The sequence below is a fragment of the Gobio gobio genome (assembly GCF_949357685.1).
Source record: "Gobio gobio genome assembly, chromosome: 17".
NCBI classification, from domain to species: Eukaryota; Metazoa; Chordata; class Actinopteri; order Cypriniformes; family Gobionidae; genus Gobio; species Gobio gobio.
This window is the reverse complement of record NC_137110.1, coordinates 47,326,562-47,381,461: the sequence shown is the minus strand read 5'-3', so window position 1 is coordinate 47,381,461 and position 54,900 is coordinate 47,326,562. Positions and strand designations below refer to the sequence as shown.

Below are 54,900 nucleotides of genomic sequence, written 5' to 3'. Positions count from 1 at the left end.
ACACAAGTGCAGAAACGTTTACAAAAGGGAATGGAAGCTCCTCAGATTCTTCTACTGCTAGAGATTACATTTCAACAGCTGGGGTCCGTTTTTCGTACCTCGCTTAATACATCTGAGATGATTTGACAGATCCCAGATCTTTTAATCGTGATCACTGATCTCTGGATAATTTGGTTCTTCAAACAAATTTGCGGATTGGATTAAAATATCTGGATTAAGTTATCTGAGATTACTGCACGTTCTTGTGTTCCCTGAAGAGGGCAGATACTCAAAACCACGATCAGCAATGCAGCGATTGGCTGGGGGCAAGACAGCAACGTAATGTTAAAATTAAAATTATAATATATTCCTTCACAAATAAATCTCTCAATCAAGTGGCTGTGTGTATAGTACTATACACAACATTATAGTTTTATAATATTATTTTCAAATACTCATTTTTATATGATTTTTATATTATTATTATTTAAAATTATTATTGCCCCAGGTTCAGTAATGAACTCTTGAAATAAAGTAGCAGTGGCTGGGACAGATTTTAAGTATGCAACCTAATCCTGTTTACATGAAATAAACCTCTCATGAGCAGGTTTGAGTTTCCGGACCTGTTGCTATGACAGCAAGTCCATGGGCCAGTTGCATAAACTAAGCCATTATGTTAAGACAGTGTCTTAAGATCTAGTATGAGCCACTAGCAGTTAGGCAAGTGGCATTCAGTCTTACTTTTCTTTTCAAATTAAGCCAGTCTATGTTTTTATGTAACTGATTTAAAAAAAATTATGAACAGTCTTAAAGAAAAAAATGTATGTCTAACTTGTAAGACTAGTCTTAATGGTTTATGCAACTGGCCCCCGGATGAGCTTCGAAGAACCAAACAATCCAAGATCATGCCAAATCGGCAACAATCAAGTCCAGCTAACTGAGTTAGCCACATACGAAGAACAGACCCCTGATAGCGACAGGGTCTCATCCTGTGGTTCCACTTTCCCTGAAGTGCTTGGAGAGACACCGCACCGGACCATGAGACACCGGAAAATGCCCTGGAACTGGTCTGCAGTTGGATGTTTATTCCATCCCCCTAAAAACCACACACACACACACACACACACACACACTTACTTACTTAAGAAATAGTTCACACAAAAATTAAAATGAGCTGATAATGTATTCACCCTAAGGCCATCCAATATGTATATGTCATATAAACATAGATATACATGTCATATCTTGGCCAGCAGAGTTTCATATTTGGGTGAACTAGAACTGCACAATTCTGGATGAATCACGATTTTTTGCTGTAATCCTACTTGTCAAAGGTTTTAATAGAAATAGCAGAATAATTGTTATTTAAGAATAAGATGATGTAGGTGTTTGAATTAATATTCTTTTTACAATTAATCATGCAGCTCTTCCTTTAATACAGATATTGCCTCTTTTCAGATTATATTTTGATATCTGAAATCCGTACCTGATGCTCGAATTCGAGCTCTGAAATCGTAGTTGTTCAGAATCATCAACTTCCCACTGTCACCTCTTTGTCTGGGAAACCTTCAATCTGTGATAAAAGTTAGCTAGCCAACTAACTTAACTTAAGTTAACTAACGTTAAGAGTCACAATATGTCAGTCGCCTGTCATAAAAGTCTTTCAAAAATATATAGATGAATATTTCGATTTCAGGAAATTTTATTTATAATATAAAATATAATATAAGCTAAAACTATAATATAAATCATGTCAACTCATGTCTCAACTATCACAGCTAAGTAGCGACATAGCTATTTTAGTCTGACTCTGGTGACCAACTAACGTCACTACTAATTATATAATAATATAACGACCAAATACAACCAGAAACAAATGTTCAGTCTTACTTGTGAAAGGTAATTCCCCGAGAACTGTTTCCAATTGTGCGGTGATTTGTACAGCCCCGAGCAGCACACGAAGCAGGCATTTTTCTCAATTCCTGTTATTAGAGTTATTGGAAAGTTGCCCTCCGCAATATGGCGGCGTCGTTGACGTGCGGTCCAGCGGCCAATAGGGCGTCTATGTATTTATTATGTCTATGGTTCAGATGAGTTAATGTGTAATCCACCTCCTCCTGGTATGAGCACAATGTACAGTGCCATTCATTTATAAGAATACAAATTTTACAGAATAATAAAAAAAGATGATAAAAAAACGACCCCTTTACTACTTTCGAATGATGATGGGAAATATATTTAAATAGACAGTTAATAAATAGTTAAATATTCGAAATGGTTATTAACCTCTAAAAGTACTACTACCATAGTTACAAACAGATTGTTAAAAGTATTTGTAATCACAATTTATTTTATATTTTAATTTATAATTTAAAATATAAGTATCTTAATAGTAATCTATATAACCATCTTAATAATAAAGTTTATACTTTTAAATCAAGGAATTAAAGTGCCAACTCACAGTGACTGTGTGTGTGTGTGTGTTTGTATATTGATCACAGTTTATGAGGTTTCCCGGGAACCATTACAATAGGATGATGGTGTCAGGAATTACTCAGTGTTTAATGACTTTCATTGCACAACTACAGTTCATACAGTGGAATCTAAAAGTCTGACACCACTTATCTAGAAGCTTCTATTTTATAATTTACACATTTCTCATATTTTTACCATATTCTAAAACAAGTTTGTTCTCATGCTGGAGAGCTTAAAAGTTCAAACAAATCCAGATCACATGCCTTTACTATGTCCTGGATATATATACTATATGTACTAAAAATGTATTAATAAATATAAATAAATGAATAAAATGTTTTTCCAAAGATATATTAGTTTTATAAGAAAAATTTTTTTTTATTAAATAATATATATATATATAATGTATTATTTAATTAAATTTGTATTATTTTTTTTCTTATAAAACTAATATATCTTTGGAAAAACATTTTATTCATTTATTTATTTATTTGAACCTTATTATTTATTTATTTTTCACCCGGACCTGTTTGATCAATTTGATTGATTGAAGGTTCTTCAAGGCAAATGAATCAACCAAAGATGACATGAGGTTGCTTCTCTAGACTTTATGAATATATTTTAAACCAATATACATTACAATTATGTAATATATCTGTAACATGTTCTCTGGTTTGTTTCTTGTTTTTGGACTTTTATTTTGAAGCTCGTTCACGTCCTGTGTTAATTCCTGTTTAACTTCTATGGTTACCCTTGTTTGTGGCCATGATTGATTACCCTCACCTGTTCCTAGTTAGCCTCTCAGTGTTTGGTGTTGTGTTCGGTTGTTTTTCCCGCCTTGTCCAGTGTCTGGATTCAGGTTTTTTTTTGGCCTACATGTTTGTGCCTGGATTTACTTTTTCATTTTTGTTAATAAATGTGTTTTCTCCCTCACTACTGAAAAATCAGGCGTAATGAGTCCACAGCAGGCTGGATTTAATTAACTAGAGCACCATTATATAAAACCAAAGAGAAGAGACACCAACTCTCTCCTTTAGATTCACACACATTCTCTCTCTCACACACACACACACACACACACACACACACACACACTTATCTCTGCTTAGGTGTGTTTGATCCGTCGGCCTGTGATTATTCACTCACTGAACGGAACGCATGAAAATGAGGCGTTTCATCATCATTTTCTCGGGTCTGTGGTGTTTATTGTCCGAGATGATTACGGCTGCACTTCACAGGCACAGGTGTGCCGTCTGTCCAGGAATTGAATGAGTGTTTCAAGCCATTGCATGTGTGTGAATATTCATGCACTGTCATCAAAAGGACGAGCTGAACGGAATTAAACGTCATGTGTTTGTAGTGGCCTAAACAGATTCTGTACATAACGGCTGATTCCTGTTGAAGGAAATTGAGCTTCAGACATTTCCCGTTTATAAAGAGTCTCCAGCCAATCAGATGCTGTCATTCGAGCCAGATGCACGTTTCTACAATAATCCAATCATCTAAAAATATCTTAAGAACAATAAGTTAGTTCAATATACAGAGAAAGAAACTTCAGTCTGAGACAAATGTTCTTGGCCCCCAAATTAAGACTCAAACTAGGAAAGCAACAGGACAGCAAGACAATAGCTTTCTTAAAATGATAAACAATTCCTCATTTTGCTGAGTTACATTAAATGAAATAAGATAAATAAGCTTTTAAATTTCAGTAAATCCTCTTAAAGCTGCTTTTAGATATTATTCATTAATGAAATCACTGGAAAAAAACCATTGCAGAGCTAATGTCATAACCAACATGAAACCATACACAAAACATCTTTATATTCTGGTCAATAGATATGAAATAGAGACATGTGTTTATTTTCACTTAAAATATATAAATGTATTGTATTGCTTTCCCTTTCAAGTAAAACATATTGAAGGGATAGTTCACCCAAAAATGAAAATTGTCATCATTTACTCCCCCTCAAGTTGTTCCAAACCTGTATGAGTTTCTTTGTTCTGCTGAACACAAAAGATGATATTTTGAAGAATGTGTGTAACAAAGCATATAAAGCAACCATTGACCATAGTATTTTTATTCCCTTCTATGGTAGTCAATGGTTGCTTGGATCTGCTCGGTTACAAACATTCTTCAAAATATCATATTTTGTGTTCAGCAGAACAAAAACTTATACAGGTTTGGAACAACTTGAGGGTGAGTAAATGACACAATTTTCATTTTTGGGTGAACTATCCCTTTAACCTGTTAACTGTCACCCCCCTTTATGAAAATATACATGAAAATGCATTATCCAAACTTAAATATTTGCAAGTCAAGAATGCTTTGGAATATAGACATAAGTTTGGTCTCATTTTTAAAGAAGACAGTCAGCAGATAATGGCTCAAGTGGAATAACTTCAAAAAGAAAAAAGTATGAAAGTTAAAATTTACTGTAAATCAAATGTACTGTACTAAATATTTTATATAAAATATATGTTACAAAATAATTTGAACTCTAAAATTACTATAAAATCAAAGCCAAATGTCTATCCAATCTGTGTTCCAAATTTGAAGTTGACATCACAAAAATTGAAATTCCATTGATTTTTTTTATGCAGTCTCCTGTAACAAATGTATATATTTTTGTCCAAATATCACAAAACAGTTGGCAGATACAGAACCGTGAAACTCAGACCTTTCCGACGATATGCGTTTTGTCAAGATTAGAAAAAGTTATTCAAGTTTTTAAAATAAATGCTGTAATATGAAACATGACAACGCATTTAAAGAATTTAGAGTACCGTTACCATGGTAACACAAAATCCGATTTCAAAAAGGTTTTCAAAGGATGAATCTGGAGTTCGTAAGCGTTCAAATGATATATAGTTTGTCAACATTAGATCATGATAAATATTGGATATAATAGTTTTAAACATGCAGTGGCGAATCGGCCCACCGGTGGGCCAGTGACAGCTAACAGGTTTTAGGTTATAGTTATAAAAAGGTACAATTACAGTGACAAACTGTTAAAAGAACGCATAACCAACTTGATTTTTTTTTTTTAAATGTTCGTTTTAGGTTGGTTTTATATGGCACTCAGATTAATGCATGTTTTGGATACATTAGTGTAAAGAGACCTGTGAGAAAATGAGGTTGTGTACATGGTTTTATTAAAGTTCATGAACAGAGATACTATGTAAATATTGTACAGTCAACAGGTGCTGAACTTTGACCCTTAAACACAATCCTTAGAAAGCAAAAGGGAGTGAATAACATGAGACCGACGGACGTCAAATAATCCAGAAAGCGAATAAACAGCAAACGTCAAAACAAATAGACATGCATTTATTTTTGAAAGAAACCTCAGAACAGACACATGGAATCCAGTGATGTAAATATATATATTTATAAAAATACGAACAGACAATTTATTGAGATTTCTAAGTGCTTTAACGGGCATCACAAACTATAAACAAGTTTGCGATTTCATCTTAGTGACGCCCGTTAGTTTAAATACTTTCACGAGGAAGCATCTACATGCTGCATTTGGTTTGCGCTTCGATCACGTTTCTTAGTAACTCTGCAACTAAATCAGAAAATAATGAGAGCGGGAAGTGAAATCCCTCTTTCTAGAATCCTGATGGGGAATGTTGACGAGCAACTGATGACAAACCCACTATTAAATATAGAAAAATAGTCTTCTACAACCAAACGAAAGGAAAGTACGCAGCCCTTGCGAGTCTGAATGCCGCAGATCAGTCAGTCCAGAGTGCGCATGTTAACATGGATTCACCTATTTAAAGTCCAAGTGCAGAAGAAATCAGTCATAACCCGCCACTGAACGTGGGTTAGGGGATAAAACGTCACAGAGCACCGCGTGCGCATGAAAGAAAAGACAATCACAGACGCATCTGGTGCATTTCTGACTTGGACAAGGATTTTGAGCAGAGTAACCCCGCTGTCTAACAGGCTGTCAATCACCATTCCTCTCCCAATCATTGGTCTCTATGGCAAGTGAAGCCCCGCCTCTGAAGGGCTGTCGTGTCTTATTGCGCCGCCCCCTCCAGCACACATGGGAATGACCACATGGTTTGTAAAGGGTGAAGGGGAACGAGACACAAAAGCCTTCTGTAAGCAGGGAAACATCATGATGTTCTACCTCTAGATTCCTAGAAAGAGACTCGAGTGTGTTAATGCCGAGAGGAGAGGGATAAACCACCAGAATAAACTAGTAGTTTAAACGAGAACTGACAGCCTATTAAACGAGCAGGGTTTAACCTCAGCAGCCCGACTGAGTGATGTCACCGCCGGAGCTTTTGGTGACCTCCATCGTAGTGAATATCTGAAACAAATGAAGGGAAGGGCATGTTATGATCATGTGCTTAAATAAGACCATGACATGAGAGGACCAATTATGCTCTTTTCCATGTTCATCATTCTTTAGTGTGCAATGTTGAGGATTAAAAAGCTTTGCAAAGTAACAAAAAGTCCCGTGGGAGTTATTCTCTATATCAGTGTCACTGTTTCTGAACTCCCTGAAACGCCTCCATTGTAGTCTTGAGTTCTCTTCCGAGAACAAATGTCACAATATTCCTCATTTAAATGATTCCTGCCCAAGGCATACTCAGAATAAAGGGCAAGGCCTGGTGAAGTTAGTTAGTAGTGTGTTGAAACTGGCAGTTATGGTAAGGGGCTTGACCAATCACAACACACTGCTCCAGCTGACCAATCAGAGCACAGTGTGCTTTTCTGAAGGAGGGGCTTAATGGAGACTAAACAGAGCATTACTGACAGACTGGGAAGAGAGGAGCTGCAACTGGAGAAAAATAATGTTTTGTTTGAACATTCAAATCATGAAAACCTGTTCTAGCAGTGCCCAAAAACAAACTTTGAAAACGAGAATAATAGGTCCTCTTTAAGTAGTAGTCAAAGAAAACACACCTCAGCACAGGTGGGGTGTATCCCAATGGTGTTGTCCAGCTGATCTTTGGTTATCCCACATTTCATAGCTGCTCCGAAGCCCTGTGTGACCTCTCCAGCATTAGGACCCAGATAGTGAAAGCCAATCACACGGTCCTGCACACACACAAACACACAACACGTGAGTTACAGGACTGCACACTACTGATAGAAAGCAATCAAATGCATTTCATTCAAAAAATGCTTTTTTAAATCCGTCACTGTTTGTTAGAAACATGCCTGTAAAATGAAGTGAAGCTCAAGTTTTTTACAGGATGCACAAATTGTTGTTCATTGTTTGTTCACGGATGCAACTTTTGTTTTTAAAATGTATTCGTTAAATACTAAAATTAAGATGAACAAATGCTATAGAAACCAGTTACACAGTGTGGAATAAAGTAGTTTCTCACAATTACGAGATATAAACTCAGAATTGAGAATAGTTGCAATGCAATAAAAAGTTTCTACCATCCTTTTTTTTTTGGTTTTGTGGCATAAACAAACTTCCAGCTTAATAAGTATAATTTTTAATAATTACAGCATTTATTAATATTTTCAAGCTTTTATTTTTATATTTTGACTTAATTTTAGTAATTTTATGTGGTTGTCATTTTTATTTATCTTGACTTTTTTTTTTACGTTTTAGTAATTTCAGTACATCAGTGACCTTGTTTCAATTAGTTTCCAAGGCAACATTTGTTTATTTTGTTTAGTTTTCACTCCAATCTTTGTATTTAACACTGGTAGAAGCACTTCACAGTTAGTTTGTTCAACTAAGGTAAATTAAACCTTATTGTAAAGTGTATAATCATATAATGGAATCAGTTTGATAAAGAAGTAAAAAAGCAAAGTCAACATTCATAGAGGATGCTGACGGTCTTACGTTGTCAAGTTTATTGCAGATGATCTTGGCGTAGCACTTGTTGTTATCTCGGCTGGGAACGGTGAACTCCAGAGGCCAGAACAAACTGTGATAGATCTGCAGAGACAGGCATGCATCATTACAGCAATCACCAGTACTCATTAAAACCACACATCATCATCATCATCAGGCATTATTTATATTTCCAGTCTGACGTCAGCTTGTGAACACACACCTCGAGGTTCTCCTGTCCGTAGATCTCCAGCGCCTTCTCCTCTGAGTGACCACAGCTGCCGTATTCCATAGGAGTGAAGACAGTGGTGGGAACGTTCACATAATCGCACTGTTACACACAAACACACGTCGCAGCGTGAGGAGAAGGGTTCGTCACAGAAAACAGTCTTATAATAAGACTTTAGTCTTCCTGGAAAATCTACAGGAGACGACAGCGATGATAATATCTAGGCCAGACCTTCAAAGATGCTCCAGAGTACAGTCGGCGAGCCAGAAGTCTCCCGGCCTGAATGGCCACAGGCGTGAGCTCCCACTTCCCCTCCAGGATGTCTCCAATGGCATAGATGTGAGGAATGTTGGTCTGCTCCTCATCATTCACTGGAATCTTCCCGTTCCTGGATGGAGGAACAGAAAATGTCTCAAAATGGTTCATAATGACTCCCTAATGACCCACATGTGAAATATGGAGTCACATTAAATATCCATTTCACACTTGGTTCTGGTGCTTGATCCGAATCCGATTACTTTCACTTTTGTGGAAATGTTTGTGTCATGAGTAGCATGGACTGCGGTAAAACTATGTATTTTACAATTATTTTTCCTCAAACTGAATCAGATCCTTGAATCAATATTTGTATTAAATATCCTAAAATTCATTAAAAAAAGCAGTTTGTTTAGAGGATAAATAAAACTTGAGATATTTGCTCTCTGTATAGAAAAGTTTCAAAAATGTTTCAGACACATTACATCATTACTTCACTTGTGCAATTTAGGAAAAGTCAGAAAGGAGTGTTACTGTAACATGCACAATGACCTTAAATCCTGTATGGTCATAAACACACCACGCACATTACAAAACTGAAATGAGCAGTTCATTTAAAACCACGAGTTGTAAATCAGCTCAGCGAGTCACTCATACAGAGGAACCATAAAAGAGCCATGCATCACTCTCATATGTGTGTTGGTCATATGGAATCATATGACTGCTTGAGAATGGATCTAAAACCTCTGCGCTGCACTAATCCCTTAGACGGACTCTAACCACACACACTAGTTTGTGAGAGAATTAATATTCCCGTTGCCCATGCTTTTCAATGGAAGTACTTTGCTTGACTTATCCCACCCGTCATGCCACAGTGTGTTCTGTAAACACTCAACATGTCACTGAGGTCAGACGCTGGAAACGCTTCCAAGTTCCCAGAGGAAATACTGCTGATTCACCATGACACTCCAAATCCCGCCTCCCCTACTCACTCTGGCCCCGCCCCCTCAAATGCTAGTGACAACAAGGACTTTGTTATGGGTTGGGGGAAGGACTATGAGGGCAGATGACCAAAATAAACCTTTCAAAAGAAAGAGACATACTTGGCATTGACTTTAACTCCAGCCTTATCCAGACCGATCTTTCCTGTACAGGCGTCACGACCCACTGCGATCAACACCTGAGAGAGACGCACACACACATCAACATTAGCAACATGAAAGGAATGTGACCACGCCAATTACCACTGAAACAAAGTGAATCCGCCGTCGGTTACAAAACGACAACAAAATGAAGCAAAGCATTGTTTATATGGAGAAAACTCCACCCACAGGAATTACGTCAACAGATGACCAGAAGTTCATTTACCTTGAACTGTATTCAGACCTCACACTCTTAGACAACCATACATCTCAAATTAAGGTTTATACTGAATAATTAATGCAAGTGCTTTAGCAAAAACACTTGCTTTTAAACCTTCTGTAACTACAATCTTGTTCCAGCTGCTCATATTTCCCAATGACTTTTAAGCAAATGGTGTCACAGATGTCATAGGAGCAGTTCACCACATTAACTATGGACTAGGGATGTGCAACTTAGAATTTTTTTTTTTAAAAAGTGTATATCTGCAGCAAAACAAAAGTCATTTAATTATAACCAACGCATGCAAAATCTGCGGTTTCTCTGTGGTGCTTGCGGCGGCTTCAGTCAAATGTCCACTCGGAAGATGAATAAGGTGAGGGAGGATTTTGAAAGGCTACACAACTTTTCTGTTTTCTTCCGTTATGTGAAACTAGTATAACAATGAAGCTTGCTTAGGCTTCTTAGACTACCGGTTATGAGGGACAATACAGTATGAAATTTTAAAGGAGAAACAGGAGAAACATTATGAAGGAAACTTACTTTACACTTGAACAGTTGCTATATCAACATCCTGACAATAAGAAAATACGGTTAAATAATGTATAGTTGTCAGTACACGTCAAGCTTTTCTTGCGATTTTGCCGTCATGTGTACAGATACTTTTCATACACGCAAGTGGTTGCCGTGGTAACAATACCTTAACGTGCTGACTTATATGGATTAGCTTTTATTTAAGGAAATCTGTTTATAATAGGACCAATAAGTTCAAAACTTATAGCCTGCGCTGCCCATTGACTCAGTTGATTTGAATAAATATATCTATAATGGCTAACGTTGCTTAAGGGAACTCAAGTTTAATACGATGATCATAATGCAAGGAAAGCACGTCGCATGTATCCGATTAAAACGGTATCTGATCAGCTATTTTTAGCGCCATTCACTATGGGATTTGACTATTCATAGATAAAGAGTAGTTTCAAATGGATTGCATTTACAGGCTGTCTCCAGGTGGCGGGGGTTAGACTAGTCGGTTACAAAATTTCTGTTTAAACGGACATGGACATGATCCACTAAAATTTAATTTCATTCCAGTGAAGAGAACGCAAAATGTTTGATAGTTAAAACAAAAGGCTCTCACTTGGATTGAAACAGAGCCAAAGATAACAGACAAGATAAAATCAGATGTCCTGTAATGATATCTGAACGGAATTTCATTTTTTGGCCAATGGAAAGGCACACAGGCATGACACTCACAGTGTTGAATTCCCCTTCATAGATTTCGTCACTCTCGGTTGATTTGGCCGTCACTTTAAGTCGGCCTGGAGTTCCAGCTTCCAGCTCCTCGATCTGTGGAAAAACAAATCACTGTGATGCTTTATGACCACAATAAATGTGTGTGTATAGAGCCCATGATTATCATACTCCTAAAGAGCATTACAACCGCAGCTGCGATAGATAATGCATCATTTCAGATTTCAGTAATATTTAACAGCACACATGCACCAACCTTGGTCGGAACAAACTTCCTGAGGAATTTGACCCCATGTGTCTCCATGTAATCTCCCGCACGGTTGGCCATGTCCTGGTCGAATCCTCGCAGCAGAATGGAGCGAACCATGACGGTCACGTCCAGCCCCAAACCGGCCAGGAAACCCCCACACTCCAGAGCGACATACGACGCCCCGACAACAAGAGTCTTCCCGGGACAGTAGGACAACGAAAATAGGTCATCACTGTGAAGAACGAACAAAACCGATAAGGAAGCAACGTAGACAGATCAAGTTTCCCTCCCATGTAGACAAAAGTCAATATGCTCAACACAGAGGCTGGAGTCTTGCTAAACACCTGCGGTCCACTTCCTCATCAGATAAAAAGATTAATAAACCATCAGGAAATCTCAGAGTCATAAAAATTCATAAAATAATGCCATAAAAATGGTGAACACCACTATGCCGTACTGACTTATCCATTTAGTTTGTCTTTTAATTTTTCAGGATTCATTTTATTTCTCCATTTTCATCTTTCTGGACTAAACGAAATGTCTCTAATTGAAAAATGTGAGAAAAACAAAACAAAAAAACCCCAACATTTTTAGGGCCCTATAAATGTTTTTTTCCACCTACAAATTCTGTTTTCCAAATTCCATTGTAAAGATTAAATTTAATTTCAACACTCATAAAGTATTTGTACCCAGTTGAATTCATATAACATTAACTTATTACTATTAACGGTTTTAATTTATCAGAAATGTATAAAGAATTTTTCTGGATTTATAATTGTGTACACATTTATAAATTAAAAACTCTGGTAATCAAATGAAGGCATCAAACATTTAATCTTTTAAAATGTAAAATCAAATGAAAATTAAACAATTCCTTTTATTTTTTTCATTCATTCAAACAGACTTCATTAAAATTGTCTTTTTCGCAATTTAATATTTACAGAGAATTGAAATTCATATTGCGAATTGAATTGATCTACTTTTGATATATTCATCCAAAACTGACCAAATTCCACATTATACAACTCCATTTTTATGACTGATTCCATGTAGCAGAAATCATAGACCCCTACATGTACTTTGTGCCATTTTTTTAAATAAGCAACATGATCCACCTTGATCATTTTCCACGTTTATGCCACTCATATCAGAGCTACAGAAGGAAACTCTCCTCTTACTTTACACGTCATTCAAGGAAAGCGTTATTTCCCTTGGTGACTGAGAATGAATCAGCTTTAGATCAATAAATCCTGTAAATAAGTCAGCACGGCGCCTGTAACGACCCCCTGAGGTCCAGCTGCGTTTAACCGGCTCTCCAGAGGAAGTTTACCGCAGTGAGCTCAGAGTCTCAGTTCACCTGGTTATGCAGTACTCTTTGTCTCCCGGGATGCCCAGGTAACGAGGCCGCTCTCCCGTCGCCAGAATAAACTTAGCCGCTGTGTAGAACGTCTCTTTACCACGCTTGTTTGTGGCCTGTTGGGAGGAGTCAACAAAAAAATAAGTAAGATGAGGGCAGCTTTAGGCATACTGTGAGTGACTTGAACTGCAATATGCAACTTCTCATCTCTTATACTACTGGCATTTAAATCAATGTAAAAGAAAAGCCTTAAATGACATTGGAGGGCTGATGTTTCTGTCTGTTTAAGGCATATTTTTTCCATGTTCTGCTGCCACAAGGAGGAATGAACTACCCTTCACACTGAAATTATCTCAAAATGAACATCTACTTTTAGTCCCCCAAAAGTGAACTAAGTGGAAAAGAATCCAGTTCTCTTTGCATTCGCATTACACCTGGAATCTGTAGTGAAGCCAGCCCTACTTTTGGTACATTTTAGCGGTGTCCTAGAAAACAGCTTTGCATTTTCAATGCATATTGTAGTGACTACGGTGAAAGCTTCAGAACAACTGGCTCGCTGGATCAAAACACTTACCTTGATCTTGTGTGGCTCCACAAACTCAGCGTAGGCGTTGACGTAATTGACGTTTTTGTCTCGTAGGGAAACTCTGTAGCCCCAGTTCAATGAACCGATGTAGTTATTCACCGCAGTCCTCATTGTCTCCCAGTTGTGAGTCACTTTAATATAACAATATTTGATTAGAAAGTGAAACAGAAGAAATCTGCATTGAGTAAAAGTGGACATGCTTGAAAGCAAAAACGCTACAACACATTGAATGTCGTAATTATCACTTGTCCTGTGTATTAGGAAGTTCTCTGGTGTTAAATCATCCATTAACAATTATTTCATTAAAAAGTTATAACTGAGGACCCTCAAAATAGTCTTTTAAACCATTACAAGATACATTCACATGGTTGCAGTCATTTAAAACATTTAATACAATTAATAATCTACTAAAATGCTTCCAGAGAAAGAGGAAACCAATCTGCAACTGAAATGTCTTCAGAGTAGAAAACACAAAATTGCATCACAACTTTTACCACTCATGGAAAACGGAGGCATGAAGAACTAACGTTTCTGTACATTATCAAAACAGGCACTTTTTAAAATGTGTAATTCCTGTCTGTAATCCAGATCATAGAGCCAGTGTATCATGTGCAGCTTCATATTCCCAGCCGTGTGGGATGTTACGACTGACCTTGATCACTGAACTCCCAGCCGAACCTGCGGGCGTCCGCCATGGCTGTTCCCAGCAGGGCCGTCTGATGCATCAGTTTCTTAGGAATACAGCCCACATTCACACACGTGCCGCCCAGACCTGGAGAGAGACCTCGTATTATCATCTTATAATAAGTAATTTTTGTTTATATACTTCCATGTTTGACTCTGGTATTCTTACCCCAGGTTGCGCCCTTTGGTGTGGGAACAACATAATCCAGAACCATGACCTTCTTGCCCAAGGCAGCTGCTTCCTGTTTGGGCAGGAAGGGGATGTGTTAAAATCATGTGCAAAACCCACAGAACTGCCCATGCTTTCCCACAGAGTTTGGCTAAATGAAACTTTCCAGGTTAAATTCTGTATCAGGGCTTTATATGTACTATCAATATACGGAATATTTAATTTTAATGATGATTTTGCTGGCAACATAAAATTAAGCAAGCTAAATATTGTGTAATTAGATAGTTTTGTTCAATTCTGTGAATCATTTTAAACTCTTATTAGTTATTACTAGGTATTGCATACAACAAATATTTCATTTAGTGGAAAAACTGCCTGAAGTAGACGCATCTTGATCTGCATTTTAATTTTCTCAAGTCAAAAGGCTAAAATATCATTTCTTTTAGCTATAACAAGATCTAATACAGGGTGAATCCATGTAACTTGAGCCTCAGTTTGAGGTGACAAGTGTCCCCAATGACCTGACTCAGACACACACATACAGTATTTAGACAGCATTATAGATGAAGGATCTTTCTGCCTCGGTGTAATTTAACTCACCTTTGAACATGCCAGACCGCCAGAACCGCCGCCGATGACGATGAGATCATAGTCGTACGCCTCACTCTCTTCACCCAACAGCTTCTGCAGGACGCCATCTTTGTGTGCCTGTTACCACAACAACCAGCCAATCATTAGGAGCATAAAAACAACGCTGATAACAGCCACCGTGAAGAGGCACTTGTGCATTATTCAGCTCCATTACCAAAGGTCTTTCCCACAGAGCTGCTTTACAATCCACTGTGAAAGGGCTTTTATAGACAGCTGACAGATCTACAGACAGATACATCACTGATAGAAAGAGGCACGATGATCAGACGTTTCATATGTAGATCCCAAGAGTAGCCCTCCGATGGGGTAACCAACATATTCAACAACTAAATAAATGAAATAACAGTTGATAGTACAAAACTAGGGCTGTGCCGATAGCCCTATACAAAGCCAAAGTCCTCATAAAAAAGGCTCCAAAACAAAGTCCCACAAAACGGCTTATGTGCATCCCAGTTGCAGAATGGCACTTAAGGATGCTACCAACATGCTGGAATGCTCTGAGAAGGTGATCTCAATCATTTTAAAAATTAATTTGAGGCAGTCGGCTAAAGGCCTATAAAGTGCAATAGTCAGTTCCGGAAGTAAAAACTCCATTCATTTTCTCCATAAGGCAATAGATTTTTATCAATAACTTTGAAACCTTTAAAGACAGACCTAATGAGAGCTACGAGGCTGTTCATTGATGGTATTTGCTTCTGTTTAAGCTGTCAGCCCGCATTATTTCAGCTTAATTTTAAAATAATCATGTTTACCAGTGGAATTCCTGTCGAAAAACTACAGTACCTATGATGCTGTACAGAAAATTACACCAATCAGAGTTGGAAAAAACAACAACATGCACACAAAACATCTTGTTAGCACCACCCACTCCCATGAAGCACTGCAAATTACATAATCGAGGCAATCTCTATAGTCTCAAAGTACTTAAATGTTTGTGTACATATATATGCATATTTTGCAATAAACTTAAATATAATGTTTTAAAATAAATATCTCCAAAATTTGTAAATGAGGAGTTTTATATATTTAAATCAATTATGCTGTGGGATTGTAGTTCTTTCCCCTCACTAAAGCCGTTAAGTACAAAGTCATGTACTTTTGTCCGATTTTCATATACTTTTTTGCTTCAAATCAAAGTTTGTAATGTTATGATTCACCTCGTAGCTGACTGGCTTGGTTCATGGCTCATAACAAAAATCATGGCAAGACTTTTTCAAATCACAATAGCCGCGTTTTCACCGCAGGAACTTTCCCCAGGAACTAGGGACTTTGGGGTGGTACTCCAAAGGGGTGGTACTGTGTAGAGCCCGACCGATAAAGGATTTTTAAGGCCGATACCGATACAAATATTTGGTCACTTAAAAATCCGATATTCCGATATATCAGCCGATATATATAAAAAATAAAAAAATAAAATAACAGAAACGCGTAAAAAAACACAAACAGATTTCCCTTATACATTAGTTATTTGTAGTTATTCATGATCCCTCAGCCTCTCTAAAATAATATGATAATGCAGTTTAAAAATAAACTTGTTTGTTTTATTGTCACAACAGAACAGAGGAACATAAAATATATTAAAGTTCTGATAAATAAAATGTATAAAAATACAAACTTAAGATATGAAACTTAAAGTCGTTTGGACGAAAACACAATAGGCTAACAAAAACAAAAAATCACAGTTACCAGTATTAATAGATGTGGTAAGCTTTATAAATATAACTTTTAGCAAGACTGGAAAAAAAAATATTCAGTTAAGTTCTAGAAGTTCTGATAAATAACAACAACAGCAAAACATAAACTATATACAGTATAAATATGAGCCACCTTATAATTACAATGTCAACTTGCTTATCCCTTTACATGCACTTTTAATTCTATCCATCAAGCTACCACAAACCATTTTCAATCATCATTTGCTGCCTGCCTTCTAAAATCTACTAACGTTACCGATGATGACTCGTGTAATCCATTATTTGACTCGTTAATGCGGCGTCTGAACGAAGTCACGCACTTTCGTTCACTCTTCACGAGCCTAACTTACGATTTACAATGCAGAGACTGGAACTACAAATATACTAGTTATAAATACAGTAATCATTACTTTATTTAGGCAGAATAAGTTTGTTGTGTTTTTCAAGGCGCATTAATGTTAGCGGTCTCCCACTGATAGCCATGGCATTAGCTAGCTTTGTGGTTAGCGTCTATGATAAGTTATAATTTAGAAATATGTATACTTTTTCAAAATAACGGGCAGGGGAGAGATGATACGTCTCATGATGTCAAACTGTCAGACTATTAAAGAAATACATCTTATTCAGTCACATTGTCCGAGCCCGAGGTAAAATAAGTCAGTCAACTGTAACCTAGCGTAATTACCAGCTCTCTTGGCTTACATGTAACAGCAAAACTGGACTTGGCAGTTACAAATTGTGTCATGTTATTTGAGTTAAGAGAACTGATGGGGATGTTCTTTTAACTGTTATTCAATTCAAGCAATGTATGTCTCGTTGCCAACTTGCATGCATTTCGCGGATGATCTGTGTTGTGAATGCAGAGCTCAGAGCGCTGAAGCTCAGCATGACTCTGCTGGATCTGGATCAGCTGGTGGTGTTGCCAGCCGGCACGTTGTAGAGCGCCCTCTGGTGGACAAACTATGAAACGCCAACACTCAATGTGTTTGAGAGGTGTTTCGTCCGGTTTTTTTATTTTTTAAAAAATATTCATTTATCGGCCATCATAAATGCCGATACCGATAGTTTGGAAAAAGCCTAATATCGGCCGATAATATCGGCCCGCCGATATATCGGTCGGGCTCTAGTACTGTGTTTCGACCGCAGGAACCAGGGTCTAAATGAAGTTCCGGGTAAATATTTCCCCCTCCAAACGGCCCTGCTCGCAAGGTAGTACTTTTTCAAAGTTCAGGAACTTTCGGGGGTGGGACTAGACAATGCTGATTGGTTGACTCCACGCAGCATTTTATTTCAACCAGCATTTTTAAAAGTCTTGCGAGGTTCGTTCTGCGTTCAGTAAATATCAGTCTTGCTCCTTCTGTCCGATGGCGCGCGTTGTCTCAGCAATCGCACGGTCAATGACCGTAATAGCTGATTATAACATACGTTGTCTTATTTTAAATCTAGCTTTATAAGCAGAATACGCTTTAGTATCAGTGCTAGTCTCTTTTCTGCCGTTTTGTTCATTACCTCTTTAGAAAACTAATACATAACTAGAAAAAACAGCACTGCTTGAATCTCCTCCATACTTGTTAGTGGTGGAGACAAACTTGTTATTGATGCAGCAAAATGATTACTGTCCATCAGTGACTGGGAGGAGCAGCCGTGCACAGTCCCACGTCTCCGGACTAATTTGTCTAATCTTCACGGTACTTCAGACCACAGTGGAAACGCAGACAGTAGCAGGTCTGGGGAAAAAAAAAGTTCCTGGTACAAATTGTTCGGTGTAATTTCGGTGGAAACGGGGCTAAAGAGAGAAATTAAATGGAAAAAAATACTTCCGCAATCAGCGCCACTGAAAAAGGGAGTGGGCGCTAATGCACTAAACTGGGAACAAACTGTACAAGAAATCACAAATGCGAAAGTAAGTTGATATGGTTGAAAAATCATAAACAATTCATAACTGCTTAAGCCCTGCAGTTATATACACTGAAAGCACTTTGTTTTATTGATATTAATGCGTTTTTGTTTTCCACTATTTGTATTTTGTTTTAAAGCAATTCATGCATTTAGCAGACGCTTTTATCCAAAGCGACTTACAGTGCACTTGAAAAATACTTAAAAATGGCATTATTTCAATGTATTATTAATTTTAATATTTTAACCAGTACTTTTGTACAAAATTAAATAAATAAAAAGTATATGAAAAGTAGTAAAACGTTTTTAAATCGGCAGCAAGATATTATTGATAAATAATATTGTGAGGTCTATGGAAATTCCCAGCCTTAATAATTACAGTGGTTGCATAATTCCAATTGAAACTAGTGAGAAGGTTGTTTCAGAGTGAAACCAACACATTTTAGAATGAAACTGAAAGTTCTGCCCTGAATCAATGAAGGCAGCAATTTTGTTAATTAGATGGGAAAAATACCTTCTAGCAGACACGGAACAGTCAGAAATGTTTTAATGGCCCTTTAATTACCTGTACTTATTCTCATAATCTTCTACAACAGCTAAAATGAAAGGGTGTGTAGGTGCAGCAGAAAGTTCACTAACTGCCCATGACAGTGAAGTTAAGCGAGAACCGCTTCAGACTGTAAAACCAGCACACTGTACACTAAACACTGCACTGCATGTTATTACCCACAAAACTGTGTTGGAACAGTATGCATGAAATTATGCTTTTTAGCAAATGTAGTAGATCATTTGGGAATTCGTCATTCTATGAAGTTTTTAAAAAGACATTTAAAAGTTAACAGTTTACTTGAGGAAATATACATTTTATGTTTGTGAATTAACAACAATTAACAAAACTAATTTCTCTGGCGTCTTTGGTCTGTACAGACATTCATGAACACTAGGGGTGTAACTATACACTTGTGTCACGATTCTGAACTCACGATGCAATATGTATCGCAATATTTTAAGCTAAAAAAAGTTAGTTTTTATTATTATAATAAATAATATTATTGCATCATTGTCAGGACCCAAAAATATTCTTATATTCAACATTATATACTAGTTTTTAATGTAGAAATGTCACTGAAACTCCGTAAACTTTATTTTTTTCCCCCTCATGCAGTCCATTTTCAGATGATTAATGCAATCACAGTTCTAATCGCAAGAGTGCTAAATGACTATTCCCAAACTGTAAATGTTTGGCTCATCCAAAAATTTTAATTCTGCATTTACTCACTTGTTTTTGCGCATCACGCAATCAATGAACGCCCATGTTTATGATTACAGTATGTGCGTCTTTGTGAATCAGTTCATATAAAGCCATCGTGTCGCTTCACAAGACAAAAATATCTTCATTTATTAAGATAAAAATATCTTCATTTATGTTTGGAAGTGAAACAAAACGGCATGAGGGTGAGTGAGTACTTGACAACTTAAATTTTGGGGTGAATTATACCTTATAAATCCAGCAAGTTGGATAAAACGAACTATACCGCAAATCATATCGTTTACATCAACGATACATGTCGTCACATTTTTATATTGCGATATATCAATTAACAATTACATCGTTACACCCCTAATGAACACTTCTGCACCTGTGCAGTATTTCAGAGTAAACTAATCAAACTATGGTTGGCTTTACAGTAGGGGTGTCGAAATTAATCGTTTCTTCGATGCATTGCGATGCAGACAAGGACGATTTGGTATCGGCTCCGTAATAGATCATAACCGGTTATATTGTAGTCTACTGACGCTTTTCTGCCATCATTTGTCACGTACGTGCGTTGTTGCGGTAGCATACAATGGCAGAGGGAGGCGAGATGCGAGTGCGAGTAATTAAAAATGCTCCAACTACTATAAAAGCAGACATCTGGGCACATTTCGGCTTTTATGAACAACCTGGTAAGCACATACGCTGTGTGTAAATCATGTCACGCACAAATAAAATGTGCATGGGGTAATAATACCACTAACTTGAGAAACCACGTCAGCCGTTTACATCGTGAGCTGTTAACGCCTCTCAGTGCCAAGGTGGACCCAGCTAAGGCCAAAAATAGATCAAATTACATCAGCGTTAGAGTTCTTAAAGGGCCTGTTTACACCTGGTCACATCATGCATTTTTACAGATCAGATATCTATCCGATTTATCAAACAGATTTCATTTACATTTGGTCACATAGATGTATCTCCGCAAAACGGATATAAATCTGATCTCCAATTGCCGCACTATAAGCAGATTTAATGGAGTTCACGTCACCAAAAAACAAGTTAATCATTATTAATCATCAGCTAATTTAAAAATCAAAGACCGCAATAGGAGAGAGCGCGGCAACAGCACCGGTAAGATCATTCGGTTTCTTTACTTTTAATGATTGTATGTTGAGCACCTGCAACTTGATTTCGGTTTTATTTGCGGTAGTTTGTGCGCTGGCTTGATGAAGAGATACGCAGCTGCTCGTCTGCCGCGATGCGTGCTCCAGTAGCGCTGTCATATCTGGCTAGGTCATTTAGCCCATAACGCTCTCACACGTGTATTTTTTAGCATTGTAGGTAGGAGTAAAATGTTTCAACAACTAGATGCATTTAGACATTAGCTTTCACTGTAATGCGGCCAGACCAGCTCCTGAAGTGGCTTTTAGTATAGTGTGTATTTGTTCTAAACGCTCCTGTTGTCTTCTGTGCCCAGACTTGAGTTTTGTTTGATACATTCAAAAAGCGCATTTTCTTTGAGCAGGTAAAATTAAAGGTTCAGTTCATATAACTGACTGACAAAATTATTTACATGAGGATGCTGTGCATCGTGATATCGAACTGAAGGCATGATAATCGTAATCGAACCGTGAGACCAGGGTAGGTTCAAACCTCTACATGGACAGAATAAATAATGCACAGACATTATGAAAAGAGACATAAGTCTGGCCGGCGAGAGCAAGTAAGAACACATGCAGAGATCAGACAGAAGAATCAGTACCTTCATGGTGTTGTCACAGCCTCCGATGTGTTTCTTGTTGATGAAGACGTTGGGGACTGTTTTCTGCCCGGTCATCTCATGCAGCAAGTCCTGGTAGTTGGTTCCATCCTCTAAAACACATCAGACATGATCATTCAGGATCTCACCGCTCATATTTCACATCTACACCACATGGGCAGCCCTCCAACATGGATAATCTAATCGGGTTCGGAACTGGCACTGCACGCCTGCTTCTGAAACTAATGTTTGGCTCCAAGCTCCAAAGCAGCTAATAAGGTTAAAAGCTTTTCAGCAGAGAATCCATTTATCAGTGTGATGCTACTAGCATGAGAAGAACAGCTGTGCATGTACAGTGAGATAAAGGCAAGCATGAGACATGAATGAGACATGGTGGGGCGAGTTTGTAACACTGCAGTTGGAGTGACTCAGCAGGTCTGAACACTTAAACATTAACTTCAGAGCAATGTTCAGAGAGTACATGCACAAGCACTTCAGTACATTTGTCAATGGGGCGAGTCAATGAGGTAGTAAAACTACAGTAACCTTAAACATGGATGTTACATAATCACAGCATGCTTGACATGCATATGCAGTAATCTTGTATATCAGAAAGAACTTCAGGTAAAAATGTTCAGCAAAACAAAGTAAACATTGCTTTAAATATGTAGTGGACAACTAGTACACTAATCTCAGAACTGGCATCCGCAGAAATCATTGAAAAATATTCAGACTCAAATAACCTCAACAGTTTTATAATTTAGCCCAATTGTTGTTGAAGTTGAATAGTCCAGATTAGGGCAGCACAATTAATCTAATTTCTAATCGTGATTACAATTACGGATGCCACAATTACAACAAATTTGCAACTGTGCTTAAGATTTGTGACTTTCTATAGGTTAAGGGTTTTTCCATTGTTTTAGTTAATATAACATAATAGCAAGCATTATTTTAAAACTTTTTTACCCTTTCTTTTATTTTTTTAAGAAATCAAACCAATGTATAGTTTACATTTGAGGCTTATTGTTAAAGAAAAGCAATAAAAGGTTTGCAGGAAGAATGTTTTCAGCTTATTTGCATATAAAAATATAGCATTCAGTTGCTTCAAACAATGGTATAAAGCTCTTCAAAACATCATTCAATGTAAATTGTGATAAATGTAATTAATAAAATCGCAATTACAATTTCAAAAGGGAATAATCAACAATTATGATTTGTCATAATTGTGCTGCCCTAGTCCTGATGGATAAATAAATGCATACAGAGTAGGGTGCAAAAATACTTAATTCACATTGTCTTTTTGTAATCACTATTCTCTTGAATTACTAAAACTTGTTTAATTTTTTTAATACAATGCCAGCTTCTTTGGTTATTTTGATGGCATAAACCATACTTGAGTAATTGCAAATTAGAAAATAAAAGATATTAAAGACACATGTTTCTTAAAAATTAAACAAAAAGATGTTTGACAGACAATGAGCTCTGATTTCCACCAATATGTACATGTGGAAATAATCTGAGATTTGATCATGGACTGAAGAAGAATAGAAAAGGCAGTAACTAGTACTTCCTCCATGTACTTCATTTCACTCTCAGAAAGGAGTTATTATAAAACATCACTGATCCATAGTGATTGTTCTCTTACCCATCAGGTCCAGCTCTAAGGTATTACACTTGACATTCAGCTCTTTAAAGAGATCCTTCACCTGAAAACACAGAAATCCCTGCATGTTAGTCATTTGACAAGACTCAAACATGACATTTAGCAGCGGTTTAGCAGAAAAAGAGCCATTTAAATACATGCAATTACATAACACATGGTACATAAACTACATCCGTGAAGTACTTTCATGTTATGTACAAAAATATAATTGAGTAGTTGTGGTAAATACAGTTTTATCTATAACTACATTGTACCTAATAATTCATAACCTGCTGGTTTAATTGCAGTTAGGCCTGTCGCAATAATCAATATATCGCACAATATATGTACATGACCTGAATAATTTTGTGATACAATATATCGCCCATTATGTTCACATGATAATGAATGTCATCAACATTTTACTCGATTGTGTTGTCATCTTGAATGTTTTCCGTGATGGAGGCGAAAGTGGTTCTCGGGCAGTTTCTTCATACACAGAGCGGTTATCGACAGGTGAAAAAAAGGCAACATTTGAGGTGTTATAGTGTTTTCCAGACAACTACTGACAGTTTGGAAAAATAAGCCCAAATGGACTCGATTTCAAAGCCGCGATCCCCTGTTCCGGTGCACTTATAAATGTCAACGCAGAATGACGAGTGTTAAAGCCATTTCACGAGGGAAAATGTTACTATTTATTCAATTTTTTTAATATTTTATTTAGGATAATATATATTTTTTCCCTTAATTTCCATGATCTAAAGAATTAAAAGGTTGTCATTTGAAAGTGTGTAGGTCTACTTGCATTATTATGCTGTTATATTAGGATTATATATTCAGTGGCATAAAATAGTCTTAAAATGACAATAATATCATTTATCGCAATTATTTCTGGGATGATATATCGTGAAACAAAAAGTAGTTATCATGAAAGGCCTAATTGCGGTTCCATCAGTAGTTTATTCAGAACTCAAAGTGTCAGATCAAACCATCAGACATGATTTACAGAGAAAAACCAGCACATTCGCCTGGCTGAACAGAGTCTCTGTGAATCTTAAAATAATTACTACAGAATCCCAGTAAAACAGCAATTAGTCCTTTCATGGACTTCGAACGTCACATCACTTCAACACACACTTGCCTGGCTCGGTCTAGAGATGCACGATATCACAGAATCATATCTTTTACATTAGCGAAGTGTCATTATCCTCAGCCATTAATGGATACTTAATTGTGAATGTTCATTTCCACCCATTCTGTTTCTTTTGCCTTTTTTTACATTAACTAAAAGTAATATTGCTGGATTACAGGATGGATTTAACCCTTTAAAAGCTTGATTTTTTTGTAGAAATGTTTTCTTATTAGAGATTAGAACTTTAAACATTTTTGTATTTAAAAATATTTGTCTATAGGAGATTAAAAAAAAACTAATGTCCTATATTTCTCACTGTACAGTATAAATGCTCTGATCCTAAAAATCACTATGAACATGACATTGACAAACTATTGGTTTTAGTTTAGAACATAAAAACATAGGATTTCATTTCAACCATAACATGGAAATGTAAAATCATCTAGAAATGTAATATTTTGTATCATTAATAAATGATTTAACCATATGAATTTGCAATATATTTTCCAGCAAATTAGACTAGTTTAGAAACGTGTGAACAAAATAATTTAACTTTATTAAAATGTTGCTTTAAAACAAAGACCAAACACAGCAGAATAAACAGAACAGATACAAAATTAAAGGGACAGTTCACCCACAAATGAACAATCTGTCATCATTTACATCACAAGGGAAGATATTTTGAAGAAATATCCATATTGACTTCAATAGTGTGAAAGTCAATAAGGCCCTACAACTATTGGGTTACCAACATCCCTCAAAATATCTTCTTTTGTATTCAGCAGAACAAAGAAAGTTATACAGGTTTGGAACAACTTTGAGGGAAAGTAAATGTTGAACTATCAACTGTTTTGGGGTGAACTATCCCTTTAAGAACCTTAAGAACTAAATAGACACTTAGCTTCTTTGACAAACCTTCTTAACGTTACATGACAGGACTGTTTTGAGGAGATGTTAGTTATGTTTAAGAGGACGGATCTTCACTCACCTTGACGCAGAAAGGACAGAAGCTCTTACTGAACACCAGCACTTGATTGGAATCGATCAGCTCTTTGATTTTCAATCGGATCTGCTCGCGACCCGCGTCATTCTCGATGGGCGGCATGATGATCAATAACCGGTCACGGATCAATATTCCGCTCTTTTCCTGCTACCTGAGTCGATGATTATGATTAAAGTGAAGCTTAAACTCAAAATAAACTCATGATGTGAGATTAACTAACATGATAAATAAGATTAAAATCACTCGTCAGTAGACATTATTGCAACTTCATCTCGCGCCGCCGCCGAATGACGCTATGGCGCGCGCGCGCGCCTCTTACATAAGACCCCACGAGTCTGACCCGCACACGCCTGAGTGAAAATCAACCCACATCTCCACTTGATTTCATCCACATGTTGTCTGTAACAATTTATAAAGTAAAATAAACGCGGAAACAGTTAGATAAAACTGATTTCAAAGGAATGTGAATTCTTCTAACTCAGAACAAATACATCGATGATTTATTGAAACATATTATAGCCTACTATGATTTACTATCTAATGTAAAACTTTCTAAAAGCAACCAGGCAGTATTTTAGACGCCTCACAGATAAAACTGATTTCAAAGGAATGTGAATTCTTCTAACTCAGAACAAATACATCGATGATTTATTGAAACATAATATACTATGATTTACTATCTAATGTAAAACTTTCTAAAAGCAACCAGGCAGTATTTTAGACGCCTCACAGTGTTTGACACAGACACGTGCGCCACCTGGTGACTGAAACTGGAGATCTGCAACTAATTCACAACGGATTTGCATAAAATTCACTAGTTAAGACTAAACTAATTTGAATTCAATCGACGCTATGTTTGACTTTATAGTAGTTTGTGTTGTGTAGTTGTTAAGTTGTGCTGTATTTCTAGTGTGGTCTATGTCAAATAACCGCTAGATGGCGCAAGTGCTACATATATAGCAAATTCTATTTGAACATTTGTTTTTTAAATATCAATATTTGTGTATATAAAAATCAAAATCAGTCAAAATCAGGACTCACATATACATTATTAATTATTGCTATTTACCAAAGTGAAAAATAATTAAGTCAGAGTAAAATAAAACAATACAATTGCTCAAATGGACGAATGGGAAATAGAATTATGTAGAGACCAAACATGTGAAACAATTATTTTAACATTTTTAAAAAATAATCATTTTTGCTTTTTACAGTTTGCTGAAATATTCAGCAATAGGTACATTTTCAAAAGAATAAATATTCGATGTAGTTTCTAAATTATTATTATTTAAAAAAAAAAAACTTATTTAACTTATATATTGAACTTATTTGATTTAAATTAGGAAAATAGGATCACACTGCATATTCAACACAGTTATCCGGGAAATATTCCTGTCATTGCATAACATGCCATAAAGATTTTGAAGACCAATAACCATTAAAATGAGCAATAATAATATTACAGCGCATGAATCTTCTGCCCAAAACAAGGCCACTGAGCGGATGAACGATCAGTGATTTGACAGAGTTCTGAGGCTGTAAACGATGGTTTATGGTCTGTGTTAGATAAGCAGGTCGAGCTGTTGATCATCAGCACTCTTCTCATCTCACAGCTGCAGACTTTGAGTTCACTGTCAGATCAGATCAACAGGGTTTTATTGAATGACGTTCCCTCTTTTGTTCAAAGGCAAACACACTAGAGATTCAAACAGAAGACAAACTATTCTTCGGCAAACAATGACTCTCAGTCGTACTGAATACTCAGATGAACTGGTTTATTGTGGCAAATCTGGATCTATTATACTATATGTCTAATTAGTTTTAGAAATGTTGCAAGCAATGAATATACGGGTGTTTTGAAAGAGAAATGTCAGTTATTCATTATTAATATATATGCTTTCACTGCATCTGATTTGAAATATTTCAACAGTGAGAACAAAAAATGAGCTGAAATGAGATTTGTTTGTTTTATATCTAAACATATACATTACTGCATAGATACACTATATTGCCAAAAGTTTTGGGACGCCTGCTTTTACATGCACATGAACTTTAATGACATCCCAATCTTAGGGTTTAATATGGAGTTGGCCCACCCTTTGCAGCTCTAACAGCTTCAACTCTTCTGGTTTAGGACTGTGTTTCTAGGAATTTTTTCTTCTAGAAGCGCATTTGTGAGGTCAGGCACTGATGTTGGACGAGGAGGCCTGGCTCTCAGTCTCCGCTCTGATTCATCCCAAAGGTGTTCTATCGGGTTGAGGTCAGGACTCAAGTTCCTCCACACCAAACTCGCTCATCCATGTCTTTATGGGCCGATGCTTTTGTGCACTGGAGCGCAGTCATGTTGGAACAGGAAGCGGCCATCCCCAAACTGTTCCCACAAAGTTGGGAGCATGAAATTGTCCAAAATGTCTTGGTATGCTGAAGCATTAAGAGTTCCTTTCACTGGAACTAAGGGGCCAAGCCCAACCACTAAAAAACAACCCCACACCATAATCCCCCTCCACCAAACTTTACACGTGGCACAATGCAGTCAGTACCGTTCTCTTGGCAACCGCCAAACCCAGACTCGTCCATGGGATTGCCAGACAGAGAACTGTGATTGGTCACTCCAGAGAACACGTCTCCACTGCTCTAGAGTCCAGTGGCGGCGTGCTTTACCCCACTGCATCCCACGCTTTGCATTGCACTTGGTGATGTAAGGCTTGGATGAGCTGCTCGGCCATGGAAACCCATTCCATGAAGCTCTACACACTGTTCTTGAGCTAATCTGAAGGCCACACAAAGTTTGGAGGTCTGTAGCTATTGACTCTGCAGAAAGTTGGTGATATCTGCACACTGTGTGCCTCAGCATGCGCTGACCCCGCTCTGTGATTTTATGTGGCCTACCACTTCATGGCTGAATTGCTGTTGTGCCCAATTGCTTCCACTTTGTTATAATACTGCTAACAGTTGACCGTGGAATATTTAGTAGTCAGGACATTTCTCAAATGGACTTATTGCACAGGTGGCAACCGATCATGGTACCAATTCACTGAGCTCCTAATAGAATCATATTTTATGATACAATTGTTTTCATTTTGCTACCTAACTGAGTTTAGAAGCACATATACACCGAATAAAAATGTTCATAAATAAAGAAATAGAGCAATAAATCAAAATAAAGCTTGTTACAAATTCACTATGTGGCATCAAAGAAACATATGAAGAAACCAGATGAACACGTGCACCTCCTTCATTCACTCCTTCCCTAAACTGATCTCCTGATGTCCACTGAGGAGTCTTCCGCCTTTGTTACCATGGTGACAGTCAATCATTCCCATAACAAGAGGAAACAGATATGACAGCATGTCCCTCGTCAGCCGCTCCTCTAATCACACACACATCTGTCGTTAGTTCCTCTTCACTCCTCTTCTCTGATTCTCCTCCATTTATCCAGAATGAGTCTCTCAGATGGAGACAAATATGATCAGCACTGACTAAACACACACACAGATGCTGTGATTCATCTGCGTCTTTTTAAACATGTAACACACACACACACACACACACACACACACACACACACACACACACACACACACACACACACACACACACACACACACACACACACACACACACACACACACACACACACACACACACACACACACACACACACACACACACACACACACACACACACACACACACACACACACACACACACACACACACCAATTTCTTATAATGTGGTGATGGAGATGATATGGTTGTGACAATTATAAGCATGAAAATACAATAAACAGATAAATAATAGAGTTTGTGTAATGTTGTCGAACTTGTACAATATTTACAAGTATACACACTTTCGGGATTTACAATACACACTTTCGGGATGTTTTTTATGTTTGTTGGTTTTATAAATATTTTCATAAATAATGGGTGTTAAGAAGGAAAAAAGCTGGGGAATCTTATAAAAAATGTATGTTTTTAAAGTGACCATTCGTTAAGAAGAATGTAGTAATAGTGTTTCTTTCATATTTATATTTCAAAATTATGTATGTGAATCTACATTCAATTTTGAGTTGGTCTTAGTGAAATGATTAACAACATAATGTCATAATATTCATAAAATAAATGAAGTGTTTCAAGGTCATTCAAGTTTTCATCTCGAATTCATTTCAACTTAATTTAAATTATGCTATTTTCAAAACTCCTGACAGGTGAAGTTGTGTGACGTGTTTATTCTCAAGAATCTGTATGTGTGTGTGTGTGTGTGTGTGTGTGTGTGTGTGTGTGTGTGTTTAACTTCCTCATTTGACATTATTAGATCTTTTAGATCTATTTGTTGCAACACCAGAAAAAAAAACTGAATGCATGACGACAGTGAGGAAAAATAAATATTACAGTTTTTCTCGGTTGCTAACACACTATAACTGGTTCATTTGGTCCAATTTCTCACACCATATTCATTCTGTCCTAGAGGCAAAGACACGTTTCTCCAAATATTTAACACATTCCACCTGTTTTAACTGACACGTTCCAATTTTCTCAATGTTTTCTGGAAACACATAATATGATTACCTCAAGTGTCACACCGTGAACTCAAATATCACACATTTATCCATGTGTAAACATTAAGTAGCAAAACTGACAGACCAATCAGAATCTCAGGATAATATATAGGCTCGCAGGTGATAATACACTTTGGAAAAACATAGTGGTGGGAGTCAAAGAGGAAGACGAGGGGAAAAGAGAAACGAAGGACATTTGTTTCTGATAAAATACAAAACACTATTTGACCATGTTCTTGTGCAGGAATGATTATGAGGAAGTTGGTCTACAGGGTTTTTATACTTACACATACAGTATAATTACAGTACACAGTAGCAGTACTTTAGATTTGAGAACTTTCACAGTAAATACTGTAACATGTTGTACACCCTCAAAAACCCTAAAAAAAAAAAAACCTCATATTTTTGCAGAACTGAGATACGACTGCCAAGGGGAGGGAGAGAAAGTCTTTTGTCAGAAGACTAAGAATGGCAAATATGGTCATTACCAACAATTGTGTAATGCAATTTGGCTAAGAATGCTGCATTTTTTTATTTTTACTGTACTGTAATTTAAAGTATATATTGTATTATATTGCATACATATAAGTTCATATTCAATTCTTTGGTATTTCAACTTTTGTTTTCTAGTGCTTTTCATCTACTGCAAAATCAGTAAAAATACTGCAAAAAGTAGTGTAATGAAAATAAACTTTTCATAAAGCTTATTGTTGAATTTCACTGTATATTGCACTCCTTTATTTATGTTGTGTACTGTAGACATTGAGCTGTGAAATGATTCCTGATTGCCAAAAAGAGTTTTTTGTAACAGTGTTATCAATTGATCTCACTAGGGTTCTAGGCAGTGTATTTGTATGTTTTGTTTGTCATCTGGGGCCAAAGTTTGATTTTGACAAAAGAGAATATGTTTTTGACTAAAATATTTGACGTTTGAGGTTTGCACAAGCTGGTGGGGAGTTTTGAGATTGTGTTTTTAGGTGTGAGAAAATGGTGAATTGTTTCATGAATTTTGTTAGCAATCGAGAAAAACTGCAATCCAAAATAATTCACTAACAAGTACACTGTAAAAAAAATCCCCGTAAAATTGACTTTAAAAAAACGGCAGCTGTGGTTGCCAGAAACTTTACCGTAAAAAACACGGCAGTAACGTTTTAGGTTTTTAGGGACAGCACCATATAATTTAAAGGTTTATAATGTTTATAATTTACGGGTTTTCACTGTAAATAACACAATGACTTGTTCTTTTTCACTTCCAAAAACTGTAAATCTAACGGTATTTTACTGTAAAATTAAATTAAATGTAAGATTAGATCTATTACAGTTATTCACCGTATATAGTACGGAAACTTTCTGTTTTTCACCGTAGCATTTTTACAGTAAAATACTGTTAAAATCACAATATTTTTTACAGTGTACATTAACGTTCATTCAGTTCTATCCCAGCACTCAGGAATCAGTGCGCATTCACTCGCTTCACAGAAAACCCAAAGAGTTTTGTGACTTATGAAGCTTGTTATGGCATTTGTGAGATCACAAACTCCCGACATGTTCAGCTGCTGCTTGAAAACAGACTGACGAAAGAAAACGTCTCTTTGATGAAGCCTCAGTCAATGGATCCTTTAATACATGATTTGATGTCATTTGTGTGCATGTAATCAATCACTATTCCCTCCTTTGTGTGTATGTGTGTGCGTGTGTGTGATTGAGAGTGATCTGAATGTTGAGATGTGAAAGTGTCTCAGACGTCAGCAGTCACGCTCTGCCTGTGTTTGAGGAACACTTCACTCAATAAGAGCAAATGGACTGAAGCGCTGCACACTGTCACACACACTCTCTGACCCCACACATATAAACATCATCACACTGCATGTATGTGGAATAGCATATTACACTTTATTGCCAAAAGTTTTGGGACGCCTGCCTTACATGCACATGGAATTTAATGACATCCCATTCTTTACAGCTATAACAGCTTCAACTCTTCTGGGAAGGCTTTCCACAAGGTTTCGGAGTGTATTTATGGGAATTTCTGACCATTCTTCTAGAAGCGTATTTGTGAGGTCAGGCACTGATGTTGGACGAGGAGGCCTGGCTCTCAGTCTCCGCTCTGATTCATCCAGAAGGTGTTCTATTGGGTTGAGGTCAGGCCAGTTCCTCCACACCAAACTCGCTCATCCATGTCTTTATGGGCCGAAACTGTGCACTGGAGCGCAGTCATGTTGGAACAGGAAGCGGCCATCCCCAAACTGTTCCCATAAAGTTGGGAGCATGAAATTGTCCAAAATGTCTTGGTATGCTGAAGCATTAAGAGTTCCTTTCACTGGAACTAAGGGGCCAAGCCCAACCCCTGAAAAACAACCCCACACCACAATCCCCCCTCTACCAAACTTTACACTTGGCACAATGCAGTACCGTTCTCCTGGCGCCCGCCAAACCCAGACTCGTCCATTGGGTTGCCAGACAGAGAACTGTGATTGGTCACTTGGTGATGTAAGGCTTGGATGAGCTGCTCGGCCATGGAAACCCATTCCATGAAGCTCTACACACTGTTCTTGAGCTAATCTGAAGGCCACACGAAGTTTGGAGGTCTGTACACTGCATGAAAAAAGGTGTATCCGGACCAGGATACTCCTGTATACACTGCTGAAATTCGGAAGAATCCAGGAGTATACTGGCCGGATAGGTCAAATTCCATGGATCCGTATATGTCCGTATTCATCCGAAATGGTACCAAATCGGATGTATGTTGTGGCCGTATACTCCCATGCTACAGCCATTTGTTGCCATGGCAAATAATCCCATCAAGTTTTTCCCAGGAGACATTTTCACACCTCTAAACAGCTTTGCCTTCCATCCCCTATTGGTCCTTCATCTCAAACTGGATTGGTTTTTTTTTTTTAAAACCACTCCCAAAACCCAGACTGCTATTGGAGGACAGGGCGCATTGAAAACCCAGTCAAGTGACTTTATTGGTTACTTCTAAAGCTAAGGGTGGGCTAGGTTTTGTAGTATAGGGACTTGATTGGTTATAGGCCAGCTATGCAGATTTTGCTCATTAATATATAATTATATATATATATATATATATATATATATATATATATATATATATATATATATATATATATATATATATATATATATATATATATATATATATATATATATATATAAAATAATCCCCTCTCCCTCCCAAAAGAAAAATACACACAAAACAATTTGAGAAAGTCTGAAATATTTATTAAAAAGGTATAAAAAAAAAAAAAAACATTCTTAACAGCATTATAAATGAACATAAAACAATGGTGAAACAAAAACAAGTGAACTAAATGTATTTAAAAGGGATGAAAATGTAAAGGAATAAATGTAAAAATATAAACAGTCCAAAGAACATAAATATACGTTAAAATGAATTGGTAAAAAAACAAAAAGGGAAAAAAAATTAACAAAATGCATTTAAAAGACAGAGATGTAAAGGAATAAAATACACAGTGAACATAAAAAGGAAAAGAATAAATATACAAATTAAATAATATAAAATGAGAACAATAAATTTATAAGACAAAAAAAGTGTATATAAAATATATTAAAATACATATAAATATTCCAAGTAAACAATATAACCAAATAAAAAGAACAAAGAGCATTATAAACATACATTAAAATGAATGGGGGAAAAGATAAGTGAACAAAATGTTTCTAAAGGAAGGCGACGTAAGAGGAACAACAATACAAAACGTGGAGATCAAAAGCAACATGGACATCTAAGAAGGAACAAACATACAAAGTATACAATATAAAACGAGACAAAGAAATCTATAAATTAAAAAGTGTATATAAAACATATGTAAATACTCTATATATGGGAACCAATAAAAGTATACGTATATAAACATAGGAATAAAGAAAATATAAAATGGAACAATTGAATATTAAAATTATAATTATAAAATAATTGTGACCAACTCTAACACAATGTTGTTTGAGTTTTGAACATTTTTTCAAACTGGCATAATGGGCTGGTGATGTGATGCGTAGCGTGGGTTAGTCTAGTCTGGTTTGTAGTAGCTAGCCTAACCATCCACACTGGCCTTCCATCAACAACAGCATCATCTTCATCTTCATCAGGTCTATAGTTGCGGTCTTCCACAGGTTCTGTGTTGGTTTGTGCAACCCTGGACCTGGTCTCCAGCAACTGCAAAACATGACAGTGAATTAACCACTAAAACTCAGAGAGGAGTATAGTAACATTCTGGAGGGAAAAAGCTTAACCGGTTTCTTAACTTACCCGTCTCTTTCTCTGACGGTTCTGTGTGATGTTCTTCATAGTGTTTCTTTTCTGGGCCTTTTCAGACTGAGCCAAAGAATACTTCCTCAGCAAAGTCTCACAAAATAAAATACATCTTGCGACCTGCCAAATAATACATTAATAATATATAGTTAATGCCAATAAAAGTAAGTAAAACAATTCAATTAAAATGTATTTGTATAGCGCTTTTCACAATACATATTCAGGGTTTTTCCTGGGTCAAAAATGGTCTTCGGTGGTGGCTGACAGACATGGTCATCCATACACACACATACGCACGGTAAAAAAAAAATACCCTACCCACTTGATCTGCAAGCGCAATACTGACAATAAATTTGAAATAAATTCAAAAAAAGTTTGTAACTTTTGCTCATCTTATTTTGATACCTTTGTGTTTGTTTTTGTTCCTCATTTTTACACTATTTACTGATAATTGTTTTGGTATATAATCATATCAATATTAAAAAAATAGTATTAAAAAAATGAACAAATAGCCTAATTTTCTGCCATATACAATTTTCTGCCATATACAATCAGCTAGCTAACAACAAATTTGTTCTGGGTTCACCTCACTCCAGTCTAAACTAAATGATTTTAGGCTATTTATTTTACTACACATTGTCCACATAAATAAGCTGAAAGACTGTTGATAATTAAAAATAATTCTTACTATCCACTCTTGCTAAAGTGGGTAAGCACACTTGTGTTCTCATTTCAGGTGTTGTTCTGAGTAAATGATTAAACTAATTCGTGAGTTCAGTGTTGGACAGATCAGTTCTAACCAGTCGTTAAAATGATTCAGTTCAAAGGAGTCATTAGGTCGCGAATCGGACATTAGCAGACGCGTGTGTGAATCCATCTTTAGAACATCGCAAAAGATTTGTCAACACAGAAAACACTTCATAACCGGATAGGATTGGTTTCCTGTTTATTTAAAGTATGCTTTATGTCAGCTGGTCAGAGAATCAGTCAATGTTTTTTGAGCTCATTTCACACCCAGCGGTGATTAAAGGAAAACATCGTCTGATAGCGCCACGTGCAACATGGATTCGGTCTTCCGACCTTTTGATTTTGATTAACGTAAAATGTGAAACATTAGAAAGCTAAGAATGCTTATTTTGAAGACAGAGAGCGTGCGAGCGAGGGAGGAGCTCACTGGTCGTTCTCTCTGTCACTCAGTTAACTCAAGTGCAGCAGTCATCTGTTCTACATCACTCATAAATCACAATAACTCATCAAATAAGGCTTTGGCGGGACAAACATTTGTTTTGGCGGCCGGCAAAAAATTTTCAATGTAGGAAAAACCCTGATATTGTTTCAAAGCAACTTCACAGAAAACGCATGCGTCTACATTACAGAAAAAAACAGAGTGAATATTAAAATAATGACAACATTTTTAAGATTGCCTTTTACACATTCAGGGTCAACATCTGTAAAAGTTCTTCAGGATCATGGATCCAAAACTTCTGGATCATAAGGGGGGAAGAAACATGCACACACACAAATAAATATTAATTTGTTTGATAAAACATTAATATTAATTATCAACTTACGGACATGGACTTGCAAAACATACTCACCAGGCCCATACAAAAACTTCACAGTAGATCCAAAATCCTGGTTTGCCTATAATTCTTCAGAGTCCAAGTATGGTGTTTTCCTGTCCTCTCTGCTGAATGAGTGAACATGATCTCAGATTAATCATTCCAAAACTCCTTTACATTTATGACAAGCTTGATCTTAAAACTAGCTGACAGTAGGGATGGGCATTATGACCATATAATTATACATACATGAGAAATTTTATTTTACAATAACGATATCACAATATATATATTTTGATGGATATTTTATTAAAATGCTACAGAATAATACTGCTTTAAAAGTCTTCACTGTATGATATTCAATTAATTAATATCACTTGATTCTTAAAGAAGCAGAAGGTCTTCTCTATTCTTTTGTTTTATTACAATTATGACAAAGCTGCAGCCCCTTTAAGAACGGATGCACAGAATGACACGCATCCGGGTTTCCCCACGTTAACTTGACTGTTTAACTTACTTTAGACATAACTGACTGTTTAAATCAAGTGAATACCTCACATGACAAGGTTTCTGAGATAATTGTGTGCATTTTACAGAAAGATAATTGATTTCGGGATCGCATGCTGTCTGAGAGAGGCTTATTTTAACACATGCATGTCCCGCTCATTATTCTACATTCATGCATGTTTCCTTGTCAAAATGTCAAAAAGTTTTAGTACAGTCAGTGCTGCGTTATATACGCTATATTCCCATTCCGCAATATAAAACGGTAATGTTAACGTTTACAGCAAAATCACTAACAATAGTCAGTATCATCAGATCGCCATAACACCCAGCCCTATCTTAACAATATTACAACAAAACACAGAAACAGAATATGTAAGTTAATCACGATTAGCATATGACTTTAATGCACTAACGTTATATATCTTGATAAGCAGTAGAAAAAAATATAAAGGGGTTTACGTTACCTTCTGCCGTCTGCTGTCCGCCATTGGAAACTTAGTCTGTTCGTATTCATGTTTTTTCGTTCTCAGTCGACATCCCACAATCAAAATTCGTCCAAAATAAGATTTTAACAGGTTTAAAATGATCCATGCAATGCCATTAATGGACAGAAGAAGCCGTCCTGTTGAAGATTAGAAGCCGCGCGATCGCGTCGCGTCCCCGCGAGCCACGAGCAACGAGCAACTCCAACGGCAACGGGTGTATAATTCAAACTGAAGGCGCGCACTGTCATTGGTCAGATTTCTGGATGACGTTCAGATTGACCAATCACGCTCAAAAGAACACGGAAAGACAGCAAGTAGCCTTGCAAATATAGAAAAAAACTTGTTTAAAACAACAGTTAGAAAATGTGTATATTTATTTTTATTTGCTGTTATATTTAATGAATTGGTCAAATGTTGTTTTGTGGTGTGGGCAGAGGCCTGGAAGTTTCAACCTGTGCAGATTTGCAGTGCAGATTTGTACTCTTTAAAAACAATTATTGTTTGATATTTAGTTTGCTATATATTTTGTTATATTTGTATCCAGAATTGAATGTAAAACCAGTTTGAATGTAAAAATACACCTTCACTGTAAAACAGAAAATTAAAGTAAAATATCTTAATTTAAATAAGGAAAAATCTGTAAACTAATAGTGTTTTCTCTAAAACGTTTAATGTAAATTTCTGTGAAGTTTTTTAACTTTATTTGACTTAAGATATTTGACTTATTTTACGGTTTTTGTTTTGCAGCTGTAGCTGCGTTTTTTTTTAGGTTTTTATTCTTACAGTGTAAATATAAAACTAATAAGATTTACTTTAAAATGACAAAGAATAATGTTAAATTGTTAGTATGGACATAAACATAAACCTTTAATATAATGAGCTAAATATTGTATTACAGTTGTTAATTTACAGATATTGTTTGTAATTTTGCATGAATTTGTTATTTATGAAAACAGAAAAATAATACAGTGATGTTCCTGTATAAAAAAATGAGAATTACTGTAATTTGTCATTAATGATATAATCCTTAAAATAACAGTCAAGTTGTTTATTTAGATATTGTTTGTAATTTTACATTGTTTTAAACATAATTCAAAATTACAAGAAAATACTGTAAAAAACTGACGTTTTTTTCTGTAAAATTAGGATTATTTTTATTGGTTGCCTTATTTTTATTGGTAACCTTATTGGTTGCACCTACATCTATTGTGAGTGGTGGATTTCAAACCTCAAAACGCTCCTCTTTTGCAGCGTGTTAAAGTTAAGAATCTTGGAGTGACACTTTTTGTTAACAGTTGCAGAGCTGAAAGATCTGCTTGTGTTTCTGTGTTTCTTGAGCAAGTGAATCCCTGCTCTTTTTTATTCCATATTTTTATTTTGAGCATATCAGTTTTTGGTGTTTTTAAAACAAACTTTTTCATTTTCCACATTTCATCTCCTTTTTATTTAATTCTATTATTGCCTACAATTTGTAAAACTTTGCAAAAATTGTTTGGGGATAGTCTAAAATGTTTGGTTAATTATCCTTTGTTAATTCCATTACATTTCTTTGTTTATTTCATTACATATTCAGATTTTTTTGTGAACGTATATGTTCAGACAGGGTTTTTATTTTGTACTGTTTTTATAAAAAATATTTGGTTTAGAGACTCTTTTCATGCAGTGGTTTTAAGGCCCTGACACACCATTCTGATGGTTTGGCCCAGACCCAGGCAACGTGAACCAACCCCACAGTCGGCTTTAGTCATTGCTAGTTCAGTTTAGTGTTTCAGGGCCTTAAGAATTATTTTTTCTGTGTAAAAAGCTTGTTTGCTGTAGCCTATAGTAGACCAGAGATAATTCTCAATCCTGAAGTGCTCCCCTGCCCCCCTCCTTCTGAGAACAGCCAGCACAAGTGTCAGTCATTAACATATGAAAGGTCTTCTTCACACCTAACAGTCTTCAGTCCTAGCACACCCAGCAGTGTTTCAGCTGTATATGTCCGTGAAATTTCACGGATTCCTGTATACGTCCGCATACGTGAGGTTTCCGGGTTTTTCTGGAAATATACTGTTCCGTGTTACTCTGATCCGCTTTTTCCCACATACATCCGGTAAACATCAAATTACACAGGAGTATACCATGCCCGGATAGTGCCGGATTTCAGTGTTTTCATGCAGTGGTAGCTATTGATTCTGCAGAAAGTTGGCGACTTCTGCGTTCTGTGACCCTCAGCATGCGCTGACCCCGCTCTGTGATTTTACGTGGCCTACCACTTCATGGCTTTGTTATAATACCACTAACAGTTGACCGTGGAATATTTAGCAGTGAGGAAATTTCATGAATTAACTTATTGCACAGGTAGCAACCTATCACGGTACAACGCTTGAGTTCACTGAGCTCCTGAGAGCGACCCATTCTCTCACAAATGTTTGTAGAAGCGTCTGCATGCCTATGAGCTTGATTTATACACCTGTGGCCATGGAACTGATTGGAACACCTGAATTCAATGATTTGGAGGGGTGTCCCAATACGTTTGGCAATATAGTGTATGTATAGTGCAATAGTATGTAGCATGTACTGTATCCCACAATGCAATGTACTTCACTTGACCTTCTAAAATTGGATTAAAAATGCTAAGTAATAACACAAACTGTGATGAGATCATGTGACCACTGCGTTTGACATATTAATCATAATGCATAATGTTTCTTATACTAAAAATAAATAGTAGTGCAGTATTTAGTGAACTAGTTTTCCACTCTATAACTGCATTGCTGATTGGGTTTGTGGAGCACATTGATTTGGGGTCGCATGTTTTCTTACGGATCACCTCAACTGTGCGGCATTCAAAAGAAACACATCTTCGATTGGTTAACCTTCACCCTTCCTTCATGGGTCTGTTCATCTTGTTAGACACAATTACTAATGGATGACAGAGTTACAGTAGCACACTCTTTAGTGCACGTTTAAAAGGAGTAGGCAAAATTGTAATGATGAAAGTTGAAATTTAATACATTAACTTTGATTTTTGATTTGATTTTTTGATTTGATTTTTGATTTGATATCTTTATTTCGAACATGAGAGAAGAAAAAATAAAATACAATAATGTTCAAACATTTTAAAAGAAAAAAAGCAAAGAAGAAAAATAAATTTAAAAAGAAAACAGCAAAGTATCTTACTTTCCTGTATAAACATGCTTCTATCTCATGTGCAAAAAGGAGTAGGAAGAAGTAAAACTTATGTACTCCTACCCCTTTAATTCTTGCTTTCCTTTAAATAACATACATATGCCTACACCTACGCATATACATATACACGACACATCTACATATATATGCATACACATATACACATCTATATATACATACACACATGCATATCTATACCCCTATATCCACATAACACATACCTACACATATACATACATACATACTTCAAAATGACCACTAACAAGTATTTCAAGTCATAACAGAGGAGCTCTCCTATTTTCCTACAGTACTTCTTGATACTTCTTAAAAATCTTTTCTGCATATTTTTTTTTAAAGAGGAATATGTTAGGGCATTGCTTTAAGTTTTCTTCTAGTTTATTCCACAATTTAAACTTTAAAAGGATTAAAGGAGCAGTGTGTAGTATTTATGAGGATCTACATGCAATATAATAACTATGTCTTCAGTGGTGTATAAAGACCTTTCATAATGAACCGTTTTTATTGATTTAAATGTTTTTATTACCTTCGAATGAGCCATTTCTATCTACAAACACCACGGGTCCAGTTACAGTGAAATCGCCATTTTGTGCCATCATGTTTCTACAGTAGCCCTAAATGGACAAACTGCTCTACAGAGCGCTACTCTCTGCTCTCTCTGACGACAACATCTTTGTCCCGTGTTGGCCACCGTAGCTTCTCTGTGCTTCGAAAGAGAGGGGTGGGCAATTGCAATTCACAACCTAGATACCGCTTAAATTTACACACTGCACCTTTAAAACATAGCCTAATCATTTAAAAACGTACTTTAAAGTAAAACTTTTGATTTGACATTATTATTATTACATTGCAATTTTTTAAAAGTGTACTTATGGTGGGGTAGGTAAGTCTGATCTAAAACACTTTTGTCCAAATTAGTTTAAACTGTCTTTATATGTCAATACATAATTAAAATGTAAGTACTCTGAAAAAGAGAGTATAAAAATCGAGAGACTTTTTAATCTGCAATAAACACCGCTCATTATTTTCGTTCGGGCCGAATCAAGTGATTGGCTGGGGCGACTGTCACTCTCTCTCGCTACCATGGCTACCGCCGCTTTTGCTCCAGGATCTGCCCACATGCGCGTGCCCCACTGTTGCCAAGTCGGGCTACTTCAAACACTTACCGCGGGTTGTTTCCATGTCCGCGGGTTGAAGCGACCCCAATTATGTGATGTTTTGCCCCGGGATTTGCGAATTTTAGCAGGCAGCCCTACCAAAAAGACACATTTTTTACCCTCCAAACGCGATTTTTACCGAAGAAACACGATTGGGCTTGTTTTGGCCTAGTTTTGAGTAGCAATTGGGCCGATGTTGTTGTGGAAACCTGGCAACCCTGGCGCACCCGTTTGAGTTCAAGAGGCTGTATTTCTGCTGGACAGGTAATCTTTCATTTTGATTATACATTTTTTTGGTTTATGTTTTCATGAAGCATGTCTCACTAGCACACGTAGCTGCCTAATATAGCTAACATAACATTACTTAGCATAAAGTTACAATGTTATACACTTAAGGGACCATTAGTAGAGATGATAAATACTCAATATGCTTAGCTCAAGTTGATCGCTGTCGTGTTGAATTTCGCAAAATGTAACTTTAGATAACAAAATGCATGTGTAAAAGCTAGTACACCGCATCCAGGAACTTTTTTTAGAACTAAGTTAGCTTTAGCTACTACCCTCTGTCTAAACTCTTCTACCATGTTCACCGGGAACTTTACCTGCACGTTTATTTCGGCCCTTGTTTTGTTTTTATATACTCTACCAATGTTTATGTTGATGTTTTTATCTTGTATCTGTGTGTGTCGTAGACACTGTGTTGTGTGTGTATTTTGAACTTTACCAGTATCGTTATTCTAGCTTGAGAGTGAGTACTAAAAAACATCTTATTTGTTTATATTCATAATGATAAAGTTAGATTTTTTTATGTAGAGCTGTCTTTAACCCTTTAAAGGTCCCATGGCATGAAATTTTCATTTTATGAGGTTTTTCAACATTAATATGAGTTCCCCTAGCCTGAATATTGTCCCCAAGTGGATAGAAATGTTGATCGGTGTAAACCATAGACTGTAAAAAAATATGGACGTAGTGTCCGTGACGTCACCCATAGGATTCTGATGAGCCGTTCTGAAGCGCAATGGTGGCCGTTGCCATCTTGGCAGCGCGTCATCGCGCGTCACTCCCGGATAACAGAAAATGGGCAAAAAGGCGGGACGTGGGCGGAGCTTAAGTGACGCGATGACTAACAGACAGCAGATAAATGGCTATCCACCAGTCACTCGAAGTGGCCACGCCCTTAATTATGCAGAACTTTAAGGCTTTATATAATGTAAACGAATGAGCTATAAAAAAATTCACCCCCCTCACAGTTGTCATGAAGGGCAAAATGAGCCGTATAGACCAAAAGCACAATTTGTACCAGGCTGTAAACATGTTTTATTCTGCTCTAAAGTTGACCATTTTAACATGGGGCTCAATGAGATTCTGCTCCCTTCTGGATCCTGTCCCTAGCGGCCAGTCGATGAATTGCAGTTTGAGGCACTTCCGTATTGGCTTCAAGAGAAACTGCGGGAGGTTGCCGCTTGGTGTAAACCCGAGTTCTGGCTGTCTCTCTCTGCCCTTGAGAAAATGACAGGCCAGACGAGCCAATCCTGAAGTCTCCTGGTTTGACGTCCAAGCAGGAACGGTTACCTCCCTTTCCTCCACCCAGAGAATCTGGCACGCCCATGCAAATGCTCGAGAGATCATTGCTTGTGAACGAGTGAACGCTGGCAGTTTCTCAGTGTTTGGATGTACAAATGAAAACAGAAGTCTTTTTTCAGTTCCTTCTGATCTGTGATCAGTGATTTCTGATGTGTAGCTAATTATTTATTATTCGTGCACACGCAGCGGCTTCTCTCTCTCCAGACAGAACGGTGTTTTCGTGTTTTCTATCGTGTGACTCAGTGTTTTTGTACGTCCTCGTTAGGGTTGGGCATCGAGAACCGGTTCCAACTTGGAACCGTTTAAAAAATAACGATGCCATTGGAATCGTTTAGAAATTTTGTTTTCGATTCCGATCATCGGTTCCAAACGCGCGAGGTTTTCGGAAGTGCTTGCCGCGCCCGTTTGTTCTGTTGCAGCCATGGAGCACGGTAAGCAGCGCTCAAAAGTGTGGCTTTATTTCACTAAAAAAAAAAAACCTGGGTCGGCACAGTGCAACACATGACAAACGTATTTCTTGCACGGGAGGATGCACTACAAATATGTGGTGTAGCTATAAATTAACGAGTGTAGCGTGTTTGAAATGCTGCGCAGGTCTGTCCTCCTCGGGCAACCCTGCGCTAACCAACGTTATTAACGGGATAGTTCACCCTGAAATGAAAATAAAGCCTTCTTTTACTTACCCTGATGTTGTCCCAGTGCCCTATGTCCTATGACATTTAAAATACTGTTCCTGCACGCGCTCCTTCCTATTATGGCAGTGAATGGCGATCAGCTAAAACATTACAAAAAGTAAACAAATGTATCACGCAACGATACAGGGAGACGCGCGCCATAAAGTGTTCAGGGGGCACACTATAGATTTTGCGAGAAAGAAACCGTATTATTCAGTCAAAACACTGAGCTCGGCCGTTATTCTGAGCGCGCTCCTCTGTGTACACTATGAGCCGTCAGCAGCCGCCGGCGCTCATGCCTACTATAATAACTCGCACTGTTGTCATTGCACCCACGATAAGCACACACACACACACACACACACACACACGCGCGCGCACACCATTTTGAGAAATCAAGCTCAATAGAAAAAAACGCGATTCTCGTCTTTTCTATAACGTATATGATAAGAAATAATACTAATAATATAACCTCCTTAAGTGAATATTGTGTACCGGTTGTCATGACAATATTGCACGAGGCTACTGCGGCTTGGAGTGCGCACACACTGGAACACGCGCATTTGAACAACAGCTGGGTGAGTAAAAGATGGCTTTATTTTCATTTCAGGGTGAACTAACATTATCCCACCTCATCATAATCAGGTAAGTGATTGTAGTGTAAACCCCTTGACCAAATTGCGAATTGTGGTGAACAACAACGTTACTGAAGTTATTTTTCCCCCTCGTAGATAAATGTAGCTATACGCAAATTGCCCACGCTAGTAGCAGTCCTAATGACTGCTGTTAATGCTATTGTTAAACCGGGACTCGGTGTGGAACTCCATTCACCTTTGCAGCAAAGCAAGTGAAAATGCCATCGGAGAAAGTCCCAAAACTAAAACTCATTATTGAATCAAAATACAATTTTCCTCTGTGAAATGAGCCTGTGACATGTTGTGACTCCACCCCTCAAAGAATCGGAATCGAGAATCGAAAAGAACCGTAATCGAAACTAAGAATCGGAATCGGAATCAGAATCGTTCAAATCAAAACGATGCCCAACCCTAGTCCTCGTCGCGTCTATCGGTTCTAAAATGTGCATACAGTCATGAGTTTCTGCTCAACATCAGCACATCTTTAGAGATAAACCTCACACACGCCGAAGCTCGGCCTTCAACATCCCCGACCCCCAGTACTGCATCTGGCCCACAGCAGAGGCACCAAACGCGGCACGAGATTAAGCAGAAGGGGGGTAAGCGTGAGGGTATCCGGCTAGGCTAGCTAGCTTTCCCCTTAATAAACTGGATTACATTCGATTACTGCTGTTGTGTCTTTGTTTGCGCTGTGTACTCAACGCGCGTCAATGAAGCTTTTATTTTATTTTAAAAATAATGCTGTTATCAACACTTACTTTTAACTCGTTCATCTCGACAGCTGTAATGGTACTTTGCATGTGTTACAAAGTTGGTAATAATGATGAAGACGGACTCTGTGTGACTGGGACTCGTGTTTATTCAGAACTCTCAGATACAAACACAATAAACTCGCGCTGACTGACAGCGCTCTCATAACTCAGTAGTTACTATAAATAACTTTGTTAGCAATCGCTGAGCTCAGTCTCTGGTACATTAGTGATGTCCGGTTCGCGAACGATCTTTCTTTTGAACCGGTTCTTTTTAGTGAACCGAATCAGTTCACCAAATCGGACTGAATCGTTCTAAACGGTTCGCGTCTCCAGTCAGCGCTGATCCATAATTTACTTAAGTTACTAACTTTCTGACATGAGTGACAGTCCCTCCGACTAGAAATAAACTAATAACCTGAAGTATATGCAGTAACTACTACAGTTCAGACATGCTGAGAACTGATGTGAAGCGAACTCAGGTCCATCCGTCTCTCTGGCAGCAGCTCGTGCCTGCTCGTGCCTCAACCAAGTTAAACCACGCCCCCTCCGCTCATTTAAAATGCAAAGATGTCAGCCAATCACAACAGTGGGCGTTTTTACTGAAGTCTCACAGCGGACACGCCTCTTGAAGCAGGGCATTCAGCCACAGGGCAAACAGCAGTATAGAAAAAATGCCTTTTATTTCTAAATTATGACATTTCATGATGTAAAAGTCATACTAACAATATAAGTACACCTCAGGAAACATTATAAAATAATAGAAAAATGCCATGCCATGGGACCTTTAAGACCTAAGGGTATTTTTACAATTAATTTTCCGCCTGGTGTTATTTACTAAAAAAGCTTGTAAAACATCAACCCTGTTGTGCACAGACAATTGACACACCTCTTTTTTTTCAAGACAAGTTGCACTGTCAGTATATTTGTGTTGCATTGATGTCACCTGAATGTAAAATAAGTTATGGGACCATAAAGACAAATGAAAACATAAAACGGAAATTGAATCACGCAAATATTTATTGAAAACACACACAAATAAATAAAAGCTAAGCATATTTCCTCTGGAAAACAGTTTGTTCAAGTCTTTGGAGTCCTGGAACTCAGGAATAAACATGATAACTTATACAGAACCAAAACTATTTACATTTTTCCAAAAAAAGTCCAGGCGCTTTTGGCCTCTTTGGATTTTGTGCCAAGCCTCAAAACAGTTCCTATCAGGAACTTCTCCTCAAACTTTCTTCTCAAACTTTTTCCTCAAACTTTCTCCACAAAACTGCAGCGCGTCTCTCTCTCTCTATCCTCAACACTAGCCGTGCGTCTCTCTCTCTATCCACAATAACAGAGCTGTGGTTCATGCGTAATGACGCACACCAACGTGGATGACGGATCAGCCTGTCATTGGTCAAACCCTCATCCAAAATGGCAGCTAGCATCACGCTAGCGGCAAAAATGACGGAAAATGTATAAATTATGGACATCAAGTGGATATATCTTGGATGTAAGCGTTTTGATTTATTGCTGAACAACTCCAAAAAGATGCACATGTTCCAGGCTGGATAGAAAACCTTCTGTAAAGGCTACAAAGACACCAAAGACACCCCCGTGATGGCTAGCTCGTTAGCTTTCTGCTGGAAAAAAACGGTAAGAAAATCGATAAAAGTTTCATGAAATAATATAGATATTTATCGGAGGTGCCGTGTGACGTCGTGGGCGATGCCGTCAGGCTCTGAGGGTTAAAACAGTCGTGAGAGGTCTACAGACACTCAATTTTTATACTTTCTTTTTCAGAGTACTTACATTTTAATTATGTATTGATATATAAAGAAAGTTTAAACAAATTTGAACAAAAAGTTTTTTTAACCAAATCCTACCTACCCTACCTTTAATTGTGTTAAGAAACATGAAAGTGTGCTCTCTTTAAGTGGCCTTTTATTTCATTAATATTATATTATCTGCACTTACATTTTAAGTGCACTACAAGTGCACATTTGATACATTGAAATGCTTTTCTTTTTCACAAGGGTAGGCTATATTTGATTATTTTTCTCTCACTTGGCCTGCAATGGAAAAAGTGACAGTAAACTTGACATTTCTGGTGTTTTATTGTTGCGAATATATGACAGTTTTTTTCCTGAATAGAAAGTTTTGTGTGTGAAAGTCTAGCCCATAAATAAAACATTGCGAACTGCTCTCTCTCTCTCTCTCTCTCTCTCTCTCTCTCTGTTATTTTGGCTGTATATTCGGTAGGTGTAGCTAAGCTCGCACAGTCACAGGCAGCGTGTCATTGTCAATGTCCTTCCCCGGTGAGCGGCTGTCAAATCGAACCAATCAAGAGGCCCTGTTCAGGCATTCGCTCGCGCTCTCGTTCTTAGAATACATTCTCATTAGCACCCCCACTGACCCAGAAATAAACATTCCATCATATTTCAGGTTCGCGCCCGCGCGCTCCCGCCCGAGTGACGGCCTCCCCGCCGCTCCTTTGATCTGCGAGTGATTCATGCAAATTTAAAACAGAAGGAAAGCGGCGCAGCGTCCTTGAGTTCACTCACAACACACTCCATGAGGTTCTAGAAAGTGAATGTCACTGACATGTGGACCTTATAATCTTTATATGCACTACACTTAAAAATAAAGCTTCCAAAAGAACGTTTTCACAGTGAAGTCATTGAAGAACCATTTTAGTTTCCACAAAGAACATGTTCCTTGACAGAACCATATGCCAATATGAGCCTGTATTTTAAAGTCAACATTCGGGGTGTTTGCCAAGGTCAGCAACACTATTAGCCTACTGTTAATATAGAGGGATTTGTTCAAGAAACTCTCTCTCTAGTATGAGAAATTATCATAATGACTATTGAATATTGGTCTGGTTCACTTTGCAGGTTATTCTACCGTCTGATTGACATGTACAGTACCAACTTTAGTTTCTTTTACGTGGAATTAGAGGCGAGTTTTATCTGAAATGTTTTAGGCTATGTACAATTATCTGCATGGGATATTAGTCAATATCCCAAGCAGATGTTGTGCATTGCCTAAAACATTTCAGATAACTGTCCTTTGGTAAGGTGTAATCTTGGTTACCTTTCCAAATAAATAAGGTAACACTATTTACAGTGGCCTTAACTACTATGTACTAACATGTATTAAGTACATTGTACTTATTTTTGATGCAAGTACATAGTAGTTAAGGCCACCTAATATAAAGTGGGGCCCAGTGTCCTTGTTAAAAACAAACTCATAGAATCTACTCAATAAAAGTGAGGTAACAATTTGCCCTCAATTTGTTTGGGTCTGAATTTAACAGATATGAGACACTAAACGAAATTAGGTAAAGTCTACTTAATATTTCTCAATACATTACACAGCTAATTACTTATACAAATTGAGTAATAATATTATGATTAGCAGAAAACAGTTAATCTACGTAATTATTATTAAGTCAATAGAAATAATTACACAGCTAATTACTTATACAAATTGAGTAATAATATTATGATTAGCAGAAAACAGTTAATCTACGTAATTATTATTAAGTCAATAGAAATAATTAAATGTTACTTATTTAGAGATGGTTAAATGTACCTAAAAATGGCCAGACACAGGACATGGTAATTTAGTGACCAAATACTATGAATAAAACTTTATTTTTATTTTTTTTACGTTAATTAAAGGGATAGTTCACCCAAACATGAAAATAATGTAATCATTTACTCACCCTTATGTTGTTCCAAACCTGCATGAGTTTCTTTCTTCTGTTGAACACATAAGATATTTAAACATTTTTTGGTAAGATGGCCATTGACTTCCAAGTATTTTTTCCCTATACTATGGAAGTCAATGGTTAAATGCTGGGTTAAAAACAACCCAAGTTGGGTTGAAAATGGACAAACCCAGTGATTGGGTTGTTTTAACACAGCGGTCGGGTTAAATGTTTGCCCAACATGCTGGGCAGTTTTATTTAACCCAACTTTTGTTTAAAAATTACTATATGGCTAGTTTAAAATAAACCCAAAGAAGGTTGGAAATTAAAAATCAGACACGTAATTTCTAGATGCAACGATAATAATCAAAAGTTGAACATTTATTAATAAACATTTAAATAAATGTTTATTGTTTAATTATTATTCATATTAGTTCATTTATTAAACATATTAATAAATGTTCATTTCCAACATACTTTGGGTTCATTTAAAGGTCCTGTTCTTCGTGATCCCATTTTTCAAACTTTAGTTAGTGTGTAATGTTGCTGTTAGAACATTTATAATACCTGTAAAATTATAAAGCTCAAAGTTCAATGCCAAGCGAGATATTTTATTTAAAATAAGTTCCCTTTCAAAGCCTACAGCGAACGGCTGGTTAGGACTACATCCTGGTACTTCCTGCTTTAATTACGTCAGTAGAACAGTTTGTCGACTAACCTCCGCCCACAAGAACGCGCGAAAAGGGGGCGTGGTCTTGTTGCTCCCGCGTGGAGAATAGGAAGTGTTGCGTTCGGTTGCGTTCGTATAGTTTGTTTGTTGCCATGTCGTCGAGACGCTGTTATTTTCATCCCGGAGTCAAGTCACCTTTGTTTGGCTTTCCCAGGGACGCTGTACTTAGAGATCATTGAGCGCATGCATCCCCGTTATGGTGAGAGGCGTGACCTTTCCGGTAACGTGAGCTCTGCGTGCCCTAAGCTGCTGTCGAATCACAACACGGGAACCGTTACGTATTTCTGAAGGAGGGACTTCATAGAACAGGGAAATCTTTCAAGCCGTTTTTAGGACAGTGAAAACAGCAGTATACAGATAAGTAAAGTGTGTGAAAAATACTGTGTTTTTTTACACGCGAAACATGAACACATGTTATATTGCACACTGTAAACACAACCAAAGCTTCAAAAAAACACGAAAAACGGGACCTTTAAAGCAAGCAAGTCATTTTAAACAATGAGTTAAATAAAACTACCCAGCAGGTTGGGTAAACATTTAACCCAACCACACCTGAATGAGTTGGGCTAACTCAAAAAAAAATTATGTAATCAATTTCAATGTATCATTGATGTAATCATACTTTTTTCAGTTATGATGTTCCCAATTTTAAGTAAGCAGAACTATCAAGTTTTGAGTTTGCAGTACTCATGCATGTTAATTGCTCCTAACTTGAAGTTCTAAGTTAGCTAACTCATACTTTATGATAACAATTAACATAAAATATTTTGTTTATTGCAAATCAAATGAGTTATTTACTTCACTGTAAACCCTTATTTTACAGAACTCAAAAAAGGTGAATGAGTTAAGAAATATTTTGCTAGCTATAACAAACTAATTCAGAAAAATGCCAACTTTCTAATTTGCTAACATGTTAATAGCATGGTATACTGAATGAGCAACTTAAAGCATGTAATGTACCTGCCACTTGTCTGATGGTAACTCTCCCAAAAACCCACATTAACAGAAACTCTTCTAAATTAGCATAACAAAACATGAATCACTACTAAATCTCGTTTACCAATAATTTTGCACAAAATTAATTATTTATATCCAATTATATAAAACTTATTTTTGGCATTTACTCTTCCTTTTGAGTGTCATGGGCAAAGCATGCTGGGAAATAAAAAAATCCCAGTCCAGCTTCAGTTAAACTTAAGTTAGTCTAAAATGAAAGGAAATGAGTTCATACAACTCAAAACAATGAAACGGTTCAGTTTACTTGAAATATGTCAGTGCTGTGAACTCAAAAGAAAAAGAAAGTTCTAAACACTCGTGGTTAATTTAACTGAACTAAGTTGTTAAATTTAAGTTTATCCTACTCAAACCATTTAAGTATTTTGAGCATTTGGGTTTACAGTAAAACAACTGAATTGCTTGTTTTTAACCCAGTATTTTTTTAGAGTGTACATGTAGTTACTGTAGTAATAACTATAAATGATGCATAATTGCATGCAACTAACCCCAAACAAACCAAGCATAATCCTAACCCATAATGTAGTTAATTATTACTCAGTACTTAAATAATTATACTAAGACACCTTAAAAGTATAACCAAAATAATTCAAATAATAGTTCAGTGTTCTGAAATATAATGGAAAATGTGTGCAGATTTTTTAATCAGAATTTCTGTCCATCTAATATAATGTTTCACAGACAGAAATCAAAATTTAGAAAATAAAGCATAATATCCAGTTCTGCTCATAATTGACTTGCTTCAAAAAGTCTGAATGCATTTCAAACATTTGATAAACTTTGGCTCAAATTTCAGTTTTAATTGTGGCGCTGTCTGCTGGAGGAAGCAGAAGTTTACCTAATGTGGCCTTGCTAGACCTTCAATTAAATATTATATTTACTCCCTGAGAGGTGTTGATGCATTATTTATGGAAACGCTGTCAGTTGGTCACTGTGGCGCGAGTGCAGTGGACGGAGGCGGACTGTCCATTTGTAGGCTGTCAGATGGAGTTATTGAGTCTGACAGATGATTATTAGTCTGATAGTTTTGTTCTGAATGAGTGACTCTCACAAAACCTGTCAAGAGCATGCCTGCCTCATTTCACCTGAAAAAAAGGAGAGAGAAATGAAATTAAACCATTTTTAGGACCATTATATATATCATTTTAGAATATTTATACACATATGAAGTATTGTTGATACTACAGGTTTTTTTTAAACAAGCTTAAATGTGCAATATATATAAGTGAAATATAATCTGGACATGTTAATAAGAGATTTGTATTAATATTATGATTCAGCACATGGACCTGAGGGACTTCAGAGCCCAGACATCTTGCTGTCAATCACAACAACATTCTCACTATTAAAGGCTTGCTCAGATTACACAACTAAAATTATTATTAATAATAATAATAATAATAATAATAATAATAATAATTAAAACAATATCAAGATAAATTATGGCAAAACAGAACATAATGCACCAGTTCAAATGTGTTGAATGAGACTTCATACATCAGACAATAACAACATCAAAATACTTTCAGAAGACTTGTAATACAGAATATACTTTAATGATCATTTTCAGTCATCACAATAAAAATCACTGATTTCATACATCATTATAGCATCATATAAAAGGGGATATTGAGAATTGTTTCATCATACATGTCAAAAGATGAAGTAACAAAAAAAACCCAATTGTAACACTATAGCATCACAAAGAATCAAATGTATCATTCATAACAAAAGATCAAATATAAAATAAACAAAATATATAGAATTTTTTATCACTCTATAGCATAACAAATAATATTTTGAATGTGTTTTGAATGTATATGCCTGTTGCAGGACTTTCTTTTGTTTTTTGACATTTTTTGGTTATTTCTCCTACGGTAATTGTTAATTGTTTCAATGTTGTAAATAAAACAAAGATTATTTGAGTACATTTCACAAGAAAATACTATTTCAGTCTTTTTACTTCAAAATTTCATGTTTAAAGTCACCATGGAATCAAAGATGCAGTATTTATCCATGCACATCATTATTGTGCCTCATAATCTTGAATCAGAATAACTTCCGCTCCTCTTGCAGTGACATCTCTTCTCTTCTCTGATGACGAGGGCGGGGCAACCTGTCACTCACATGAGATCCACCAATAGGAAAACCACAACCATCCAATCTTCCACACAGACAAAATAAAGCCCCGCCCTACATTTGTTCTCGTTCCAGAAGCGTTTCACTCGGATATACGTCACAATATGGATGAAAAGAGTGGCACAACATATGCTTCACGCCGACTTCATATAATTCATCATGTTACTAACAGTTCTTTGTAATTATTTGAGGAATTTACGCGCAATTTCTGAGTAAAAATTCCTCCAACACCAATTTTTTTCAGTGTATGGAAATGAGCTGCATGAAGATTCCTCAACATCCTTTATTTTGTGCTGCACAGAATACATGACAGCACATGGGTTTGGAATGATTTGAGGGTTAGTAAATAATGACGAGCGTTTTGGCTGAACTGTCGTGTAAAAGGAGATCCAAGCAACCATTGACTACCATAGGGAACTATGGTAGTCAATGGTTGCTTGGATTGGATCTGCTTGGTTACAATTATTCTTCAAAATATCTTATTTGTGTTCAGCAGAACAAAGAAACTCATACAGGTTTGGAACAACTTGAGGGTGAGTAAATGATGGCAGAATTTTCATTTTTTGGCTGAACTGTCCCTTTAAGAGCCCGTGTGTCGTTCCTGAGTCTAACACTAGGAGGTGCTGTTGAACTCTGTATGAGACATGATGAGACACCGACTCCCTGTGAGACTAATTACATACCAGGCATATCTTTGTATAATTAAACATTCAGAGGGACAGATAAAATTGGTGAATCTTGTCACAAGGCTTAAATAAAAACTAAAGAGGTTCTTTGTTATCATCAGATGATATTTCAGTTTTAATAAAAGCAATAAAATGTGACTCCACAGGTAGAAAATGGTGTGTTTGTTATAGGGATGAACAATTTTATTTAAATTAGAGTGATTAAAATGTGATTTCCATGTGATGTGATGACATGATCTGAACTTTGCTAGTAAATCAATACAAAATATTGTAATTTTTCTTATGTAACAGAAAAAAAATGACTCCTATGAGGAAATATTCTGTTGGTTTTGCTTCTTGCAGCTGATGTTTATAGTTTTCAGTGATTTACTGTGAAAGTTTCATTAAAGACTAGCTCAATTCGCTGTAATTTATTCGGCATATTCCATGTGACAGAAGTCAACTTTGTTTTTTATTCTTTTCCCATTTCAAAAATGAGCAGCATTTTTATGAACCAATCCCTATTTATCCACTTAAAGCAAAATCCCTTTGTCCAAAACACAAAGTATTGCTTTATAGAGTTTGCATAAAGCAGAAAATGAAATTATCTTTTAAAGGAAGAGAGACGAATGCAATGCAGCTGTGATAAGTCGATAGTTATTTAGTCTCAGAGCAAGAAAAGCAGAACAATAAAGCCAAACAGTCCTTTATATTGTGTGATAAAGGGACATTTGAGAGGAAATGTGCTTTGTAAAAGTTTCTCAACTAATTAAACGGTCTCAATAAATTCAAGCGAAAAGCTTCTGTGCAAAACTTCCAGAATGAACGCCATATTGAGCAACTCTGAGTCTTTTGCAGTTAACTTTCACTTTAATGAAGTGCTATGACTTTATTTTACACATCATTCCTGGTTGACTGCAAGTATGAAACACTGTCGTTTTACTGCTCTATTTCAATTAGCACCTGTGATTTCATAGTTTAAAAAAAGCACATTACATTATCAACATTATACCTGCGGATCAGAGATCTGTCCATTGACTTCTAAAAGCAGCAAATCAAATTGCATGAATATTGCCTACTTTCATATTCAGATTGCTTTTCTTCGAAGAAAATCTTCAATAGAATCTTAAAGGGTCCTGTCAGGCGCTATAGAACCTTTTAGGGGTTCCAAATGTATAATTTTTAATAATATTTTATGTATTAAAGGGGACAGATTTTTTGCCCCTTTTCACAAGATGCAACATAAATCTCTGGTGTCCCCATGCAGAATGTGTCTCTTTGGGTGTGAGGGAAAACACACTGTTTTTGTGTGTCCCCCTTTAAATGCAAATGAGCTGCTGCTCCCCGCCCCCTTCCAGAGGCTCCTGGATACAACAACAAAACTAATCTCACTCAGCCAAAATGTCAGAATTAGCCAAAATGTCAGAATTAACCAGTTGTGGAGGCAGCCTTACATGTTTGATGGAGATGGAGATGGAAGTTTCTGAATGGTTGGTAGATACATTTATGTAACATTAGTTTTTGTGGAGTTACGTCGATTCAGCTCATCGACTAGCATGTACCGTCATGTTAATCTATAAATTGTTGTAGGCACTCGTGTGGGAATGTAAAAAAACTGACTATACAATGCATAATAAATGTGCTTTTATGAATTACACAGACAGTGAGCGTTTTCGGGTTAAAATTAATGACATAGCTCTTGTCTCTGTGAATACAGTCAGAGACTATGGTAACTTTAGTCATATTAGCCATACAAAGCTCATTCAGAAAGGTTATTTGCAAACATTCACAGAATATGAAGTGCCATCCTCG

General features: G+C 36.7%; 1 protein-coding gene across 1 annotated transcript; it reads right to left on the bottom strand.

Annotated features, from left to right (window-relative positions):
* Nucleotides 1-5,500: 5,500 nt before the first annotated feature.
* On the bottom strand, nucleotides 5,501-25,742 carry txnrd3 (thioredoxin reductase 3). Its single transcript, XM_079841747.1, has 16 exons — nucleotides 25,431-25,742; nucleotides 23,314-23,374; nucleotides 21,672-21,781; nucleotides 15,014-15,121; nucleotides 14,414-14,486; nucleotides 14,213-14,332; nucleotides 13,549-13,691; nucleotides 12,975-13,090; nucleotides 11,624-11,849; nucleotides 11,371-11,463; nucleotides 9,858-9,934; nucleotides 8,731-8,887; nucleotides 8,494-8,601; nucleotides 8,280-8,375; nucleotides 7,379-7,513; nucleotides 5,501-6,779 (listed from the first exon to the last, which is right to left on the bottom strand). Exons 1-16 carry the CDS (start codon nucleotides 25,545-25,547, stop codon nucleotides 6,717-6,719), a joined length of 1,803 nt encoding a protein of 600 aa, XP_079697873.1. The 5' UTR covers nucleotides 25,548-25,742; the 3' UTR covers nucleotides 5,501-6,716.
* Nucleotides 25,743-54,900: the final 29,158 nt, after the last annotated feature.

Bases quoted from the DNA above. Each gene is read 5' to 3' on its own strand.
- txnrd3 (XM_079841747.1), bottom strand. From the start codon at position 25,547: ATGCCGCCCATCGAGAATGACGCGGGTCGCGAGCAGATCCGATTGAAA. The intron at 14,333-14,413 runs GTAAGAATACCA...GTCTCTCTCCAG, and splicing joins ACCAAAGGGCGCAACCTGGG to GTCTGGGCGGCACGTGTGTG. The intron at 6,780-7,378 runs GTGTGTTTTCTT...CATTTGTTTCAG, and splicing joins TACACCCCACCTGTGCTGAG to ATATTCACTACGATGGAGGT.